At 35.1% G+C, this 72,089-nt stretch overlaps 3 protein-coding genes across 4 annotated transcripts; 2 read left to right on the top strand and 1 right to left on the bottom strand.

The window, feature by feature from the left end:
- Positions 1 to 19,401: 19,401 nt before the first annotated feature.
- Positions 19,402 to 20,367, top strand: LOC140006956 (uncharacterized). The gene has a single exon (XM_072049631.1). The coding sequence runs from the start codon at positions 19,402 to 19,404 to the stop codon at positions 20,365 to 20,367; it is 966 nt and encodes a 321-aa protein (XP_071905732.1).
- Positions 20,368 to 28,695: 8,328 nt separating this feature from the next.
- Positions 28,696 to 38,983, top strand: LOC113688338 (threonine--tRNA ligase, chloroplastic/mitochondrial 2). 2 transcript variants are annotated; one of them, XM_027206141.2, is made up of 8 exons: positions 28,696 to 29,172; positions 34,291 to 34,437; positions 34,567 to 34,714; positions 35,858 to 36,111; positions 36,250 to 36,627; positions 37,252 to 37,560; positions 38,029 to 38,229; positions 38,538 to 38,983. In XM_027206141.2, the coding sequence occupies exons 1-8, from the start codon at positions 28,804 to 28,806 to the stop codon at positions 38,796 to 38,798; spliced, it is 2,067 nt and encodes a 688-aa protein (XP_027061942.1). In that variant the 5' UTR covers positions 28,696 to 28,803; the 3' UTR covers positions 38,799 to 38,983. The 2 variants fall into 2 exon arrangements, with proteins under 2 accessions (XP_027061942.1, XP_027061943.1); XM_027206142.2 differs by lacking the exon at positions 28,696 to 29,172 and adding an exon at positions 32,939 to 34,040.
- A 2,166-nt stretch (positions 38,984 to 41,149) lies between these two features.
- Positions 41,150 to 45,166, bottom strand: LOC113688571 (cytochrome b561 and DOMON domain-containing protein At5g47530-like). The gene is made up of 3 exons (XM_027206432.2): positions 44,354 to 45,166; positions 42,285 to 42,536; positions 41,150 to 41,730 (listed from the first exon to the last, which is right to left on the bottom strand). The coding sequence occupies exons 1-3, from the start codon at positions 44,984 to 44,986 to the stop codon at positions 41,395 to 41,397; spliced, it is 1,221 nt and encodes a 406-aa protein (XP_027062233.2). The 5' UTR covers positions 44,987 to 45,166; the 3' UTR covers positions 41,150 to 41,394.
- Between the last annotated feature and the right edge of the window lie 26,923 nt (positions 45,167 to 72,089).

Below are 72,089 nucleotides of genomic sequence, written 5' to 3'. Positions count from 1 at the left end.
GACATGCCTATTAGTCATTGAAGACTTGTGTCTGTGTAATGTCATTCAAATAAATGTCCATCTCCTTGAAATATTATCTCTGTTTTAAAACTCGGACCGGACCGGCCGGTCCGACCAGTCGAACCGGGAACCGGCCAGCTGTCCGGTCCGAATTAATCTTAAAAATCGGGAAATCAAAAATTCGGTCAAATCTGGTCAAAAACCTGGTTTGACCGGGTTTTGACTTGGTTTGACCGGAAAAATGAACGCGGTCTCTTTTTTTTTTTTTTTTTTTACTTTTTTTGAAATGTCAAAATATTTTTAATATGATGTTTTGCCCCCTAAGTTATTAAAAATTATTAATATACCTCAAATATTTCATACTTTATAAATGTTGTCTTAAAGTTTGGTGTTATTTTTCAATTAAGTCCATAATTTTAATTCTAAACTTGTTAATGCTTATTAAATAATATAAATTGATACTTGATTGTTCTAATTTATTTGTATTTTCTTGTTAAATATATTTGAAACATCAAATATATATGAATATACCTTTATTAATATTAACATATTATTAAGTATTGTACATATAATATTTTAATTTTTAAATAATTTTTATTTATAACGTCATCCGGTTCAACCCCTATCGAACCCATTGACCCCGGACCCCTAAGTTCGATCGAGTCGATATCCGGTCCGGTTCTGAAAACATAGAATATTACATGTAAATATAAATAAGGCCCTCCCTCCAAAATTTGGATTCAATAAAATGGTTTCACAACCAAATTCCTTATGGAGAAAATGTCAACTCTCTACTTGAAAAGTAAATTTTGAGTTTCCAATTTAAGGTCTAAACTTAAAGTAGCTTTGCTCGAAGGTTGAGGCATTAGAAGAGTATGTTTTAAACTAATTTAGTTTTAAGGATTGATTAATAAAATTTTATTACCTATTTTTTTAGTATTTCAAATACCTAATTTTTAAGTGTACTTAGTCTCCACAAAGTGGTCAAACTTAGTCGTACTTACTTTTAAGCCCTAGCAATTTTCACTAAATTTACTCATTAGGTAATTATAATTTTTATTTGAGAGTTTTATAAAATCAAAAATTTGTTTTAGGTAGATAAACCTACTTGGTCTAAATGTGGCGTATGATAAAAAAAAATATCTTGCAAAATTTTGATCCTTGATTTTGTAAAAGATTTGGGCGCATTAATATCTTAAACTAAATTAAAAGAAAACCTTACGTACCGAATAGAATACAAATCGGGCCCCTTATGCTCTCTCTATCTTTCTTCTTTCTTTTGGATCCCAAAACGGGTAATTTAGGAGTATCAGTTTGACTTAATACGCTAAGCCATACTAATGTTGTGTGATTTACGCCTTCCCACTTAATGTTATCTTTTATTGTACTTTCTTCTGTTCGTTAGATCATGTTAGCTTTTGTCATTAAAAAATATCTGCAGTTCCAATGTTTCCTTATTTCCATTTTCCTACCACTGTCTTTGGCACTACCATTTTTCCTAGTTTTGGATTCAAGAACTAAGTTTCCAAATATATTTTACTTACATTACAAAGAAAAAAATGTCTTAAAATTTAGTGAATTTGGTTGTTCCTACTTAAATCATGAATCCTAAAGACATATGAGAGGGGAGTTCTCCTGATGAACAGTGACCGGAGGTCCTCTATCAACACCTTCATTAGGTGGGCACTTTTGTCAATTCAAGTCTTTGATGATGGTATTTGGTTCTTTTAGAAGACTTTGTCCTTTGCTTTTCTTCGGCCTTTCTCACAAATTCTCTTTGCACTCTTTTTTTTTTTTCTTTTTCAAACGGCAATAGACTTTCATTCAAATATAAAACCAGAGTGATTACAAATTCAGAGCAACTGCCCTGACAATCAACTTGAGCAGACTCGAGCGTCCAGACTGGAAAGCTGGCCTCCCATTCTGTAACATTCTTCAAGTTTAAAGCAAATTTTGCTGATCAATTTCTAATAGTGTTGTCCTCTCTTCTAGTGAAAGAGAAACAACAATCATTAAATTCTTTTTGTAGACTTTTGATATCCTGCAACGCTGTATGCAGTAACACATCCTCCATTTCACCATTGATTTTGTCTATTATGCCTTTACAGTCAGACTCAAGCTCTACCTTTTGCCAACCTTTCTCTTTCGCCCTGATCATAGCTTCTCTAACTGCCAATGCTTCCTCCAAATTTGCTTCAGAACATCTGGTACATGGATATGCCCAGGCAGCAAGCAGCTCCCCTTTCCAATTTCTGGCCACAATCCCCCATCCAGCCTTGTTTCCCTTCTGATTCAACACAGAATCAGCATTGAGCTTAATCCTTCCATGTTCAGGAGCTCTCCATTTTGGGTTCTGATCTTGCTTAACTTGCTCACCTTTCCCTTTTTCTTCCTCGCTTTCCTGTACTTCCTAATATTCTGTCCATTCTGCAACTGTTTTGTAACTACCATTAAAGGATCCTTCCTTTTGTCATTAAAACAAATAGCATTCCTTGACTTCCAGATCTGCCAAAGAATATTGACTGTTAGGATTATATGATCTTCACCCTTATCTCTTAGTATTGATTCCATCAATTCCTCCCGCCAGTGCCAAAATTGGCCTCTAAAATCATTTAATCCATTCCAATTAATTGGAGCAGCTTTGCATGTTCACAGAAAATGAACATATGTTCCAATGATTCTAATTTTTCAATACAACAGATACACATATGATCTAATTTGTCACACTTGGCCCTTAATAACTTCATTCGTTGGGAGATTATTCTGCAAACATTTCCAAATAAAGTGTTTTAGTATATGTTTCATGTTCAGTTTCCATAGAAATTTCCAGCATTTCACTCCCTTCTCATTTCTACTGCTTGAGCCATTCTCCTCATTTCTCCCTTGATGATTCCTCTTATCTTCCTTGCCCAAATGGTATCCTGACTTTACTGTATAGTCCCCAATAGCTGACCATGCCCAGTGAATTCTATCCTTCCCTACCTGATGACTCAGTACAAAATCTTCTTCTTTTTTCCTCATTAAACCACCTATTCAAAGTTTCCCTCCCTTATCAATTCATTGACTCTCCTTATATTACATCCAGAAGGCGTCTACCCTCCTACTCTCCCATCTATCAGCCCAAATATCTATAGTCTTTCCATCCCCTACCTTTTTTCTAGTCCCTCTTTCCAGCATATTTCTAGAGCTCAGAAGATTTTTCCAGCACCAAGAGTCACTGCTCCTCATTTGCATGTCCCAAATTGATTCTCCTCTGAAATGCCTAGCCCTCAAGACCTTACTTACCAACGAATTTGGTTTGGTTAACAGCCTCCATAATACCTTGGTCAATAGAGCTTGATTAAGCTCCATCAGGTCCCTAAATCCCAGTCCTCCAACCCCTTTAGATTTTGACAATTTCTCCCGTCTTATCAAATGTCGTTTTTGTTTCTCCTCTTTCTGCCCCCACCAGAAATCAGCCATCTCTCTACAAATATTCTTGCATAGGCCCCTTAGGCAGTTTTGCTATAGGTATAGAATAAGCAGGTAATGCTAGAATCACAAATTTTGGCAAGATCTCCTTAACTGCTTGACTCAGCAATTTCTCCTTCCATCCATATAGCCTTTTTGTCACTTTTTCCCTGATAGAGTCAAACACCTGATTCTTTGTTCTGCCTATAACCAGAGGAAGCCCCAAATAATTGCTTTGTCTAATCTCCTTCATACCTCCCAGCTTTTCTAATATTTTCTCTTTTTGGTCTTCACCCATATTCTTAATGAAAAACATCGAGGACTTATCAACATTAATCACTTGGCCAGATGCCTTCTCATATAGCTCCATCACCCTAATGAACTCTTCGACTTCCCTCTTATTTACCTTACAATAAATCAAAGCATCATCAGCCAAATAAAAGATGAGAAAGCCTAGAACCTTTCTTAGCAATACTCAATCCTGACATCCTTTTTGGCTCCATAGCCTGTTTCAACAAAGATGAAAAACCTTCTACACAAATAAGAAAAAGGTAAGGAGACAAAGGATCTCCTTGCCTAATCCCTCTAGTTGGTCTAATGTATCCCCTCTTTTCCCCATTAACACAGACAGAATAAGTGAACTAGAAATACATTCCCTTGCCCAATTAATCCATTGAGCATAGAATCCCATTTTTTCCATAACTTTTGCCAAATAAACCCACTCTACCCTATCATAAGCCTTAGACATATCTAATTTAATGGTTAAAAATCCTTCTTTACCAGCCCTTTTGTTATTTAAGAAATGGACAAATTCACGGGCAATTAAAACATTGTTTGAAATCTGCCTTCCGTGAACAAAAGCAGACTGAGATGGACTAATACAACCATTAAGAACTCTTTTAAACCTATTGACCAGAACCTTGGAAATAATCTTGTAGATAACATTGCAAAGGCTAATAGGTCTGAATTGGGTAATTAGAGTAGAAGTATCAGCCTTGGGAATCAAGCTAATGAGTGTCTCATTTATTGATTTTAGGAGATGATCTAAGTGGAAAAAAACTAAGCACAGCACTAATTAGATCCGATTTCACAATATTTCAGAAGTTTTGAAAGAAAAATGACGAAATACCATCTAGCCCTGGTGACTTGTTTAGGTGCATGAAAAAATAAAGCATCTTTGATTTCATTTTCTGTCACTGGTCCTATCAGCTTCTTGTTCACCTCTTCCGTAATGGACCGTGATACCATTCAAGATGCTTGAGAACTCCTCAGGTTTCCCTGAAGTGAATATCTGCTGGAAATAGCCTGTAATGACCTCATTAATCTCTTCTTCATCTTTGCATTAGCTTTATTCATCTTTCATCAGAGCTGTGATCTTGTTCTTTTACCTCCTGTTTGCTACTATGACATGAAAATAGATTGTTTTTTTATCACGCTTCTTCAACCATCTAGCTCTGGCTTTCTGACTCCAGTGTAGTTCCTCCATTCTATAAGCCTCAGCCAACCTCCTATGCAATCCACTAAGTTTGATTCTTTTCTCGGGAGTATCTTCTTTTTTCACACCCATGATCTCTTTATTAATCTAATTTATTAATTTTTCAGCATTATTATTTAGAGTTTTGTTCCAATTTAACAAAGCCATTCTGCAATTCTTAATTTTAGTTTAAACTTTATAAATCTAGACTCCTTCTGATCGATATTCCAAGCATCTTTAATAACTTTTCCAATCTTATCATTCAAAAGCCATTTCTTATCAAAGATGAGTCTTCTTTTCCATTTTTTCCACCTAGGGTTAGTGTCTAATAAAAGCATACAATGATCTAAATCTTCATTAGTAATGCGTCTGCATCCGATATTATTACATTTAGTGGACTAACTTTTAGACCCAAAATTCTATCCAATCTATATTTAATTTCCCCCTCTTTATCCCACTTGTTACACCAAGTCCAAGGAACCCCCTCGTAACGAATGTCCTAAAGATCATCATCTCTGATAAAAACCTTAAAACCTCTAAAACTATACCCTCACTTCTTCTACTTCCCCCCACTTTTCCTTGTTAGACATAAAATCATTGAAATCCCCCATAATAGCCCACCAATTACCCCCATAGAACCTTTCTTCTAGTAATTACTTTCCATTGTTGCCTTCTTCACCTAATTGTTAGAACTTGCACACACATACATACACCACCACTCCATCTTACTTTCAGGATCATCAATGAGTAATTCTATGGAGAAGCTAGTAAACAAAGTCTTTTTAATAGTGATATCCTCAGACCAAAAAATAGCTAGACCTCTAGCAGTTCCTGCAGGATCCACTACAAATAGATTGTCAAATCTTATCAACTGCTTAACTTTATTCATGAAAATTTTTTGGTTTTTGGTTTCTAATAAAAACAATAAAGAAGGGGAGTGGAGCTTCACAGCTTCCTTAAGTTAGGGAATTATCAAGGGGTTCCTTGCATCTCAACAATTCCATACCAGAGTTCTCATTGAGCAGTTGGAGTACTCCCATTAAGTGAGGGCTCCATCCCTTCAAGTTGTCTATAATGCTATCAACCACCACATCAGATTTCACCCTCTTTTGCACCCCTTCCACCCCTTGCTTATTCTCATCTTCCTTATCCCTTAATCTAATCTTCCTTTTACTTGTAGTTCATCCCTTCTTCATATTGCTAACATCCTGTAGAGGTTTCCTCATTCCCACCTCTCTTACCAACCTTTTCCAGCCACTACCCATCTTAGATCTCCCCTTCTCTTTTGCCTCATTTTCCAATTTCCCCATCTTACTTTTTCCCTTTTCCTCCTTATCTTCTTTTCTGGACTCAATTCTACCTATTTCAAAAATTTCCTCTATAGTTTCCTTCACCTGGTTCCCATCAATCTACATCAGGTCCTACTTAAACTTTCCTAATTCATCAACACTTTTCTTATTATTTTCCTTCTTTTCCTGCTTCTCTATGTTACCATGTAATTTTCCTTTTCCCTTAGTCTCATCTCTAATCTTACTTCCCTCACCAATACTAATGTCTTCATTCCTGAAACTGTTTTCCTTATCTGCACCAGTTAACCCAGTTCCCTGATCTTTCTTACTTAACTTCTGCTATCTGATCTTCTCAATTTTCTCAATACCACCCCTTTTCATTTTGATTATGAAATTCTTCTGTGTAAGTTAACAATAAACTGACTAGCTCTATTCTCCTTTTTGTTTTCCTATCTTTTTTCAAAAGTATTCTCTCCCTGATTCTATTCTTTACCAAAACTGGATTTCCTATTTGGACTCCTAGGAAAACTTGACCTTAACCAATTCCCAAATTGAGTCATACCATTCATATTTGTTCCTTTTAGACTACAATTCTTCACATTATGGCCAATTTTTCCATAGCAAAAATAGAAGTCAAGGCATTATCATACTTAAATTCTACCCATCTAATTATCCCATTCGATTTAACTATGGTTCCTCTTAGGATAGCCAAACTTAGGTCTATTTCGGCTAAAATTTTAATATGCCTACCCTCTTTACTTCCCCCTGGTAGGATGATTACCTCTTTTACACCTGGGAATATGCTGCCAATTTTCCTTCCCACCTCCTTTGTTATCCAATGCAGAGGTAGATTCCAAATTTGGATCTAAATTAGAGTTTTGTTGAAAGCATCTTCAACATCCTCCAATCCTTCCCTCCACTTGAGTAAAACCAAAGGTTGTCCATTATATATCTAAGATTTCTCACTAAGAACTCTCTCCATTTCTGTCTCACTATTGAACAAAAATTGAAACATATTTGGCTCAATTTATATAACCCTCAAATTCTTTGGATGTTGCCACATATTGTTCGCAAAGCTCTCAATTCCAGTCACATTTGCTATCTTCCCCCACCAGAACTTTCCCAATTAAGCTTTGACTACATTCCTCTACCCCTTTGAAGACCTCATGCTCTTCAATATTCAGTCCCTCATGTTCTCTGCTAGATAGAGTAAACTTCCACATTATCTCCTCTAAACTCTCTATCTTCAGAATGGTAGCCCCTAGAAAATTATCATGGAGCTAACCTTGTGATTGAAACCAAAATGGAACAGAAATACCTACACTTGTTTCTAGTGCCCTCACAAACCAAAGACCAACCGATACAGACCTCAATACTCTAGAAAACACCACTGTAGAAGTAAACAACAAAGCCAAATGAATTAGAAACCTGCTCAAGGAAATGAAGCAAGAAAAAAAAACATGAAGACAGATGAAGAAAAGTAGCAGAAACTACGTTATTCTACCCATAATTTCCACTTCTTAAGCAACTTTGGACTAATAGTTGAAAGATCTGAGCCATTAAGCTAGATCAGTCTTCAGCTTAATTCCTAGATGGTATACTATTTCCTAACTTTCATGAGTTTGAACCAACAATTGTAAGAAGATTTTATGAAATAGAGGTATGGAATTCTATGAATTTGAGAAGTTTAGAAATTTGAAAATTTGAAAAAGAGTTCGAAACACCCACTAGGGGGATTTCTCTCTCTATCCTAGAGAGAAGGTACTCTCTCTATCCTAGAGAGAAGGTACTCTCAACGTGAGACATTTGATACAACGTTCTTCAATTCTCTCTTTATACTCACTAAATGCTTTCTTGGTATTCTCAGCTATCCTCTCCGTAGACTCTTCCATAGTTTTCCCCATCTTCTATCATTTTTCCTTTTTTTTCTTCGGTCCTTCCTTTTTATCTAACCTCGCACTGTGTATTCATTTTCTCCTCATTTATCAAATCACACCTTTGAGAAGTCTTTCCCCTTCTCTCTCACACTTCTATCCCAACATGAATTCCATCTCCAAACCACCTCCTACCTTTCTATAGAATCTGTTATAACAAAATTCACAATATAGGTTATGATGTAAGTGATTTATGGCATGGAGATTAATGGATTGGTACCTTGGCGAGGCAACCTAGGTGGCATCTTATGATGGTTTTCCCCACTTGCATCCAACTAGGTTGTAGCCATGGCAATGCTCCTTCCTCTTGCTTTGGAAAGGCCAATAATTGATTAGTCAATTAGTGGTTGCATGTTTGCAATGGAGTCAATAGCAGCTACTGCATAATCAAGGAATAGCATAGGAGAAGGCGTGGTGAAGAATGAAGGGAAGGCATGAGAGTTGCTGAATGAGATAGGAAAAATGCATGATCCGAGAAACACGCCCTTGCTGGGTTCATATTGCTTCAGCTACAGTTGGGGACCATTTCAACTAAAGATTCTCGATGGAGAGGTGTTAGAAGCTTATTAGTTTACTTGAAAATTAGTTAGGATGGTAGTGGTATGAACAACCAAGGATTTGTAATAGTCAAGACACTTTTGGCAGATTTGATTTGTATCATAGAACGAATATCCTCTCTGTTGTTTTCCCCCTCCCCAAGTTTTCCTTCAACCTCTTTCCCCTTTTTTCTGTTTATGTAATTCTCTATCCAGTTGAAGTTAATCAATGAAATGGATCTCTTTCTTTAATTTTGTCCAGATTTTTCCTGTTTCATTTGATTACTACCATCTAACCACGACAATGGTATCAAAGCTCAACTACGAGCCATAGGGATGACAAAAGCTCAAGATGAAATGTTGAAATGAGATGTAGTTGATCTAGGCAGTATGGTGAGAACCTTTACTAACAAGAGTGAAGGAATGGAACAAGTTATGAAAACTATGAAAATAAGGCAAGATTCTACTAAGAGGCTACTGAAGGAATTTGATCAAAAATATGAAGGGATGATGATCATGATGGCACAGCTAATGGCTAAGGTCAGTGACAAGGGAAATGAGTTAGAGGGAAGCAATAGCTCAGGAGGAGAAGCACAACAAAATGAATCTAAGTTAGAACTGCAGAAAGAGGTATCTAGAAAAAGGGAACCCAAAATTCTTAACAAGCTGCCTAAGATGGAACTCCCCATTTTTGATGGAGGAAACCCAAGGGAGTGGATCCGTAAGGCTAATGAGTACTTCAAAATTCATGGGATAGAAGAAGACATGAAAGCTGAAATTGCTGAGTTATATTTTAGGGACAAGGTAGACATCTGGTTTCATAGGGGTTTTCAATGAAAGGGAGAGGATTCCCTGGACAGAATTAGCAACTGCTCTGTGCATTAAAATTGGAGAAGGCACCCTAGAAGGCCATTGAAGATTTCAACAAGCTAGTGCAGACAGGATCTATGGCAGACTACCTGGAGAAGTTTGAGATGCTCAAGGCACTGGTAATGCCATCTTTACCCCACTCGTCTGATTCTTACTACAAGGCCTATTTCATGAGTGGCCTAAAAGAAGAAATAGTCAATGTGATGAAAATGTCCAAACCAGGAACCTTGGCTAATGCCATTGAGGCAACCAAACTAAAAGAAAAGAATCTAAAAGTTATACAGAAGATGAATAAAACTCTTTTTACGATTTTTAATAATCAGAAAAACAACTATAAAACCCAACGCCACTCCAAATGGAATCATATTAGCCCCAAAAACACTAATAAGGTTCCTCTTTAGAACACCAAAAACCTTAGCCATAGCTAGAACCAATTTAGGAGGATCAACACTGCTGAATTTAACTTGAGAAGGGAGAAGAGATTGTGCTATAAATGTGTTGAACCATACACCTTAGGGCATGTCTGCAAATAATCCCATATTCATTTCCTATTAGTAGATGATGTTGAGGCACAAGAGAAGAGGGAAAATAATGAAGAATAGGATAATGAAGTTTTTTGTGACTGCATTAATAGGGAATTGGTAAATGAACAAATGGAGGTATCCATACATGCATTGGCTGGGGGAGATGAACATAAAACAATTAGAATGAGGGGGATAATCAAAGGGAAGAAGGTAACTACACTAATTGATAGTAGCAGTATCCACTGTTTCCTGGATGAACAATTGGTAAGGGAATTGAAGCTAAACACCAAGGTGCCAGCACTACTTGTGAATATAGCCAATAGGGAGAAACTGGTATCCAAAGGGTTAGCTAGTCCACCTATCTGAGAGATGCAAGGCTGTGAATTTCAGCACTCTAGGATTGGGGAGTTGTGATATGATATTAGGGGTAGATTATTTGGCCAAACATAGCCCCATAGTGTTTGACTTCAAAAGACTGAGTGTGAAATTCTAGAAGGGAAATCGGGTAGAAAAGCTATTAGGGCTAGGCAATAAAGTGAAACTAAAGTTGCTTAAGGGGGATAAGACGAAGAAAAATGGCTAAGGAAAAGAAACAGACTAATGGGATAGTGGCACAAATATCATCAGCAGAAGACAATCAGAACCAGTCCCTACTAAAATCAGCAAAGTTATAGACTAATCCAGTGATGTCTTTGAAGAGCCAAGAGGCATGCCACCATCTAGGAGCCATGATCATCAGATTATCTTAAAAGAAGGAGCCAAACCATTCCAAGTGAGGCCTTATAGATGCCCTTACATACAGAAAACTAAGATCGAGAGGTTGATGAAAGAAATGTTGGAGATTGGGATAATACAACCAAGCAACAGTTCATTTGCTTCACCAGTGTCGCTAGTCAAGAAGAAGGATGGGACTTAGAGGTGTTGTATGAATTATAGGCAACTGAATGAACTAATAGTGAAGAACAAATTCCCTATGCCCCTTATTGATGAACTAATTGATAAATTGCATGGAGCTAGGTACTTTACTAAAATTGATCTGAGAGCAGGATACTTTCATATCAAGGTAAGGGTGGAGGACATACCAAAGATAGCATTCAGGACTCATCAGGGACCTTATGAATTCAAGGTCATACCCTTTTGTCTAACCAATGCACTAGCAATTTTCTAGAGCCTAATGACTCAAGTTTTTCAGAACCAGTTGAGGATGTGTTGGTATTCTTTGATGACATTCTGGTGTATAGTCCTCCACTAGAGAGACGCGTGGAGCATGTGACTGAAGTGCTAAGCATCCTGAGACGACACTAGTTGTATGCTAAGATGAGCAAATGCTCTTTCGCTCAGTTGTAGATGGAGTACTTGGGGCACATAATCTCAGCAGAGGGAGTCAAAGCTGACCCCAAGAAAGTGGAGTTCATGAAGAATTGGCCTTGACCAGAAAATTTTAAGCAGCTAAAGCATTCCTTGGGTTAACAGGTTATTATAGGAGGTTTGTCAGAGGCTTTGGAGCCATTGCCAAGCCATTGACTATGTTGTTGAAGAAAGACAGGTTCCAGTGGGGAGAGGACTCTGAAGGAGCATTTCAGGAGCTAAAGAGAGCCATATGCAGTACTCTTGTTTTAGTAGTTCTAGATTTCTCTCAACCATTCATCATTGAAACAGATGCATGTCAATCTGGCATAGGGGCTGTACTGATGCAAGGCAAGAGACCAATAACTTGTCTCAGCCAAGGTTTGGGACAGAAGAACATGGGATTATCCATTTATGAGAAAGAGTTGTTGGCATTAGGAACTACTGTAACCAAATGGAGGCACTATTTGGAGGGACACCATTTTATTATTCATACTGATTATCAAAGCTTGAAATACTTCTTAGAACAAAGGATCACTATCCCTCTCCAAGAGAAGAGGCTCACCAAACTCTTGAGGTTGAGTTATGAGATTCACTATAAGAAAGGGAGGGACAATATAGCTGCTGATGCCCACTCCAGACAAGGAAGAGAAGTTATGGGAGAATATCCAACTATCTCCTGTGCAGTACCAACTTGGATCAAGGAAGTGATTGACAGCTATAAGGATGATGAGTGGGTGTAGGACACTATAAATAAGGTGTTGATGACCCCTGCTCAAATACCAGATTATACTTATCAAGATGGAGTTCTAAGGTATAAGAAGAGACTGGTGGTATGAGATCATAGAGGCAAAAGACAGAAACTTATCACTGCATTACATGAACTCTCAGGTAGGGGGAGATTCTAGCATCCAAGCCAACTTCATGCAGGCCAAACAATTGTTTTATTGGCTAGGGATGGACAAAGAAATCAAGAAAGCAGCTCTTGAATGTGTATTTGCAGAAAGTGCAAGGATGAACATGTGGCGTATCCAGGACTACTCCAACCCCTCCTTATTCCATAGTATTCATGGAGCCATGTTACCATGGACTTCATTGAGGGCTTGCCAAATTCACAAGGGAGAGATACTATCATGGTGGTTGTGGACAGATTTACTAAGTATGCTCATTTTATCAGCTTGTCCTACCCTTTTTATGCACCAAGAATAGCCAGGATTTTCATTGACCGTGTCAATAAACTCCATGGAATACCTCAAAGTATGTTGTTAGATAGGGATAAAATCTTTATCAGTCAGTTTTGGGGAGAATTATTCACAATGTTGGGGGGCCAAGCTGGATTACAGTACAACTTATCACCCTCAAACAAATGGGCAAACTGAGAGGGTTAATCAGGTGTTAAAAATGTATCTCAAATGCCTAACTCATTTACAATCCAAGAGGTGGAATCAGTGGTTATCTTTGGCTAAATGATGGTGTAACACCACGTACCACACAGCTATTTAGATGACACCATTTGAGGCCTTGTATGGCATACCACTTCCCTAGTTAGCCTTGGGACCTTACTTACAGACAAGAGTTGCTGCAGTTAGGGATTACATCATGGACAGACAATATGCTTAAGCAGAACTTGAAGTTAGCTCTAGAAATGATGAAGAAATATGCAAATGAAAGGAGAAGTAAGAGAGTGTTCAATGAAGGAGACTGGGTATATCTGATACTGCAACCATACAGGTAGAGCTCAGTGGCCTTGAGAGGAAACACCAAACTTTCAGCTAAGTACTTTAGACCTTACAAGATAGAAGAGAGAATTGGTAATGAAGCTTACAGGTTCAAATTACCTGCATCATCAATGGTATACCTTGTTTTCCATGTGCCACTACTTAAAAGGAAAATTGGGGACAAGGCAACTTCTATACTTCAGCTACATGAGATAGATGATAAAGGTCATTAGAGGATAGAGCCAGTGGCAATACTCGACAGGAGGATAGTCAAGAAGAGAAATGCTGCTACAGTCTAGTGGTTAATCCATTGGTAGGGTACAGATCCTGTAGAAGCTACATGGGAGGATGCTGAGAAGATTGAGAGATAGTTTTCTCAATTTCAATCTTGAGGACACAAATGTTTTGAAGGAGGGAGTACTATAATGGAGTTAGTAGCAGTTGTTGTATAATCAAGGAATAGTAGAGGAGAAGGCGTGATAAAGAATGAAAGGAAGGCGAGAGAGTTGCTGAATGAGACAGGAAGAAGGTGTGATCCGGGAAACACGCCCTTGCTAGGTTCACGTTGCTTCAGCTACAGTTGGGATCATTTCAGCTAAAAATTCTCGGTGGACACGTGTTAAAAGCTCATTAGTTTACTTGAAAATTAGTAAGGATAGCAGTGGTATAAACAACCAAGGATTTGTAATAGTCATGACACTTTTGGCAGATTTGATTTATATCAGAGAAGGAATATCCTCTTTGTTGTTTTCCCATCCCCAAGTTTTCCTTCAACCTCTTTCCCCATTTGTTCTTTCCCGTTCTTTTTGTTTATGTAATTCTCTATCCAATTGAAGTTAATCAATGAAATGGATCTCTTTCTTTAATTTTGTTCAGAGTTTAAAGTTTTATTTGATTACTACCATAGATAGCTATTATTAGTTCATGCTTTTCTAGTTCTGGACCACGACAATGTTCTGTTATAGGTGTAGATCAAATCTTGAAAGAGCTCAATTTAGCTAGGATTCAGTATCTTAGAGTTAGCTAGGAGATCTTAGAGGCTTGATATGTCAAGTATGTGTACTTTACATGGTTAACCTCAAATATTTTGTGAAACCTTTGTAACGTGCAAGTTTTAAGGATTGTGTTATCTTTTAGCTTTTTGTTTTTAAGCAGTTGGCTAAAAATGGATGTTTAATTGTACACTCAAAATTCACAATTCGTGTGATTCGCTAAAATTCAAAGAAAAGGTAAAGCTATGTGGATTTAATTGTAAAATGCTTCCGTTTCTTGAGACATTTTAGATTCTCTATAAAAAGATAGATTTCTCAATTCACATTGGAGTACCTAGATAGATGGCTCCATTTGGATTAGTTGTTTTTAGGGTATTTTTGAAATATTTTACTGTTGCAGTATATATAAAAAAGTTTTTATTATAGATGTTTTTCGTGATGTGTTTTGGAGGTGTTTTTGAAATATATTTTGGGATATTTTCAAAGTTTAAAAATGCTTGTGATATTTTTAAAAAATTACCATCACTACCGCCCCCTCCCTCTCTTTCTTCCTCCTCATCTCTTCCTCCTCCCATCCTCCTTCCTCTTCCCCTCCTTTTCCCCACCATTTCTCACCCCTCCCCTTCCCCCCCCCTTGATCTGGCCAGATCGAGGCCTCTAGTCATGTAGGGGTGTTAACAGGTCGGCTTTGGACCCGGACCCAACCCAAAGCTAATAAATTTTTTTCGGGTTTTGGATGAAAAATAATTCCAATACCCAGATCTGAATCTAGATCCTGACCCATTTACTCTAACAAAAAAGGTGTCGGATACGCAATATAGGATTCCGACCCATATTCAACCAAAACCCAAATAATATATTAATAATTATAAAATATAAACATTTTTAAATACATTCTTTTACCAAATTAAAAATTTGGTAATGACTTTGTATATTGATTAGTGGTTAGTTTTGAATTGACTATTGCGAGTTATTTGTGATTTAGCTTTGTAATTTGATTTGTTTAAGTTTGAAGATTAGATTTATGATTGGTTTTAGATTTAATTTTGGAATGTTTAAGTTTGGATCTTTTCTTTTCGGGTAGATCTAGATCCGAGTAGATCTAGATCCGACTCGGGACCCATCGAACCCAATTCTGGAACTCTAATATCAAGATCCGTCAGGTATACAAGTCGGGTTCGGGGGAAGGGGAGGCCAGATTTGGGGGGAGAAGGGGAGGGATGGGGATGTGGTGGAAAAGACGAGAGGAAGGGGAAGGTAGGAGGGGAGGAGTAAGAGGGAGGGAGAGATAAGAGAAGAAAGGAAGGGACGGTGGCGGTGGCGGTGGTAGGTAGGGATGGTGGTGGTGGGTGTTAGTAATAGATAGAAGAAAAAAATGGTGTAAATTTTATTTTTTATATATTTGGAGTTGTTTTTGATATATTATATGGATGTAGTGTTTTTGATATTGTTTTTGTTTATATATTATTGTAGTATTGTATATGAAAATTTTGTTTTTCAAAAAATGAGGAATCCAAACGGAGCCTATAGGTACAAGAAAATTTCTCTATGGGAAGTACAAGAAGACATGAAGAAGTCCTTAAAGAATAAAAGACAAGTGCAACACAACTGTTTTTTTTTTTTTTCATTTGCAAATCCTCTATGACCAACATAAACTTGAAGCATACAGGGAAGCAAAAAGTGGTCTAATTTTGTATGACTGGGATATTTGGTACCCAATTTCTGTGCTGACGCTCGCATAGCATTATCTTCATAGTCTTGGAGCAGTCACTAACTGATTTTTATGCTTCTTATGATGCACAACCACTAGACTTTTAGGGCAAAAGAGCAGGCTATGAGAATACTAAGTACAAATGACTTTATCATTTTTTTCATTGGGTCATCATTTGATCTCCACATGTGCGTTAAGGCTCAGTTACCCTAATTTGGGGGATAGATGGAACAACTAGATTTTTTTTTGCATGCAACATTAATAAAACAGGAGATGCTCTGAGTTCCTTGTTTATATTGTTTACGTTAGATGGAAGGCCTAATCAAACTTCCTTTGATATGATTTTTTAGATGTTTAACATTGATTGTCATAGAAAATAATGCTGTTAAGTTGCTGGAACAACTAGATTTTTTTTTGCATGCAACATTAATAAAACAGGAGATGCTCTGAGTTCCTTGTTTATATTGTTTACGTTAGATGGAAGGCCTAATCAAACTTCCTTTGATATGGTTTTTTAGATGTTTAACATTGATTGTCATCGAAAATAATGCTGTTAAGTTGCAGAGATGGTTGTAGCTGGCAGTGCTTCCATTATATCAACAAAGTACTCTGATGTGATTTGGGCTGGAATATTGAAAATGACAGGCTCAAAGTTATATTAGCATCTCTTTAATCATATTGTATTGGACATGGCCACATTCTCTTGTTCTTTCTTTTTCTTAAATAAAAATTACATGTTTGAGGAAAGACATACTTCTGTAATGTGGTGCAAATTTGTAACTCGTGAGATTAGAGGATCATTTGAATTTCCTCAAAGTTTGGTGCATATATCCTCTAGATTGACTTCCAAATTTTTTTGCTCAATCTAGAACTTGCATCTAAGACATTTTAGTTAATCATTTTAGATCATGTTTTGTTACACCTTATCCAGAAGACATCATACAGACACATGGATGAAATTTAGAAAAAAAATAGGGTTCAAAGTCTAAAGATCCTAATGGATTATAAGCAATTAAAAGACTGTAGCTAGAAGAAGAAATGCACATAAGTACTATACTTAAGAATGCCTTGTCTTGAACGTTAGTTGACTTGGTGTCAATTTGCAAGCCTAGGATGCAAGCAATTAACGCTTTATTTTTCAGGGTTCTTTCTCTTTTGAGATGTAGAGAATTGTCCATCATCTCAGTGTCCATGAATCATTCTGTTAATTTCTGCTCTTTTTCAATTCTTTGGAGTTTTTGAGAAATTTTAGACTATTGGCTGTATATTTGTCAACATTTTGGAACTAAATGAATGATTTGTTCATTCAACAACTAGTAGGACATGGATAAAGCTCTTTTGAACTAGTAATCGACTTTTCACTTTCAACCCACACACATGTACGATCCTCTCCGTGTAGAGGGAACTCTCTCTCTCTTGGGATTAGAGCCTCCCTCCCCCCAGTGGTGGGATCTTCAGTAAGCTCAAACTTTTTCAAAAAACACATATTCCCGCTACTCTTTTTCCAGGAAAACAATCAAACACTAGAATTCAATATGCCTGAATCTAATGCAGAGTTATTACAGTACTATTATTCTTACTAGTTTACCAAGAATGTCCGACCAAAGGAAGCAGGAAGCACCATAAATGCTATGGTCCATGTCCATAAAGGTGGTCCGACCAGAGGAAGCATAATCGACATAAATGTCTTGGCCATGGTAAGCTAAAAGCTTGTTAACTTGATTTCCACGTATTTATCTATCCGTCTTTTCTTGAGGTAGTGCGCTTCTGGTTATCTTTGTTTGTTGTTGTCCCCTTCCTGTCGGTTCTTGTGTGTGCTTTCTTCTGTTGGTAGACTTTAAGCTCTTGTCTTTTGTGGAGTGGAAAGGTCATACCTTTTGGAACCTCCGGCTGTATCTATGGAGGGGGATTTAACCGAGCTGCTGCAGAAATTTTCTTTAGCTGGAAATGAGCTTTCAGGAGCCATTCTGAATCTAGAGGACCTCAACAGTGGAGTTAAAGAATGTGAAGGAAGTTTGATAGGTAGAATTATGGGGGAAAAAGTTACGAATTTTACAGGGGTGAAGAATTTTGTTGCCGCCGCTTGGAGCTACCCCAAAAACTTGACAGTTATGGAACTAGGGCCCAATTTATTCCAGTTTAATATCCCTAGTCTAGAAGAAAAAGAAAGGATTGTGGAAGGGGGCCCGTGGGTGATATACAACCAAGTGTTGGTTATTAGGAGGTGGTCAGAAGAGATAGAAGGAAATTATGGAGACTTTACCATCGCACCCCTGTGGGTGCAACTTTGGAATTTGCCTGTGCATTGGTTAACTACGGAGGTGGGTAGGAAGATTGGGGCTGTGTTTAAGGGAGTGAAAGAAGTTATTGTCCCTCAATCTGGGGGAAAAGAGGGTAGACACCTCAAAATCCTGGCCCTTGTAGACCTATCCGTACCTCTCCTTAGAGGCACAGTGGTTCAAACAGCAGGAAAGTTGAAATGGGTAGTGTTTAAGTACGAGAGATGTCCAGACTTTTGTTATAATTGTGGTGTTGTAGGTCATAGTGAAAGATCCTGTAAAGAGCAGAGAGTTATGATGGCTAGGCTCTCAGAGAACCAATATGGCCCTTGGATGAGAGCAGGGAACACCAAAAGTCCTAGTAAGGAAAGACCTTTGAAACCTGATCTGAGTAAGGACAAAAGGTACTGGAGATTCCAGCATAGAGAGATGGTCGAGAGAGAGAGGAGTAGGTCTCAAGCAGAGGAGAGACTGTTGGAGTTCCTTGAGAATGTAGATAAGGAAAATAGAACTAAACATCTTATGGATAAGGAAAGAGAGGGTAAGAGCTTGGGGATCTCCTTTAGTGGCACATCCACGAGTCTGGATAATAGCACAGTCGCTAGAGGCCCTGATGCTGGTGATCAGCAACGGGGTGAGGGTAATCCAGGACCTTGTATGACTGGTCAAGCCCTGGGGGGAGAGTGGAAAGAGCCAACTAGGGTGGAAGTGAGGGAGGAGGACTTCGACATGATTTCATCAGGGTTAGACCCAGCAGATAGGACTCATGAGCATAGTGGTGGGGAAACAGATATTCAGAAAGAGCTCCTTGTTACTAGTAAGGTCCAGGAGGCGGCTAAGAAACAGATTAATAGGTCCTATAGAAAGCTAAAGAATCCTGTGGTTACTAGAAGGGCCTTAAAGGAGTTGAATGATCAGGAGCTTAGTCTTATAGGAAATGGTAAAAGGAAGGTGCTGCCTTGTGATGAGGAGATGGAGGATTTGCAGCAGCCACGTTTTGTTTGTAAAAAGACCAAATCTAAGTTGGAGGCTATCCAGATTGAGAGGGAAGGAGAGGAGGTGGGGGCCATCCTTAATGGGGCCCCCATGCAATTATGAGAGCCTTGGTGTGGAACTGTCAAGGTGTGGGGAGCCCCTTGACAGTTCCCCATCTGAGGGAGGTGAATAACCTCCTCTCTCCAAACCTGATTTTCTTGAGTGAAACCAAGAATAGGAAATAGATAGTTGATAGGATAGCTAGGTGTCTTAGATTTGATAACAGTGCTGTGGTGGAGGCAATGCACAAGGCTGGTGGCATGGCCTTGATGTGGAAGGAAGACACTCAGGTGGTAGAGGTTTTGCAGACAGCCTTTACCATAGAAGCCAAGATTGAGGACTTGGATCTTAAGTGTACATGGTGGTTTATAGGAGTTTATGCGAGCTGTGATGCAAATATCAGGAAGAATCAATGGAAGGTTCTTCATGAGAGAAGTAGACTGTGGGGAAGCAGATTTTTGATTGCTGGGGATTTCAATGATATTCTTTCTAATGAGGAAAAGTGGGGTGGTCTGGCTAGAGAAGAGAGGAGCTTCAGAGATTTTAAGGAGTTCCTGGACCTCAATAATCTGGTTGACATAGGCTTTGAAGGTCACCCCTGGACTTGGAGTAACCACTGGGATAAAGAGGGAGAGATTAGGCAAAGATTGGACAGATGCTTGGGAAGCATTGAGTGGTACCAGACTTTTGACAAGGCAAGTTGTCAGCACATTGACACTTATGCCTCAGATCATAGTATGTTAAGCTTAAACACTTGTACAGAAGTGGGAAAAAAGAAGATGAGGTTTTACTTTGATAAAAGATGGCTTCAAAGGGAAGAGGTGTACAAGGTAGTGGAAAGAGCTTGGCAAAAGGAGGAAGTTGGATCCCGTATGTTTAAAGTTACTAAAAAGATTATAAACTGTAGGATTGAACTTTTGAAATGGAGAAATACTTTCAAAGCCAATTCCAAAAGTAGGATAGAGGAGATAAAAAAGGAGCTGGAAAGGGTGAAAAACTCTGATTGTGAGAACAGGAAAGGGGTAGTTGCTGAGCTTAAGAATCAGCTTAAAGAAGCCTATACGGAGGAAGAAAACTTCTGGAGTCAAAAAGCCAGATTCAACTGGCTAAGAGAAGGTGACAAGAACACTAAGTACTTCCATGCTCATGTTAAGGGGAGGAGATCTACTAATAGAATCAGAAAGCTGCAGAAGAAAAATGGCTCATGAACTGAGAATGAGGATGAGGTAGTTGCAGAAATTTCAGAATACTTTAAAGATCTCTTCACTAGTGGAGGCAGGAGGGATATGTCAGAGGTCCTGGAGGGTATTTCCCATTCCATAACTCAAGAGATGAATTATAAGCTTACTAAACCAATAGAAGAGGAAGAAATCAGAAAAGCACTTTTTTCTATGCAGCCTGAGAAAGCTCCTGGACAGGATGGAATGTCTCCCCTGTTCTTTCAAAGATTCTGGACCATTGTAAAAGGAGATGTTATTCCTGCTATACTTTCCTTCTTTAATACTGGTCATATGCTTAGATCGGTTAACCACACAGTCATATCCCTTATTCCTAAAATGCTGAATCCTACCTGCCTAAAAAACTTTAGGCCTATTAGCCTGTGCAGTGTGATTTACAAAATTATCTCCAAAATCCTGGCTAATAGGCTAAAGCCTATTCTAGACATTTGCATTAGTAATACACAATCAGCTTTCATTCCTGATAGGCAAATTCTAGACAATGTGATCATAGCTCATGAGTATATGCACTACCTCAAAAATAAAAGGCATGGACTAGATGGATACATGGCTATCAAATTGGACATGGCTAAAGCCTACGACAGGGTTGAGTGGCATTTTTTGCAGGCAGCTATGCAGAAGATGGGTTTCTGTTCACAATGGATCAACTGGATTTCTAAGTGCATGCAAACTGTTACTTATTCTTTCAACTACAGTGGAGAAATCAAAGGATTCATCACACCAGAGAGAGGTATAAGGCAGGGAGATCCTCTGTCTCCCTACCTCTTCTTAATTTGCTCAGAAGGCTTTTCAAGCCTATTGAGGAGAGCAGAAGGAAGAAACGAGATACAGGGGCTGAAAATTAGCAGACAAGGGCCTATCATTTCACATCTTTTCTTTGCAGATGACTCACTGATTTTCTGTAAAGCAAGCACTCAACAGGCCAATGAAATTATGAAGATCCTCAAAACGTATGAAGGGGCATCAGGTCAGCTAGTTAATCTAGATAAGTCAGCTGTTTTCTTCAGCAAAAACATCTCTCAGGATCAAAGGAAGGATGTATGTAGTGCACTAGGTGGAATGAAGGAAATGACACAAGGGAGGTATCTAGGCCTTCCAATGGTGATAACAAGGACAAAAGACCAAGTGTTTGGCTTCATCAGAGAAAACATAAGTAGGAAGCTTCAGTGCTGGAAAAACAAGCTGCTAAGCAGTGCAGGCAAGGAGGTAATGTTGAAGGCTGTCTCCATGGCAATGCCTACTTACGCCATGTCAACTTACGCCATGTCTTGTTTTAAAATGCCAAGGAAACTGTGCAAAGACATCACTGCTTTAATGGCTAACTACTGGTGGGGAGAATCAGATGGGAAAAGCAAGCTACACTGGCTGTCTTGGAAAAAACTGGCTATTGACAGACCTGAAGGAGGATTGGGATTCAAAGATATTGAGGCCTTCAACAAGGCTTTGTTGGGAAAACAGTTTTGGAGGTTACTAACCAAGCCAAATCTTCTTCTCAGCAAAGTTCTTAGAGCTAAGTATTTCCCCAAGGTCTCAATATTCAGGTGTAAAGCTCAAAAAAATGCCTCTTGGATCTGGCAAGGGCTGCTAGGAGTCAGAAGTTTCATAGAAAAAGGCGTAATCAGAAAGATTGGGAATGGAAGAAGCACAAACATCTGGGAGCATAAATGGATCCCAGGAACAACCTCTGGTAAGCCTACTACCCCACGACCTGGTAACAATGCAATGAAAATGGTGCAGGAGCTTATCAGGCATAAAGGTTGGGATAGAAACACCATCTTCAGAACATTTAACCAGAATGATGCAGAGAGGATCTTGAGCATTCCTATAAGCCTAATAGGCAAGGAAGATAGTTATTTCTGGCAACATAATGGGGGAGGCTGTTATTCTGTCAAATCTGGTTACAAGTTCCTCATGAAGGGAAAGGACAGGTCTGAGAAGGCAAAATCAGAAGAAGCAGGCCCAAGCATAGGGGAAGGAAGCCAGCAAATGAGGCAGATGTGGAATACTCTTTGGAAGCTAAACATAAAACACAAGGTTAAACTGTTTATTTGGAAGTGCATTACAGGGGCATTGCCAGTTAGGGAAGCAATTTTTAGAAGGACAGGGATGGGTGACCCGTTTTGTAGAGCCTGTGGGGAGCACCAAGAAACAGTGGAACATCTCCTATTAAGCTGTCCAGGCACCGTAGATATATGGAAGGTGGCTCCAATTCAATAGGATGGAGTTAGAGACCAGCAAGGAGATTTTAAACGATGGTGGTGCAAGATATCAGAGGCAAAGGCAAGACCTGAAGGAACACATCATATTGGACTGACTGCAAACATTTTGTGGCAAGTGTGGAAGGAAAGAAACAAACAACAGTTTGAAGGCCAAAGCAGAAGTCACCCTGTGAGGACAATGTACAAGGCCCAGAAGGAGTGGCTAGAACTAGAGGAACTAAGGAAAACTAAGGACAGAATGAGCACAGGAGAAACAGTTTCTACTCAGACAGTACATCATCAGGGGTTTGAAGATAAGGAGTCCATAGCACTACATGTGGTCTCAACTAGTCGGCAAAGGCAATTGTCAACTGGGATTGGAGTCGTAGCTGAGACCTTTTCGCACACAAGGATTGCAGAATGGGCTCTAAAGGAGAGATCACTTGGAACCAAGCTTCTTGATGATGCAGCAGCAGTCAAACTGGTCTTGTGTAAAGCTTTGGAGCAGAACTGGGACAAAATCAATATTTTGCTCCAGAACAAATAGTTACTAAGACAGCTCAAGAATCCGAGCTCCCTAGACAGTTGTCTAACAACTCTGACTGAGGACATTATTGAATTACAGAGAATGTTTCGTATGTGCTCTTTTGAGCTAGCCAGGGGAAGTATTATATCTAAATGTAAAAGTTTAAGTTCTTATGCATTAGGCATTACTGTGGATGAGGAATGGTATTTTCCTCAGTGCAATTGAGCACTAGTTGTAAAGTCTCTCGAGTCGTTGCTCGCTTTGTACAGTTTCCTTTAGTCAATGAAAATCTTATCGTTTCGTCAAAAAAAAAAAATTTTGAACTAGTAATCCTGGTTTAGATTAGTTAGTGAATTGTAGGTGTTAAATTTTTAGTTAATTATATATATTTTTAACTGGATTCTCTTCTCATTAATTGTTCAGCTCGACAAGTTTTGTTCTATTATATTTTTGTTTGTCATCAATGTCTAATTATTTGATTCCACTATGGCTAATGCCCCTGATCTTTGTTCTTGATATCAATGTGGCTTGGATTGCTGTTTCATGGTTTCAATAGGTAAGAAGCTCAAGGAGAGAAGTAAAACTAGTTGACAAGAATGAGTTGTTGTTGGCAAGCACAGCTGAACACTGCTCTCCTTCTGGCAAAGCATCATCTGATTCATCTCTCATCATGTATCTACTTAGCATGTACACAATAATATCTAAGAACATGTAAAATTGTAGACTATGACTAATGGTATAATGTACAAGTAATTTAGTAGCATTTACATATCAGTTCCATGGTACAAAAGTATTGTGCATACTATTATGTACTTAATTTTTTCATCAACCAACAATTCCATTACACATCCCAATTATAACGATTTCATACATGATTGGGCAACCTCACGAGGCCTCAATTAAGTAGTATCAATAAAAAGGGGGTGAGCTACAATTGCAATAAAAATCTCTACATGCATTTTGTGGGTATTTGAAAATTTCAAAAGGCAAATTTTTGTTCTTAAGACTAAATTGTGTTTTTATTTGCAACTACTTTGTGGTTTTTTTTTATTTGAAATGGTTTTATTTAAATTTTATGATAGATTTCAAGGGCATGTGTTTGTTTCTTTGTTTATTTTTATTTTCAAGTGGTCGGATCCCATTTTTAAGGCCATTTTCTTAAAAAATGTCAAATTTCCTTTTCATGGGTATTGTTTCTTCTAATTGCTTATTTCAGCATATGATGTGTTTTTAGTTAAAGAGCTAAAGTGTAGCAAACATCATTAATGAGAGAAAACAGAGTGCAAATCACCCCAAACCAAATGAGGGGCTTAATTATGCATGTCAAACGGTAGGGTCTGGACTGTATTTGCTTAATCCAGACCTATATTTTCATGATTTAAAAAAAATAAAAGAAGATAGGTATTTCTTAATATGTCATTGAAAATTCAATTCTAAAACTAAAAACCTTTGAATCTAAAGGTAATAGATGTATTTTGACAAAAAAAAAATAAAGATAATAGATGTGAAATTAGTTACCACTAGAATTTTGACCCATGCTATGCACGGGTTATATTTCAAATCAAAATAATATTGTATATATTTATATATTGTGGTACAAAATAATAAATATATATGTATACTAAAAATTTTAAAGAAATATATGCTTAACGTGTTGAAAAAAATTTTATTTATAATGATTTACATGATAGAGGAATTGTTATCGCATTCAAGGAAAAGGTTAGGTTGGATGGTAAGGTGAGAGGAGTTTTCTTTAAAAAAATCAATTTATCAATATTTGACAAAATATATTATGTTATACCCATATATCAAAACTTATAATACAAAAAAATAAATTACAAACAATTTATATTCTTCCATTTTTAGAAAAAAATATTTCTCCTATCTTGTGCCCCTAAAATTATTGACTGCATTTAGATTGGCATTTTTCATAAATTTTAACATATATTTAAAAAAGAATCTCTGTAATATGTGTTTTTAGAGTTCTCAAAATTATTAAAAATCACAATTCCCTCATCTCTTACCCGCCAGCTAGTCATCAGATGTTTCCTACGACTTTCGTGCCTGCTATCATGGCATCACTCTCTCTATTATTTTTTTTGTCATCTCTATCATATCCCTACAATCCCCTTTCTTCTTCTCAACTTTCTCCTCCCATCCTTGTAACCCACATTTCTTCTTCAACCTTTCCCGCCACCTTTCAACACCTCACCATTCACTTCCTTCCCTCCTCCCCCCACACCCAACCTCTCGATTCATATTCCTGTGACCCAATATATTTAGCTTTACCTACAATAATGAAAATATAAAATTGAAAATTGATTACAATGATTGCAATTAGGGAAAAGAGTCCCAATAGTCCTCTAACTATTAGTCAGGTGAACTTTTGACCCTCCAATAATTAAGAGAAAATCTTTGACCCTCAATCTATCGAAAGTGCAAAATATTGGACCTTCTGTCAAATTCACTCGTTAAGATTGACGGAAACTAACACCACATGAAACTTATGCTAAAATATGAAGGGCATTTTAGTCTGTCCAGCAACTTTCTATTTGGTAAAAAGGGATTTCTTTCCCAACGAAAAGCTATAGGAAGAAAATCTCCCTGGCAGCTGAAGCTTTAGTATGATTTAAGCAAAGCTTCTCCGACATAAATTAAGCAATTCCCAATAGTAGGTTACTAAAGCTGCAAGCTTTAGATCTATGAACCTTTCGTGCTCTTCCTTCATTGTCATGTGATTCAAAGTCATAAGAATTTAGACGGAATCACCCCCACTTTTGCAGCAGTTTAGCTAAAACTTCCAAGGAACACCATCGTCACGCTATGTACTAGCTCCATTATTGTTGTTGTGAAGCATTTTCTTTGACATGAATTTCTTTGACATGATAGCAGAAGAGAGGAGCCAGAGATTGAATAGCTTAATTATTTCTTGAATTGACTTTTGGGGTGGGGAGTGAGGAGGAGAAGTTGGGAAGGAGGAGGCGGCCCATGTTGGATTTGGTGAGGAAGGAGTGGAGGGAACATCATGTGGCAATTATGGTGGACTGATGGGGCAGAGGCTAGAGAGAGCTTTTTGGAACCGGTAGATACCAGAAGATCAAAAAACCTTAACTTCAGCCAAAATCAACACCAACCCATCTCAGAAACAGATCCAACCCCTTCACTTGTCGACTCAAATCGCTCAAAATCAACCATTTCCTCTTGGAACCTGTAATTCCCCGGCGGAAGCTTCAAGAGATGTGCACTGGTGATGATGGTCGACGAATTGCAGGAGCTTCCAACCACTTGCGGTGGAGGGAGAGAGAATGGTAGAAGGCAACAATTAAGTTAAACTGATTTTTACTCCTTTTTACTGAGTGGATGACAGCTTGAACTAAAATGCCCTTTGTATTTCGGCATTTATCTCACGTGGTGTTGGTTTTCATTAGTTTTAACAGCTAAACTTGACAGAAGGTTTAACTTTTTGCACTTTCGATAGATCGAGGGTTAAAATTTGACTCTTAATTATTGGGGGGCCAAAAGTTCACCTGGCTAATAGTTAGACGACCAATGGGACTCTTTTTCCTTGCAATTATTAGCATCTAAAAATGGAAATGAAAAACTGATAATATCTATAATATCCTCTACTACAATCTATATATATGTATATTTTAACATAGCAAATTCATATTTACATATGAAGACAGCAATAAGAATACATAAAATAATTAATGATACCAAAAGTTATCCTTAGTGTTTGGGTTTTGCACTCTTATTCAAATCTAATCAGGGTCAAATTTGGGTCAAATATATACAAATTAAGTAGTATTTTAGGGTCGAATGTTTTATATCTTTCTCTTAAACTATAATGTTACTTTTTAAAAATTTTTGGTAGAATTGGTGTTATTATTATCATTAATTTTTTTTTTATCAAAAATGAATATTTCAAAAAAAAAATTCCACGTTAAAAGGCCAGTAGTACTTTATTTTTTATTTAGTGATTTCATAAATGGTACCATTCTTGATTTTTTAAATCCACGACATTATTTTCTTTTTGTTTCTATTTAATTTTGCCCTATTAGGTAGGATTACTAAGTTAAAAGATAAAATATTATCATCTACTTTTTTACTTTTACTAAGCTTGGCAATGTTTTCTCTTTATTTATCCTCCCACTAATAAACTTCAAATCAAATTCCTATATAAGTGGAGCCACTTCTTACTTATTTAAATTAGAAAGGCAAGAAAGCCACTTCTTACTTAGGAAAATATTTTTTGCACTCCATTTTTTATTATTTGCAATCCCACCATTTGTTTTATCATATAGTTTAATTAATAAAAACTATATGATCAAAATGATTATTGAAGTGTGAATAACAAAAATGGGAGTGTAAATAACATTTCCTCTTATTATTTAATAAGAAAGCATGAAAGGATGTTATATTTGTTATCTCTTCTTATGGTTTTATAGAAGTCTTAATTGGATTAGAATCATAAATAACGCAAAGGCAATGGAGAAACGTGATGGGTTGAAGTTCAAATAGGATAACGTGCACATTAACTAACAATTTGAAATGAAATGATTTTAAAAAAATAACCAACAATTTCAAATGTAAAAAGTAGATGTGGAAGTTGAGAGAAATATATTTTATAAATTAAATTAAATGTGAAATGCTAGAAAAATAGAATTGGGAGTGGGAAGATATGTGGAGGCTTGTTGCTAAAAATCCCTTCTCAAATTTATATAGATTTTCTAGAAAACAAAATCAGCATTCAAGAATGTTTTGTGCAAAGTAATTTTATTTGTTTAAAAATTTTCATCTATACTTAACATTTAATCTTGCATGTTTTTAAACCTACTCTTCTTTTTCTCTTTTTCCTTTAAACATATTAATTCAATATAAAAACACGCATGTGTACAATGTTTATGTTTGGATATCTATCCTATTGTTTAATTAGAATTTTACTTACTTAAATTAACCAATGACATTCATTTATAGGGAAAAAAATGTTAGCCATTTCAAGCTAATATAAAAAAAAAGTATCCTTAATTACCAATATATCATAAGACATAGTCACATATATGCATATAAATAGGTCTCGGTAAAGTCTAAATTTGGATTTAGATTTAAATAGAAATCATACAAAACCCAAAATTTGGGTTTAGATTTGGATTTCAATCATAAAGAACCAGATTTACTTAGATAAATAGTAATCTCGCGGGTGTTGGATTTTCGTTAATACTCCACCCATTAACATAGCTATGGTGATTGCCTTAACCCTTTGTTCCCTTTCATCTCATCCATCCATAAGGTGCATTTCATCCTATTCCTATCCATGAAATTTGCCTAAAAATGTATTCTAAAATTTTCTTGGATAACATATGACATGATAAAGGTGGATCTAGGCCTCCCAAATTCCAATTTACCCCCATTTCAAGGTAAATTAGTAATTTTAACTTTTGTTACTCCATTTTTTCACGGCAATTAGCATAAATATTTTGTTACACCAATATTTTTTTTTTGTGAATTACATTTTTTGTTGGGTAAATTACACCACGGACAGACTTGTGAGAAATCTTGTGAGGCCCCTGGGGCTATTATGCGTGATTTGCTTAATTGCCCCTAACCTCCGCCACACAGCTAAGAGCCACACCACCAAAATCCTACCGAACACCAAGAAAAGCCACCAACAAACCATCCTCAATGGTGGCTTCTCTCCCCCACCGCATGGCGTCATCATTGTACTCCTCCTTGAACCCTCTACTAACCCCTTCTCTCCGACTCCTGTCAAACCCACTTCCCGTTTTCTCCTCCTCTATCCCACGGAGCACAGAACCTGTAATCAATTTTTCATTTTTCAGTAGGACTTCTAGCAGTAAAAGTGGTGAAATTTGTGGAACCAAGAGGAATGGAGTTCCCCTATCCTGGGCTTTGGCGACTGATTCTTCGGGCTCCACTGCTGCTGCTGTGTCTACAGAAGAAGGGAAAAAGGATGGGGTTTCATCTCCTGAGGGCAGAGTCGTGCTTCCAACTAACGAATCATCAGAGATACTGCTAAGAATTCGGCATACAGTAAGAAACTGAGATTACACTGGAAAAGATTTTATGGTTTTTGTTAGTTTATTATATGGATATATGCTGATCTGGCATAGTGATTTTTGGGTGAAATAATTAGTAGCTAGAAGCAATTGGATGTTGTCCATTTGATATGATGCGCAAAGGTAATATGCACCAGGTGGTTGAAATTTTCTGTTATTTGGGAATTAATCATATTCTCTGTTGGATTCAAGTTGAATGTCTTGGTGTGACGCGACATGAGTATTGATAAGGGATGAAATTGAAAGTAATTGTACTTCAATTAGGTGACGTTAAAAAATTGAAATCTACTGTATCAATTAAGTGAAATGCGAAGAGATAGTGGGGAACATCTAGACCACTTTTATCTGTAGCAATATGTGGAAAATTAAATGAGATAATGAATTGTATATGTTACAAACAGTTGTACATAGTAGCTAAGGTGGGAAGAAAAGAAATGCAAGAGAAATTTTTTAGAGTTTTTCTTTTTGTCTTGTGGGGTAAAACAAAGTGGGAGAATCCTGGTTTTGGAAATTTTGAATTTTGTCAAGTGTAGGAAAATTATAGAGTTGTTGATTCAAACATATATTTTTTTAATGTGTTGATTTTCCAGTGATTAAATTGACAATGAATTGGTCTTTACACATGTAAATATTCATGTTTTATGACTCATTTGACAGGATATTCGGAGTTTAAAACTGAAACTCTACTAATTTGAAGCATTATAGGCTTTTAAGAGGAGAAATTAATGAAATTAAAGAAGCAAGGGTATTATGAGATGGTCCTTTACTTCTGCGACATCTTCAAGGAATGATAAGAGTACCATCACAGAAATCAGATTCTGCTGCTGGAAATGTGATCTTATTGCAGCATATTGAGGTTGCAGATGATGAATGGAGATTCATCATTCCAGTTTAGTTGGATGGTCCTCTTCCATGGTCAAAGTATAAAGCAATTGTTAGAATGTGATTAATGTGATGCAAGGAAATTTAACGTTCACAAATTATTATTCATGAGTACCGGCGCTGCTGATGTAGTTGTACTTTATTGACTATTTGCATTAGGACTTGTTGTTTCCTTTTTTTAAATTTTTTTTTCAGCCTCAGGATTCATGTTTTGTGTTTGCAGTTTAGTTATTTACTTGGAGGAGAGGGACTCCTTTTTAGATAAGACTTTTAGCTTAGAGTTAGACTTATACGAATTTCTCTTTTCAACATTGTGTTGGATTACTTTCAATTCTTGTTTGGGGTGTCAATGAGAGTTTCCTTTTCTTAAATTCTATCTTAGAATCTTACATTTTGTGCTATCCCAGCCTCCCTGCACTTGGTGTTGTTTTGGTTCACTTATAAATAAATTATGAATTGAATTATGAGTTTCCCTCTTGGGCTTCCACCCGCATCATAAATAGAAAGCTGAATGAAACCCAACAGGCAACTTATTAATACTACCCTAAGAAGCTATTTGTAACAGCATACAAGGGCAATAATTAATAGGGCTAACTAGTGTCATTAGTCAATTTAGCTCAAACATGAAGATCTACATATAAAAAGGTGAAGTATAATTTTTTGCAAATCTATAGGTAGTTTATGATCTATGATGAAGCAACATGAATTTAAGCATAGATTGCAGCATTTATGATTGGTCTTCTTGTGATATACATCCATTTGAAGAAGGCTTTTTTCTTTTGTTTAATTTTGAAATGAATATTAAAGGATGCCAATCTATTGAAAGGACCTTCATTGAGATGGACTCCTAAGAAATCCAGTTAAATATTGAGTATATTTTAAACCTTTTGAGCGTTAACTAACAAATAACCAATTCGTCCTTGTTGAGTAGATGACTTACGCCATCTACTTGACAACAATGGCTAATGACAAAAATAAAACTATGTTGTTATCTTTTAGGACATATATATCATGCAATGTAAGGTACTATGTCAATAATAACTCCAATTTTTTTTCTATTTATTGAATTATCTAAATTGAAATAATTGTGACTTACATTTCTTTTGACATTTTTATTTTGATATTTTAAGCTATTTGATAAAAAATGTCATTAACTTTGGTATAGGTTTATCAAAAGTAATTGAATTATTGTAGTCTAGGTACGAGCGGCATTTGCGAGAAGTTTATAAATTGAACAACGATCAATGTTTTTTCCCTCATGGAACTTGTGACGAACTCCTGTAATAAAATGCGGAAGCAGCTACACTTTGCTTTGAGTGCATTGGAGGTTTTCAATTTTACCAGTGCAACGATTGTTGAGGTTTCATAGGATGCTCGAGAATTTCATTATCACTAAAGCTAACCATTGCTGACTCAAACAGTTGGAACAATGTCTCTTTACTGTTGTCAAAGATTTAGATAAATTAACTCCATTAGAAAATTAGAATCTTTTATCTCTATTTTTTTTGAGTTCCTGATAAATCCTTTAGATATTGAGTCAAAGAAGCTAATCATCCCCAAAGATCTTGGTCAAAGCAGGGATATCCCAAATGTGGATATGTGCCGAAGCCCTGGTAGAGAGAATGCTGTCATATTGGACACCTTATTCTGGAATGGATTTTTGACCATTGCCCTATATTTAGTGTCTATTGGGTGTTTCTCAATTATTATTGTTAGGAAACTAAAATTGTCCCATATTGATATACCAAGGATTGCTAACCATATATAAAGATTTTGGGCCACTCCACACATTACCAATTGGTTTTGAGATGGAAGCCCAAGTTCTTTATCATGGTAACAAAGTCTAGTTACAACAACTCTCCTAATACAAGGGCCTAATGTAGACACTCGGATGAAAGGTTGATGCTATCCCAACTTAGTGCCCGATGTGTGACGAGGGAGATTGTTGAGTTTATCCCACATCGATTGTGGAAGGGGCAGGAAGCCTTCTCACCCCAAAAGCTAGTTCAAGGGGTGAGGCTTTCCCTCACACTTATAACCAATTGATTGTGGAAGAGGCAGGGTGCTATTGGGCCTTCTTACTCCAAAAACTAGCTCAAGGGGTGAGGTTTTCCATCATACTTATAACCAAAGCACCCTGTCCCTTCTACAATTGATGTGTGATAAACTCAACAATCTCCCCCATTACACTCCGGATACTAGGTTGGGACAGCATCAACCTTTCATCTGAGTGTCTACATTGGACCCTAATATTGGGGGAGTTGTCGTAACCGGAATTTGATACCACAATAAAAAACTTGGGCTTCCATCTCAAAACCAATTGGCAATGAGTGGAGTGGCCCAAGATCTTTATACATATGGCTGGCAATCCTTGGTATATCAATGTGGGATAATTTTAGTTTCCTAACAATTATTGTTATTTTTTAAAATGAACAAACTCTTTACAGTACATAGATAAGCAGTGGTGAAAAGGATATCATGAGCATGTGAAGACAAATATTGCAATCATGTAAATGCAAAAAGAGAAAAAAAAAATTAGCAGTAACGATACTTAGTCTGTCAGAAAGGCTAAGCTGGTAGAAGTTTGGAGGTAAATGGGGTGTGGAGACAGCTATTTGGCTTTAAAATATATTATGGAATGTGAAGCTGCTATTGATATAGCTAAAAGTGCACTCATCAAGGTTTTCTTGTGATTGTGATCACTGATGGTTTTTTCTCTTTTTTTTTTTTTAAGAATTGAAAATGGAAGAAACTCAACCCATTCTTGTGTGGCCTATGGGGAACAAGTGGTTTAGAGATGTTCATTTTTCCAGGTATAAGAGCATCAAGGAATATTTTGGTCAAAGGATTCTTGTTTATTTAAACACATAGATAAGCAGTTAAGTTACCTTCATTTGGTCTGTCTTTCAATTGTAGAGAAGGGGAAAAAATGTATAGTTTCTCAATTATTCTGGGCCACCAAAGATGGTGAGCTCATGCAGATATTGACATTAGCTGGGGAGGATTAGAGTGTCTTGGCATGGCTTATGCATTAACTGTGGCAGATCTTCTGTTAGCAAGTGGAAGTTCACTCGGAATGCTTTAGGGATGGGCTTCAGCATCAAGATAGTCCTTTCCCTAATGTTTTACCGAGTGCAACATCAGAGTGCCTCCAGGAGGCAGACTCAGGTGTGTCCGAATTATGCTTGATTCTAGAGCAATGAGAAGGGAACAATTTGTTCTACACTTGAACTCCTGTTGGTATTAACCTGCTGTTAATTCCTCACAACAGTAGAAGCAGCCTACATCTGTCTCATTCGCTTGTCCTATATGTCTATATGACTATACTTCGCGGCTGATTGACCAAATCAAACTGCTCGAAGGCATTAGGCTTTGTCTGCCTCCGGTCCCTTTTAACTAAATTTTGTATTGGGTGACTTTATCACAAAAATAAGCTCAAATATTTCTGTCTTTGGGATGGAGCAGATGAAAGTAGTTTTGCGGACAGACTTTTGATCTGAAGCAGTGTATTTGCAACTATGGTAAAATTTATAAAGAATGAAGATTCCTTAATTCCATGAGTAGATTATTTCCATCTGATAATCCTCTCTTTTATTGCCACGATTTTATGGGAGTCTTGTAGCTTTACAAAATCATGTATGTTTCCCCTTTTTTGGCATTTTCAAACTGCACAAGTGGGAGAAGGAACCACATTGGTTAGGGGAATCTAAGAAATGTAACTGATGTCTCCCTTACAAAGAATTTTCTGGAAAAGCAACTTGGGAGTCATTGCTTTTACAATGTTAGAAAGTGGGAACCCAAACTGCAGTTGATTATTATTTCAGTTAGAGTAGAATTTTGGAGTTCGTATTTCTAACACATATTGCACTTCAGAGATGTGGTACATTGTGATGAAAGATCTGGAAAACCAACTTTCTTGCACAATCCATTTTCAGCAACCTCAATGCTTACAAAAAGCAGGTAGCAGTATGAAATAAAAAAAACAACAATGTGGTGTTTTGTGTATTTTCTTCCTTTCTGAATTTTCATTTTACTCATTCTTAGTTTTGTTTACTTTTCCTTTTATCATTCTATTTATTTCCAAGCGCACTAAGAGTTATAGATATTGAACTGGCAAAAAGAACTTCAATGATACCCTATGACTGAAGAAGAAAGTACAGAACTCTAGCTGCAGAATTTCTGCCTGTTTGAAAAGAACTTCTTTTTGCAGTGTGCACATGTGATGGCTATGGCTGTTCAAAGGCTCTACCCAGATGCAAAAGTGACAATTGGTCCATGGATTGAAAATGGTTTTTACTATGACTTTGATATGGAGCCATTAACTGACAAAGACCTCAAGAAAATCAAGAAGGAAATGGTAAGCAGGCTCATTATTTTGTTTTTTTTCCCTTTCTGTTATATGGGTGTTGTTCACTGTGACAGTGCTGAATAATATTCATTTTCTATACTTTCTGGGTACAGAATTTATTTCTTGAATCATCTGTAGGATCGTATCATTGGGCAAAACTTACCACTAATTAGAGAAGAAGTTAGCCGAGATGAAGCTCAAAGAAGGATACTTGCTGTCAATGAACCTTACAAGATAGAAATCTTGGAAAGCATTAAGGAGGAACCTATCACCATATATCATATTGGTAAAGCCCTTCAAATAATCCAACCAACCCTCTTGCCTGCCCCCTCTCTTCTCCTAGCCCCTTCTCCTCCCCTGGCTTGAGGTTTTTGTCCTCCAACTTTTATCTTCAGTTATATTTTAAACTTATTTGCTTTTCAAACTGTTGGGAATTTTGTTGTCCTCCCGTGGTAAATTTGTCATAGTGCTTGTGTTTTGCAAATCTTGTGGGGTTTTTCTGCATGCCTACACATCACTTGCAGCACTTGTCATCTGAAGTGGCTGTTATTGTATTAGTTATTTGTTATAGAAAGAATATTTAGAATTTTAATGGAACTTCTGCATATGAGTAGAGTTTTGCATTTGTCTCAGTGATACGTACTTTGGTTGGTTCAGAATCTGATAAAATTTTTTGATGAACTAATTTACCCGGAAACTTGGTATTTGGTCCAAGGCTCTGCTAGGTTGTAATGCTGTGAAGTGTTATAGCTTCGACTTTGTGTCTGATTATTTATATACCTTTGGAGAGAGGGTAGAGATAAGAAAAGGAGAGAATGAAGTGAAGAAGTATTGCAATGTCCATACCAGAATTTGATTTAACTGTGCTATGCTTGAGCTTAGTTGGACACTGTAAGTGGGTTGTAAAAAAGAATTATTATCTCTGATATTTGAAAGGAAATTGAAAAGGAAATAGATCCAGTCAAAGCACACCCAATTTTTGAAAAGTAAGGGTTTCCTTTAGGTTAATCCCGCATAGTGTTCTTGTTGAAAATAGGTCCTATTAAGAAAATACAAACCATGTGAAATCAGTAGGATTTGATGAAGCTTGTAGGACTTTCTGGTTATAGGGTCGTGTATTCTAGGTGGGGTAGCTGCTGCAGAACTTCAAACTATTAAAGACAAAAGAAATTTGAAATACAGTTGTTAATTATAGCATTTGAAGATAATTGATTCGTTTTAGTGGCCAGAAATACTTGGCACATCAGTGTGGTGTTTTTAATGAGCTGCTCTGAAGTTCTTCTGTAATTGTAAGACAGGAGGAATGAGTTATTATGATGTCTACATAATCTGCTGGATGTACTAATCTGCACACTGACCTCGTCCTTATAAACCTATGCTCTTTTCATTTGTTTATTTTCATACTCACTGCTCGCTGTCTTTATACCAGGCAATGAATGGTGGGATCTTTGTGCTGGGCCTCATGTTGAATCTACAGGAAATATTAGAAGGAAAGCTGTTCAACTTGAATCAGTTGCTGGTGCCTACTGGAGAGGAGACACAAATAAGCCAATGCTACAAAGGATCTATGGTACAGCATGGGAAGATGAAGAACAATTGAAAGCATACCTTCATTTTAAAGAAGAAGCAAAACGCCGGGATCACCGGCGGATTGGACAAGATCTTGATCTGTTCTCTATACAGGTATAGGTAGGACAAGTTATACATGTCCGTGTAGTTTGAGCTAGTTGGTTCCTCATGCTATCCTTACTTGTGAAGTATCTTGATTGCTGCATTTACCATGGATCATAAAGCATAAATTTGTCAATTTAAAAACTCCAGGATGAAGCGGGTGGAGGGTTAGTGTTTTGGCATCCCAAGGGTGCTGTTGTAAGGCATATTATAGAAGATGCGTGGAAGAAGATTCATATTCAACGTGGTTATGATCTACTTTACACTCCACATGTGGCGAAGGCAAATCTATGGAAGATCAGTGGTCATCTGGATTTCTACAAAGAAAATATGTTTGATCAGATGGAGATTGAGGAAGAACTTTATCAGCTTCGGCCAATGAATTGCCCTTACCATATACTTGTTTACAAAAGGAAGTTACACTCATACAGGGATTTTCCAATCAGGGTTGCAGAGCTTGGAACGGTATATAGATATGAATTATCTGGTAGCTTGCATGGCCTGTTCCGTGTGAGAGGTTTTACCCAGGTGCAGTTCCTTTGCCTACAGACATCAACTATTTAAATGATTGGCCTTTGTTATGGGTTCACCAATGTAGCTAAATTCCTGACAGTCTCATGCCTTTTACTTGAATTGCATGAAGAACCAGAGGGTCAATTGCAGATGTTGTGACAGTTTCCTCAGCAAACGAGATCATACACAATAAGAGGGTGCTTTTGATGTTTATGCCTAAGCATAATGGAGACAATTAATATGATTTTTGTGGTCTCTAATTTTTCACTTAGATTTTAGTCATCCATGCTTTCTTATGAATGCAATAAAAGAGATATCAATGTAGTTCAAAACCAAAATTAAGTTGAACTGAGAAAAATTAAGTTGTAATCTTTATGGGTGGGATCACACCTTCTATCAAAAAGAGTATGATCCATTACCTAAAAGCTATGCTTTCTTGTGAGAAGTGTAAATGCTGGCAGAATGCTTCCTCTAATGTGAGGTAGATTTATACTTGATGGGGACTACAGTACTTGTGATCTTTGACTCGCATAATTGTTATGCACTTTTTCTTAGATGCATGTTCATTGTAATGCAATTTTTTCTAGATGCAACATGTTGCTCACTATATTGGTATTGCTTTGGTTGTAAACTTTCCAGGATGATGCACACATATTTTGTTTAGAACATCAAATAAAAGATGAAATTAGGGGTGTACTGGATCTTACAGAGGAAATATTGCTGCAATTTGGTTTTGATAAGTACGAAGTAAACCTTTCCACAAGGCCAGATAAAGCTGTGGGAAACGATGATATATGGGTGAAAGCAACCTCTGCCTTGAAGGATGCTTTAAATGATAAAAGATGGAGCTATCAGATTGACGAAGGTGGTGGTGCTTTCTATGGTCCAAAGATTGATCTCAAAATTGAGGATGCTCTTGGAAGGAAGTGGCAATGCTCAACCATACAGGTAAAGATTGCTAATGTGATTTTCAAAACAATTTGAAATATTTCAACGTGCATGTCCATGTTTATCTGCATCTTTTGCTTCTTTCTTCAGGATCCTTGTCCTTCCATGCACTGAAGAACTGAAAAAGAATGTACTTGGTCCAGTATGCCTACACATCTTTGATACTGTTTTGAAAACATTTTCACATTTCACTTGGGTCATGGTTGAATCAGTATCGATGAATGGAGTAGAAAAGATATCTTTAAGCATGTATGAAACTGTAACCTACTTGTGGCATTATGCATCAATCATTATATAAAGTGGAGTAAATTCAAGTTTTGAATTAAGAAAGTAGAGTGAAGGGTTTAGTTCCGTAAAGCAACTACGATTTTGAGATAAACTGCATTGGGGATGAGGTCATTCCAACTGAAAGAGAAGTAAGAAATGAATCGTTAACTTCCTTTACTCGTCTTTAATGTTGGCCTACAGGTGGATTTTAATTTACCCCAGCGTTTTGACATTACCTATGTTGATTCGGACCAAGAGAAGAAGCAGCCCCTCATGATTCATCGTGCAGTTCTGGGATCCTTGGAGCGGTTTTTTGGAGTTCTCATAGAGCATTATGCTGGTGATTTCCCCTTGTGGCTTTCTCCTACCCAAGCTCGGATATTACCAGTCACAGATGCACAGGTATTTGCCACTTTATATTGTCCCAGATATATTGGGGGCTTAGTTGCAAGGCTAGGTGAGAATTAAACGGTTTGTTTGCATTGGGGAAGCTAGCCTATAGTCAAACCTTGCTTTAATATGTATTCTTTTCTCATTTGTTGCTGAGAAGAAGGGTAAGGAAACTAAGTCAAAAGGAATTAGGGATGGATATTTGACTTCTGTTAAACTGCTTAATCTTAATTGGTTGCGCAAAATTGTATAGAAAACTTATAGTGTCAATCTTGGATTTTGGAATTTTCATGAATTTGTGATTGCACTCTTGTTTCCAGCTTGAATACTGCAACGAGATATGGAGGAGATTGAAAGCTAACGGTCTTCGGACTGAAATCTGCAGTGGGGAGCGTTTGCCTAAGCTTATTAGAAATGCAGAGAAGCAGAAAATCCCATTGATGGCTGTTGTTGGCCCCAAAGAGGCAGAAACACAAACTGTAACTGTTAGGTCTAGGCATGGCGGGGAGTTGGGGACTATGCCAATTGATGAATTTATCACCCGAATCAAGTGTGCAGTTGAGAGCAGAACATTCCTTTGAACTTAGGTTGTCCTCTAACGACATGCTACAAGCTTAATAGGTAATTTTTTTGAGTATCAAAAATATATACATTCTGTAGATCGATTTGTAGTTCTTACTTCACTGTGTAAAGTGGCACTATCAAGAACATTTGATATTAGTTAATACAAAAACATAAGAGTTAATTAACTCTTTTAACTGGAGCATTTGCTTGAGCATTCAATATCCGTTTGAATTTGGGTTTGAAATTTAAGTATAATGGCATCTTTTCTCTAAACAAGGGTGAGTGGAAGAAGGTAAATCTTCTCTTACTTGCATGTCTCACTGGAAATCCATCAGAGTAGGACGCATTATCTTTCAAGAAATATGGGTTAAAAACAAAAAAGTCTTCTTGTGTATACCTAATATATAGAGAAGTCCTCCGTGATTTCAAAACATACAAAACGACACTTCATGTTTTAAACTAAATTGTAAACTAACAAAATTCGTTAAACTTAATGAAAATGACGGTCTCGACTGTTAATTTTACCGGATTCCGTTAAGTTTACCGTTAATTTTATCAGATTTCGTTAAGTTTACCGAATTCTGTTAAGTTTAACGAATTTTGTTAGTTTATAATTTGGTCCAAAATATGAGGTGTCGTTTCGTATGTTTTGAAATCACGGGAGGCTTTTTTGTATATTAAATATATCACAAGGACTTTTTTATTTTTAACCCCAAGAAATATTTGTTCGAATTCGCCTTTGCATTTACAGACCAATATCTGTTTAATATTATTTTGTGTACTGCTTTTCATTACAATCTGCAACACTATAAAGAGAAGGGCAAATTATCCAATTGGCCCTTAAACTCTTTGTCTAAATAAAAATAAGCCATTCATCTATTTTTTGCTGATTTTAAACCCTTGAACTTGTAAAATTAGGTACCCGTGACCCTTTTAGCCAGTTTCCCCGGTTTTGCAACCGAAAAGCCAATTCACACGAATGCTAGTGTACTTCTTCAAAGGACATTTTTGTCCGCATCTTTTAAGCAAAAAAGAACGACTCCTCCTTCTTCCCTCAACAAGAATGGATGTAACCCACCTCGTTTAAATCTGAGCCAGCATATATAGATTTAGATAAAAGTCATAGTAGCTGGTAATAGAATATTGTCAACCCCAAAGATCTAATGCTACCTGCACAACTAGTAAACTTAAACGAGGAAACTCGTTATGGTTCATAACATCTTCTTATTTTGAGTAGTAGTAAATAAAAGCTCACTCGAGGAAAAGGCTTTATTTTTTTTTTTAAGTCTCAAGAAGATTAGTGTCATTAGCTCTCCAACCCAGCGCCCCTATTTAGCATTTCCTTGTACCTTAAAATCAAATCCAACCTTTGCAATTTCAAATGCTGTCTGAAACGATTTATGAAGGCATCCGCTTTCTTGTCCACATGCTCCTCCTCCCCAAATGTCAACGTTTCAGTTTCACTCGAAGACCTCCCATCTCTCTCCCTCATCGTCGCCGGCCGCCGCCGATCTACCTCCTCCCGGTCCTCCGGTACTGCCACTGCCGATCTACCTCCTTCTTCATCCTTCTAGCAGGGCTACCATTCGCCCCCAAATCCTCCACCCGCATCTCCAACTTGCTCTTCATCATGTGATCATCATGATGATGACTCTCCAGCAAAGCTTCTTCCTCCGCAACGTTGTTTTGCTTTTGCTCTTCACGTGGGTCGGATTTCTGGGTCACGGCACGAAATGGGTCAGGCTGCTCGGAGACGTAGGAAGAGAAGTTAAAGGACTTGACCCAGTCGAGAAATGAGGGGGCTCGGACGAGCTGCAGTCTGGTTGGGAGGTGAGTTGGCGGCGGGGTCTAGTTTGTTGTGGGATTTTAGGCGTGGGTTAGGTTAAGTTAGGTGGAGGGAAGAAAGAGGAGTTGTTTCTTTTTGCTTAGAAAATGCAGACAAAAATGCCCTTTGAAAAGCACATTGACATTCGTGTGAATTAGCCTTCCGGTTGCAAAACCGGAGAAACTGGCTAAAAGGGTCACGGGTGCCCAATTTTACAAGTTCGAGGGCTTAAAGTCAGCAAAAAATAGATAAAGGACTTATTTTTACTTAGACAAAGAGTTCAAGGGTCAATTGGATAATTTGCCCTAAAGAGAATAGTCTTAGGGTACACACCTTTTACCTACACCTTTTACCTACTCTTATTCTCATGACAATTTCTCTGAAACTAGTAAAGTTTACCATTTCAAGTTATATTTTATCACGCCAAGAATTATGCTACATGATCAAATTATATTTTAGCCATCCTAATAGATCATCCCCCTGATTTCCTTTCTCTGTGGTCCATATCAATTCATGGTCTAAAGGACGTGGACATTGAATATCTTTACCGGAAACAAAAGAAGGCATTCCCATTATTTCCTCTAAATACAAGAATGCATCACATATATTCTAACCATTATTCACAAAATCAATATAAAAGAAATTAAGTCAATAATACGAAAAAACAAACATAAACTCTCCCAATATATATAATACATATCAAAACTAGAACTAGCTACCAAAAGCATGTGAAGAAATAACTAAATAACAAGTCCAAGAGTCAAGGTAGACATCAATACGAACGTCAGCTACACTGCCTGCTGTATCCTGGCCCCATAGCCATTAGCTCCATTTACACCGTCGGAGTTGTGAGGGTATTTATTGGTTGAGCCACCACCTACCCTTTTTCTCCTCAAGACAATAAACCATGTGAAAGCTTCTAGGAAAGCTGCCATGGCTCCAATTCCTATAATTATACCAATGTATGCATGCTTCCATTTCTTTTCAGGGTTCAAGATGTCAAACCCTTTAAAAATGTTTACAATGCTGAGAGTAATGACGGCGTAGCCAACGGCATAGTGGTAGATGTTCCAATAAAATCTGTATTTGTGATCTGGCTTTGGCCTCAATAGCAAGGCGAATACCTACAAGAACATAGCCAACAAAACTAATTAAAGAAAGAAGAAAAAAAAAGGAAAAGAAGAGATATGTAGCACCTTGCAGCGTAGTTATCTTTATTAATGAATAATTGATAATAAAATCTTTGAGTATATACTCAATTCCTACATTGTACCTACAGGGAAGCCTCTCTTTTCTCCTACTAATTTGTAAAGGAAGTTGTTTAATTTCAGAAACTGGCTAAGGTACTCTGTAATGAAGCCAAATTCCAAAGCTATAAACCAAAAAAAAAAAAGGTGAATAATTCTAAAAAAAAAAGGTTCTCTTTTAGCGCTAAGTATTCGATCAATCTATTCATCTACTAACAGCATAATTTTTTGTTTTTGGAAGTTTATCCGGTATGTACGAAATATAACCCCCCCCCCCTTCCAAACAAAAAAAAAAAGTCTCCCTTTGGATCGTAGATTTTTAGAGTGTTGCTGGAATAGTTTTAATGTAACGCCATCTTGAAATGAGTATAAGTGAGATAAAAAGTGTCACAAGATTTCTGAGAACACCTATCTAAAGAAAGAATAGGTACCTGAACTGTTGCGAGGCAGACCATAGTAATACCAATGGCCTTATGGGTGTCTTGTGAAACTCCAGATTCATCGCCAAGTTTGAGACCTGTTCCCAATCCAGAAACACCAACGATGTATGCAGAAGTTTGGCAAGCAACATGCAAGTAAAACCAGGCTGGAGTAGCTGACTTGAACACCTTCAAGTACCTTGCTATCACAGCACCAAGCGGCATCAAAATTCCCCAACTCACTACATTCAACACTCCATGAACCTGCAGCGTAAGAATTTCCAATTCATTAATCACAACCCCGATATGAAATCCATGAATCAGTGGATAATTAGTTGCTTCTAGATTGTTCAATTTAATTAAACAGATCCGAGGCCTCTCCAATTGAGGTTCCGTCTAGTTGTGTAAACTGGTATAATTTTGGTGTAAACTAATATATTTTTGGTATAATCGTTAGTTTACACCAACTCAGCTATAATTCACGTTTACACCGGAATGGTATCAGTTGCATAATTAAACTAGAATTAGAGAGGTCCCATTTCCCGATTAAACTAGTAGGAAACGCGACAAGTTGCATATAGCCACATTAGAGGACCATGAATCTAGATTCTCATAAATACTCTGAATTGATATGTCTGGATATAATTATTAACACCCCTACATTTATTAATAGCACGCCTAACCCTATGACTTTTTTAACATTTATTTTGGATAAATTATCACAAAACGAAGCGATTGTAAATGCAACGAAACAGCTGACGTTATTTTGTTTAATTCATGTATTCCAAAGTCAATAAAAGTGTCAATAGAAATTCCCTTTCATGTTCTGTGAAAAAGATGCAATAGAAATTCATCGAACATATTCTATCTTCTAATCCTAGCTATAGTATAGATCTAGGACTTAAAATATTCTGGAAGCAACCCATAATTTGAATTTTTCTACCTAACTACTTTTCGATATAAAATTACCAACCACTACCAGCAGACAAGTCAAACCTATTCTGGATTCCGAAGTCGTAACTATAAGCTTATTTCCTCAGCCCTTTTTCCCCCCACTAATGTTCCAATACTGGTGTATTTGCCACCAACCCTCCATCGAACCGGTCAAAGTTTGAAAATGATTTTTTCTTTACCCACACCCTTTCCATGAACACATGCTGTTTACCATTGCGTGTGAAACAAAATATGAAGGAATCTTTCCTACTCTTGTAGTCTAGTCTAACATTTTCCATACGATTTTTCCTTAGTTACCTTTTTTTTTTTGGTGAAAAGGGGCTACAAATAAAATAATTCTAATCAAATGGGAAAGGAAACCTAACTAAGCTATACACGGAATTTGGGTAAGAGGGAATTATTTACATCAGATGATCACCCTAATGAGAAAGAGAAAGCCGAAGTTGATTGAATTTGAATTGGGATCTGAACCTTTCCAGTAGAGGATTTGTCCTATTTCATCCAACTGTATAAATTGACACAATTTGATAATAAACTAATATGTTTTTAGTGTAATTATGAGTTTTACACAAATTCAATTATAATTCATGTTTACACTAAAATTGTACTAGTTTATACCAAAATTCCATCAGCTTACGCAACTAGACAGAATTGAACTAGAAAGGCTCCGTTTTCAATTGAACCTTATAAGAGATTACAAGAAGAAGACGCGTATGAAATTATTAATTAGACAACTGCACAACTGCAAACTCCAAATGCTGATGTGGGGTTTGAACTTGCTGCCGTTGACCAGTTGGTTAATTGGTGTATTACTTGAGCAAAATTTGACTTTTCAAACCAAATTTAGTTCACTACTTTTAGACTAATTATTGAACATAACCCAAAAAAAAAGAAAGAAAGCAACATCTAAGGGAAATATTTATTCTAATAGAAACTATTTTTCTTTTTTTTTTCTTAGATTAGGATTGATGTCAATTCCTAGAATCAAAATCCAAATTCTGTACCATTTTCTTAATAATAACAAATTATAACACAATGCATGTAATTGCTTTCTTACGATCTCGTTTTAACGTTTCAGGCTGCGCACATCCTTAATCATGAAAAGAAGAAGCTTTTAGTTTACTTACGTTTCTTTTCCGTTGCTGAGAACCAGCAGCTCCACCGTCACCGGAAACTTGGCCGGTGACAAAATCGACGTTTCCGGTAGACTTCAGGTTATCACCCGCGGAGTGCTGTTGAGGAGTATTTCCACTAACCGGTCCACTTTGCCACACCTGATTAAAACTGGTGCGGCCGGCGGGAAGTTGTAAGGTCGCAAAAATGATCATTTCATTATTATTGTTAATAAACTCCCCTGAAGATTTCGGCACCCCAAAGCTCAAAGTCCCCTCTGCCAACTGTGTGTTGTAGCCCGCCACCGGCGACGTATACACGTGGAAGTTTCCGGTGGAGTTGCGAAATCCAACCAAACACTGAGCTCCGCTCATCCCGGAACCGGTGGGATTGAGAGCCCACGCAACCCAGTTGGAGGCAGTCACTCCAGTGTGCCGGTATGCGATGTCGACGGTGTGGTTGGAGGGATGGTAGTTCCAGTGCAAGAAAGAGTTAAGCACGGGGAGGGGTATGCATGTGGCAAAAATGTTGTTGGTGTTGAACTTGTAAGATGAGCAATTTTGTTGAGCAGAAGTTTTTGTCAAAGAAATTAAAGATATCAAGATCGAAAGAATTGCAAACGTTCTCGACCTCTTTTCCATTTTCATTGATCAATGAGCAACTACTTGATAAGGGCTGGAAAAACTGGAAGAACTCTGAAAGTGCTAAAAAATATTGAGATGCGTTTCCCGACAGAGTTTTCCGTGAACTCACTATGCCTAGCCCGCGTTGGTGCTACAATATTGGTATTTTGGTACGGGGCTAAAGAAAAGTGCCAATTGATCAATGAGAATCAAATCAAGGGGTTTATACAGGTTTTTATAGATTTTTGAGAAGATGGAAGAGAAAAACTTGTGTAGAATTTCGAAGTTAGAAGGTTTGTGGTGGTTGTCCCGTTGACTGCTTCTTTGTGGAATCTTGGCTACAAATGTACGTCGCCATTATAATTTAATTGGACGTGAAAAAAGTAGAATGGAAACAGAAAAATGCTGTCGATGAATGGAACTAACCAGGAAAGAGAAAAAAGGAGGAGGTTTATAGTTTTTTTATGGAAATGGTCTTATTAAAAGTCATACTTTCCAACTTTTGAAAGCTTGGTTTCAGTGCTTCATAGTTCACAAAGTCTCAAGGTTGTCAACAACTCTTTTGGTTTCACACCAAGAGTCGTGTATCTAGATTATTACATGTGTATTAGGTCATCAAGGGGTAACTATAACAGTAAATTAAGAAATAGCAAATGGAAGTGCTTAATCAAATAATCAAATGTGATAAAAAAAAAAAAAAAAGCTTTCTTGTTAAACGTTTCAAAAGTTAAAAAAAAAACTTTCATGTTAAACTTTTCAAAGGGTTAAAAAAAAAATTGCACAACCATGGTGAATGAATATTTTGGGACAAAGGTGGTTAGGAATTGGGATTAGGGATGTCAATTAGTAAAAGTACTAAGGTTGTGGTTACTTACCACGTCTTTGGGTTTATTGAAAGATATGTAGCGTTAAATGAATTTAGATTATAATCTTTACTGTAAAAGTTTTCTTTTTTTTTTAATCTTTAGGGTTAAAGTCTTGCTTGTTTTGATCAAAGTTTTTCTTCTCTTTTTTTGGTTTTCTAAAAGTTTACCTAGTCATACTTTTTCTGACTTGTGTCCAAACCAAATTTCTTTTCCAAAACATATATAGCTCTATATACAACATTATTCAACTATGAGAATTGTAAAATAACAATAGCGTTAATAAATAAACGCAATCAAGATGAAATTAGAAACAAGATACTTACAATTATTTAACGATTGGCAAAACCAAAAGAAAACAAAATCAAACAGAAAAATGAATAACAATTAGTATGGAAGAAGGAAATTTTTCTACATGGGATGTACGTTGTATAGAGAAAGTTTGATGGTCTAGATTTTCTGATTTGTTTCATTAAAGCAGACGCTTGGAAAATCAAATTTCTATTCAGCATTTGAAAAATGTTTTTCTATTCATCATTATTTGAAAAGGTTTTTCTATGTAATTAAAAATTCTAGCTTCAAATCCTCCCCTTTTCTCTCTCCACTTCTTAAGTTCCACCTTCTCCAACTACATTTAAATAAATGAAAAAAAAATTTCTATTCGGTATTTAAAAAATAGTTATTTAACTAGAAAAGTAGTTTTTGTATTTAGTGTTTGAAAGTCTTTTTCAAAAAATAGTTATTTATAGCTTTTGAGACCATGAGGGGTTATATATAGCTTTTGAAAACATAGGATTATGTAAAAAAAGCTAAACCACATGGGGGGTAAAGTGGAATTTGCCCAAAAAAAAGTGGAAAGTAGATGTTTAGGTACCGGATTTTGATGTTACAATTAAAATATTAGATCAAATTTCCTACAGTAAATCATTTTCTGTTTTGCTGCTAAATTGATAAACAAAGTGAAGGAGTTAGGCAGAAAAGCTGAGGGCAAGGTCCATTATCGAATGCTTTGAATTTTGATACTGAATTCTCTATATGTGGTTATACGCACACACACTGCACTTTTGTTATGATTATAGTCATGTTTTTGAGCAGTGACGGAGTCAGGAATTTTTTTCTTGGCGTCAAAATTTTTCCTAACAAAATTATCTTAATATGCTATATTCAAAATAATGTCTATTTATTTAAATATATGACATCTAAAAATATCAAATATTAACTGTAATTATAAAGGTATGTCTATTTCATATGTATGCAACATAGTCATAGCGAAAATTAAGACAAGAAACAACATTTGATTAAATATCTTATAATTTCATAAACCACCCAAGTTGCATATTATGAGAAGATGGACCAATATGTCACTTGTGGAAATATATATATATATATATATAACTATACAATATAAATATAATTAATTTTAATTAAAAAAAAGATAAAAGTTATGTTAACATACCTTAAAATTTCAACCTTTTTTCTTAAAAGTAAATTGAGTTTTATGTTCTTTCATAGAACTAAATTCATTTATGATTAAATTAGTGCTAAATTTTTCAGTAACTTCCTTTTCTATATAGACAACCATTCAAGAAATTATCTTCCATCTTGTTTCAGAACTTTGTCTTGATTATCTTCATAGTTGAAAACGTCGGTTCTGTAGGTTTAGTTGATACAAGAGTGTGAACAAAACTAATCAATTGAGTTAAATTGTATATTTGTATATGGACCAATAAAGTAATTATTTTGTTTTATCTTATTGATAATTATTAATTGGATTTTTTATTATAATATATCAAATTGGGTCAATTTACTATGGGGTCAATTTTGTTTTACACATATATTTACACACTATGAATTAAAATTTTCAAAACTTAGGGGGACTATGAGAGAAAAAAAAGATGGTATTAAAAAGACATTTATTTTTTGAACTCTCATAATAGAAACTAAAATTGTAAAAAATTAAGGGGGATCAACTTTGTTTTACACATATATTTACACACTATGAATTAAAATTTTCAAAACTTAGGGGGCTATGACCCCGCAAAGCCCCCTGGCTCCGTCATTATTTTTGAGAGAAAAAAAAAGATGGTATGATATAGACATTTATTTTTTAATCATGCACCGTTAACACATCTACTTTACTCATAATTTATCACAAACTCACATATGTGTGTCTGTATCGATCCCTTACAATTAAACACCTTACTCGTTAACTTCATTTTCACCAAAAAAAAAAAAGAATACTAATACAACACCTATCTGAAAAACCCTTTGCTTAATATTAATGTTAATTTTTCTTGGATTAATCTTTCCTGTACTAACAATGTATACATTAGTAGATTTGAAAACATGACCGATGTGTAAAGTTTGGATTAAAACTTTAGATTTTGTATATTTAATTATGCATTCAACCTTGATAACCAATGCACTATCAGTATAGGAAAGTTTTATCCATTTTTCTTAGGTCAACTAGTACAGAAAACTATTTATTAAATCTATATTCCTTGAAGTTGATTAGAACTCTAAGGGTCATTAATGGCCCTTAAAAAAAACTTTTTTGGTCCTTAAAATTTTTGGTGCATTATCACTTTTGGTTCTCCAACTTTTAGTTGTTTTTGCCCGATCTTTAACTTCTCTTATTACTAAATTAATGATCCTCCAATCCAATTCTAGTAGGGCTAGCTTTCACTTTGAAAGTGTGTATGCCATAAAGTTAATCAATTTCTAGGTTTTAATATACAATTGAATTATTTATGTTATAATAAACAACATCTTTATAATATTGATTACTTATATATTTATATTTGTATAGTAAAATTCTTAAAATAAACCTAATAAATGAAATCATAAGAATCGTGATGGTGGGATCCATTTGATTATAAATAAAGTTTAATTTTAAATATTTCCAGTCTAAGTATTAACAAAAAAGAACACTGTTAATATGATTAAACTAACATATATTATGCCGCTTCTATATGAGAAGTAGAAGACCTTATCTGCTATAGTACGTGAGACACTTAAATTAGTATATGAGTGCTTGATAAGATAATCAATTTCATTAGATTAATCCGCACGGAGGAATCCTTTAAGTGTCAAAGGATTAATATCTAAGTAATGTTTGTGTAAGTAATTCTTAGACTTAAGGTTATCATGGTATCTTGAGTATGAATAGTTATACTTTGTCAGCTATATGATTACTCTTATAATAGGGAATGCTCACATCAGTAGCATTTAGGTATATACTTGAAGCATGGAGAGATGATGAATAACTTATAAGGATTTATCCTTCTCTTATGAAAGAGGAGTTATCTCATGTTGGGCCACTTGTAGAAATATAGTTCGGAATTAGTAGCGCCAAGTGGAAGAGTTTTAGAAAGTGTTTCTAAGTACTTCTTTATCAAATTTACATTTTGGTATAAGAAATAAGCATGAATCACATAATGGAATGGGCATAACTTATTCCAAAACTAATATGAAATAAGTGCGGTAAAAGGATATTAATTACATGATAAACCTTCAATGAAAAGTGAAGTCATCCACTTGACTCTTTCTCATTACTTGAGTGTTCATGATACATTGCTAGATGCCAATTTTCATTTATAAGAATGAGTTGATTGATTAGTGGTATCAACGATAAATTAAAAGGAGTTTTAATTTATCTAGTTCTTATTTATTAAGAATTATAACTCATACTTATTGTTAACATATATGAAAATTTAATGGGTCACACACATTAAGAACTTCTATAGTTGAATTAAAAGAATTTCAAGTAGGAACTTGAAAGATAAGTTTTTATAACTTATAGACAAATTAAACTTGAGAGACTTATGGAGCAAATAAGTTTAAGTCTTCCAAATACAAGAGCTATATTCGAATAAGGAAGTTAAATCCTATTGAAAGTTGTTTCATGTTTCCATAAGAATATGGAACAGTCATCTATAAATACTCATTGAACTTTTGCTAACAAGACCAATCGACACATATATTGTCTTGTGAGATTTTTTAAAAAAATTCTTGAGAAGAATATCTAAAATCCATCCAAGAGAATAAGAAAAAAAATTGCATCTCTTATTTCTCTCACTAAGGCGGGTTTTCCACAGTGAAATACTAGAGCTTTTCTTATACAAATTGCATCTCTTAGCACTAATCTAGATTAAATTAATTCAACCTAGGAGGTTCTAACTAAGAAAGTACGTGTGGATCATCGTTAGAGACCAGATATGTGTGCGACTACATAGATCTTTTCGTCTTCCTCTGCATCAAATCTCCATTGGTTGAAGAAACTTTTCATAGGTTGAAGTAATCTTCTCAAACTAACTCCATGTCACATGAATTTAATCAAAGGGATTTAATCAAAGGTCGATTTACAAAAGGAATCAAAATTTTAAAATTTTCGCTATACATGTTCCTATGATTCCATACACACTTTGCCCCCAAAAACACTCATTGGATCCCAACTTATTGATCCTACATGTTTGAAACAAGGAAATTTTCAAATAGGAGTATTTCGATTTAACTATTTTATCATTGTATTATTAATGAATAAAAGTATTAAAGCTTTAGTAACAAATAAAGCAAAAAAGGTGTACTTAAACCTTAATTCTAAAAGGTTATGAATTCTTTTTGATTAACCAATCAAATCTTTCAATCTGACAACCCACAGAAATCAACAAATCTAACAGATTCTTCTCTAATCTTTGTCATAACACCTACAACAATTTGACCACTTTCTGTACGAACCTCATGGTCCAATCTTCACCAACTAGATGTTTCAAAATTAATCTTAAGGTCGAACTTTATCAATTGAGTACTTTCTAGTAAACCTTGTTTTACATCATCAACCCGATGATGAATAAAAAATAAAAATAAAATGTATATTTAACCCATTTAACTTAGAAATAATATAGGAAAATTTTGCGTCTCACCAACTCACACATAGAGATATTAATAATACACATAGAGTTAATGGTATTTCATGAGTAATTGATTGAGCAATAGCCCTTAAACCACCTAAAAATGAATATTTATTATTTGATCCATATCCCAACATAAGAAGTCCAATGGAAGCAATACTTAAAATGGTGATCCATTAAAAAAATACTAATAGTAATAGAGTAAATCTTTCCTACACTGACGGTGTATACACTATCATCGTTAGATTCATGACATGTGTGCAAAAGTTGAATTTCAAATTCAAATTTTGCATAGTTGTCAATAATCCAACGTTGATAGTGTATACACTGTCAGTGTAGGAAAGATTAATCCATAGTAATATCAGCTAGAACAAGCCGATAACTAAAATGAATTACTGAATAACTTAGTAAAGTTGATATTATTGCAATGGATGGTCCAATACCAAATAAGGGAGCATAGATGGAAGAAGGTTCTCTTTGAAAGGTAGTTTTGTACCATCTGCTAGAGCTTGATAATACCTAAAGTTTTTTTTTTTTTTTTTAATGATTTCACCAGGTAACTGCTTCAGAACAATTGTTAAAGCTGTAACGAAAGATAGGCTTAATAAGCATAAAAGAAAGGTATGATCTAAGATTATAAGAGATTTATTTTCTTTATTATTTTTTTTAATTTTTTGTGGTTACACTACACTACGGTAACAATGATTGTACTCTTGTATTTGAATGTTTTTGGGCACTAAGAATTTTGTTCGTCTTATATTGTTTGTTTAATTGTGATACAATAATAGATTACCTTTCTAGCCATCATGTTATAGATAATTATGTTCAAGTCTTTTTTTTTTAATATTTGAGCTTCTTCTATGTGTAGGTAGTATCCATTCCACCATTGTTTGCTAGTTTTCAATGTTGTTGAGTTGGAATTCGTTTGTATATTCCTCCCACTATTGTAATTTTCTAATAATAGAAAAGAAAAATAACCTGATATACACTGTCAATATATATGCTATCATAATTAGATACATGACATATAAGTAAAATTCAGATTTTAAATTCAAATTAAGATTAGTTATTATGCATCCAATGGTGATAGTATATCCACTATCAACATATAGAAGATTAATAAAAAAAAAAAACTAGAATCTACTTGAATGAAATGAGAATTAGGCTAAAATAAAAATTGTAAATGGTCCCTAAACTTTAAATATCTTAAATTAAGTGTACTTATTGAGTGTTTTTAAATATCTTTTGTATCTATACGTTTCCCCAACTATATTAGGGAATTCACTTTGCCACCCATATTCCATTAAACCTCAGCTTGATCCCATATGGTCGATGTCAGGCCAATTTGATTAGCTATATTACCATTGTATGCACCATTAAAGTACTGAAATTTTAATAACTCTTAAAAAAAACTAATGACTTTAATGGAAAAAAGAAATACTTATATTTTAAATTGTAAAAGGTTGTTAGTACTCCTTTAAACTTAAACAACATAATTAGTTTAAGTATTCAAGGAAGTCTGCTAAATAAACACGAAAAGAATATAGAATCCAAATTACCAAAATATTCTTCAAAGTAAACAACAGAAGAAAATTTTCTGTGTCTTAATATTTATAAGAAAATTTTCTTTGTGTCTTAATATTTATATACTCTTTTACAAATTGATTTGTCTAACAAGAAATGATGAGTTTGGAAAAAAATGCTTTACTAATACAAACACCATCTATTTTCTTTTCATTTTCTTATTTTATGGCTTCAGAAATTATAAATGGAACTTCAAATTTTAATTTATTATTACTTCTTTTTAAAACCTACATACTGAATACATAAGTTTTACTGTAATATTAATAATAAAAATATCACCAACACTTAAACCTAAAGGGGAACTCAATGTTAAACAAACTTCTAGAGGAAAAAAAAAAGCAATAGTGTTAATAGACTTGTAGTCGTCTTAGGACCAATAACTTACTAAGTTGAAGGTTTTAATAGGAACAGCTAAAATGTATTTGCCAAATTAACATTGAGCAAATAGTTTAAGGACTGTTTGAGTCATTAACCCAAAATATTCAAATCCTTCAAGTTTGTTGTTTCTACCAATTTAATCTTGAATCCATTCCACTGCAACTTTAGAAGAGTTAATCAAGACATTTCAGACCAAGTAAAATTTAGTATATGAGTTGTAGAGTACAATATGCTACATCACCCCAAAAAAAAAAAAAACCAGAGAGGGTTGAAGGAAGACTAAAAATTTTATAGGCAATTACTTTCAGATATGAAAAATAGTTCAGGGACTATTACTGCAAATTGCCCATTCCCAAACACGGATGTCTCTTATCATGATGACGTTCTCATGACGTGAATTGTATCATCAAACGAGAATTGCCGTTACGTAGACTAAATGTTTTTCTTTATTGCTACATGGACCTTGATAGGGATCGCTACGGTGGGAACTGACCAAGGGCATGGACGCCGCTATCAGTGACAATTATTTAGAACGTTGTAACATTTTTTGAATAGGATGTAATTTTACGTAGGACTGGACTGTTAATTGGGTCAAATCAATCCGAGCTCGGCTCGTTCGACACGAAAAAAGTCCGATGAATCCGATCTTTCAGTGAGTCAATCTAAATTTGAGCCAAAAAATTAGGTTCGAATTAAATATGAACCGAACTCGAATCTCATTAGTCTCAAACTCGATATAGGCCCTGCCCTTAAATTACCTATCTATATAAAGATCTATATATATATAATAGTTATATTTTGATATTATATATAATTATATATCCAGATATATTATTACTAAATAATAAATATATACAAATTAGAAAACACAAAAATACATTTGAAAACTTTTTTACTGCCTTTCTTGAGAGCCAATATTGGTAATGCATAACTGAAACTCTAACTTTTCTTATTGGTTAAGTAAATTTTTATATTGGCACAATATTGGTCGATTTGCTTTTGATCTAGAAACACAAATCATCAAACATGTTTGGATTCAAGTCACAAAGGTTGGAAAAAGTTCCAACCTTTATAGATATGTTGGCTTATGACCATATGTTTTATTACTATTTTTTATGTAATTTGAATGAATGAGATATACATATTGTTGAAAAATTCTTGGTTTATGTACCTTTTAAGAACTATTATTTATTCATGTTTAGTTTTAATATTGTAGTCTTGTGAATATTAAATTAGCTTTACAACTGAATACTTATAGTAATTATATTAAGAAAATTAAGGAGTAATAAGTGAGATTGGGCTAAACCCGAATAAGGTTCAAAATTCGAATATTTTGTGAGTTGAGTATGATTATCACATTTATTAATCCAAATCTTATAACCTGAAACTCGAAAGTGTTACAAATTAAATGAGTTGAATCTGAACTTATGAAAACTCGACTCATATGGCTCGATTGACAGACCTAATTTTACATGTTACATCATTTAAAAATGGTTGATCTGACAACCATCCCTACCCGTGCCGGAAATGGAGACGCAGGCTGACGTTAAATTTGGCTTGATTTGTGGTTGAGAGACGAAGTCGCATGGATGCACTTACAACGCGCTTGAACGTGAAGGTGTGGGGCCTTGGTTCAAAATTAATCTGTCCTCGAAAATTTTGATATAGTAAACAAAGCTATTGTGGCAATACGGACTATATATCAGGGTGCTACAATGTGAGGCCCCAGCTTTTGACCGAAATTTGATACGTATATGAATTAATCATTTTAAGGTGATTAGAAGTTTTCTCAAAGGTTCGTGGATGTTCTTGTAAAATACTTGTCTAAATAAAATAAAAACTAAAAACTAAATAATTTGTAGATGGAAAGTCTTGATGGGATAGGAGGTTAAGGATTCAAATCTTGTCTCTTTTCAATTGTCACAATATGTGATTTCCTCAAAAAATTCATATGAATGCATAGTGCACCCATCTGCAGATCTGATGGTGATTCAATCTCCATCAATCCCTTGTAGGCTCGTAGTCCCAGTTGGACCAATGGAGGAGTTTTGTGGGTTTACTTAGTATTGTACTGTATTTTTGTTGGACTACTTGTAAATGAATATTTTGGATCCCATAGATGAATTGTAAGTTGGAAATTTGAGTTCGAAAGTTAAATTATTATAAATTTAAGAGAATGAAAAAAAGCAGTCTATATTTCGGTAGTCTGTCTGCCCCATTACAATGTGACTGCTTCTTAATACATAATTTTGATAGTGCAGATTAGATCTACAGGCAATTTTCAGACACTGAGCAGTTCGAATTTGGTAAAATCAGACTATAAATTAATCAGAAATCCATTTCATGTATTAAAGAATTTGGTGTCTTGTGGTAGATGTTTCAATTTTTTAAGAAATTATTCTGTATGAGGATCATAAAATGTAAAGAATTCCATGTCAATCTTTAAAAATAGAAGGACTTGTGGAAGTTGCGTGCCCAGCTGTTTAATCACCCAGAAAAGTTTATTGAATAGGGAAAAAAATAGCTGGCATGAATATGACCACATGCAATTCCCTTTTTCTTCTTGTTTCTTAGCATTGATTTTATGGTAGATTTGCTTCAATAATCCCACGTAACATGTCAAGTGATCGTGATAATTGCTGAGTACATTCTATGGTTAATACTAGGAGGAGCTCCACAAAATGCGTGAGAATTGATACCTGTGGTGTGAAAGAGAGTAATTGAAATAGCGATTAAGAAATTTGTAATATTCAGCTAAAAAGATAGTGGAAGAAAGGTGAAAAAAATGGTCAGCAATGGACGTTTTAATCGTTGTCACATATATACTTTCATTGACATTTCCGTTTGCTGCTAGATTAAGAATTTGTTTTTGCATTAAAAAACAATGATTAGGATACCTAGAGCTGACAAAAATAATTGGACAATCAACCTAAAAATCAATTTTGTATGTGAAAGCAAGCTTGTAAGGAAAGGGACAATCAACCTAGCTAGAGTTGCTTCTTAGCATGAACTTTATCACTACCTTTGGATTGATCCATCCTAGATTTCAACATAGCCATCCTAAATTTTAACATAGACAACCTAGATGCTCCATCTGTTATCATAACTACTGTATAACTAATGCCCAATATTCGAATGAGTACGTGCAAAGTACAAATAATTAAGAATAAAATAGATTTTTCTGATTACCAACATTAAACTACATCAAGCAATTATGAGTTCAGATAAATTTGACTGACAAAAAGAAAACTTGTCAACATAGATACTCGTGAATTCAAGCACCAATTTGAAGGCTTATATAATCAATGTTTTGAAATTCAAACCGGACAGTGACCCGGTCGAATCTAAAAGTTAGGAGTCAATGGGTTCAATTGGGGTCGAACCCATTTAAGAATTGGGTGATATCATCATGATGTCATTATGATGTCATAAATATATAATAATTTTATATAATATATATTAAACTTTATTTCCAAACATTCTACAATTCAATACCCTTTGAACCTTACTCAAATTTAGTGTTTAGAAGCTGTAAATATAAATTGATAAGCTTAGAACTAAATTTGTAAGACCTATTTGAAGAAGTAAAGAATTAAAGCTACAATTGAAAATCTAGAAAAAATTATAGGAGCAATTAGAGTTGTTTCAAATATTTAGGGGTTAAAACAGAATAATGGAAAAGTTTATTAAACATTCACTTCATTAACCCTAGCATTATTGTTTTCCACAAAAGAAAGAAACAGAGCTCCAGGCCGCTGCAATACCATCTCTCGGCCTTTTCGTCCTCCGGTGAGCAGCAGCAAAAGCATTATTGAGGAAATGACATACCAAATAGTGAAGTCGGCAAAGGTTGGCTTGGATGAGCCTTAGGAGTAGGTTCATAAGATTAGGATCACACTTTGCTCTAAAAACATTAAAGAGTTGCTGTTTTCCAGTGAATTCCATTTTTCTCCGTCTTTTCATTCCTCTTCTGGGTCTCTTTTTTTATCAATCTCTTTTTGATTTTAATCTTTTTCTTTTTTTCTTCCATTACCAGAAGAAAATATCGTATCATCTTATTATTTACATTCTTTCCTCTCATGTTTTTTAACTTTTTGATTCAAAACTTAAATAAACATTTTTTTTCCTTTCTATTCTCCCTCTCTCTTTCTTACTTTTTCATTTGATTTTCGAATTTTGATGTTAGATCTGTAGTAGATCTTGTTTGATAGATCAATTAAGCTGATTTATATTTTTTTTCTTCAATATAATTCAGGAAAATAAAAAAGTGAAAAACAGAAAGCCAGCAAAAAAACAAAGTTCAACTCAAAAAAGAAAAAATAGAAAACCTGGTTCTGACTAGTTTTAATGGGTTTTGGGTTTTGATCCGGTTTGACTTGTTTTTGTTAGGCAGATTTTTGGAGAGGCTCGGACCGGATGCTTAGTTGGTTCCGATTCAACTAGTCGAGCCGAGAGCCGACCGATCAGGTCTGAACTTAAAAACATAGCCCACATGTGACATGTTAGGAGCTGATAAATTCAAACACAAAACTCCATCAACTGTACTAAATTTAAATACTGAGGCAGCCATTCACTAACTCACGTAGTTAAACATACTGGAACAACTCTAATAGCATTATGATCACATCTTATCAATAGATGACATGCATCAACTGTAACAATAAAGTTAAGATGTACCATGATCAACAAACTGCAGTCTAACAATAAGCTCTGTTCACTCTTCAGCCACCTGCACTAACACATACAGAAATTTAAAATATTCTTATAAAATCTAAGAGCAATCTGGGAAACATTCATACAGCAGCTAATGAACATATTATACAAAGACAGATTAAGAGTACCTATTATGAAAGCTACTAGAAGGAAGTCTCATGCAAAGCTTTTTTGCTAAGTTTGTCTGTTACAAGTTTTTTAAAAATTTTAGCTATAGCAATCTCAAAAAATTTCTCAAAGTTTTTAAACTATACATTTTAAAATATTAAAAAAAAACACACTTCAAAATTTTTTTTTAAAACTTCTACAATAAGTTACAGTAAAATTTTAGACAAACACCCAAAAAACTCACTTGCCAAATGGGCTTGCATCACATAATAACCAGAGGTTGTTGGCATAGTTTCCTACTTTCCTTTTCAATGTCTAATATAAATGGAAGTTGATGGTGTTATCATATATGTATCATTTCCCCCTACATTTAATCTTTCAAACAAAGTTAATTGGGTTGCCCAATCAGGACCATTGTTCTGTTCAATTGTTTCAATAGAACAGATTTATATTTTCTATGCTTTATGCTTATTTTTCGTTGTTTTTGTCGTACTTTATCTTTTTCTTTCATTGGTAATAATGCATATCTTTTTCTTGCCTTTTGATTTCGAAGTTGCTTTTTAGCATTAAGTTTATTGTTTGTTTGATCCATCCTAAATTTCAACCCATAGACCCTAAACTTAAACATAGAAAATCTAGATATATATGCTATTTGTTTGCTTAACTACTACAACTAAAAACTATCATTTTGATCAATACATGCTTCTACAAATAATTAGAGGGGAAATCAATTTTCCTTGTTACAAACACTAACTTGCATCAAACAATTATCAAGTCTACAAAATTCAGTACAAAAATAACAGAGCACGTAAATATTGACACTTGTCTTTTCAAATGGCAATTTCTATCCATACACAACATCTCTGTCACTTAACTATTGAACCAATAAATTGCATCATCTGCAATATAATTTTCAAAGTGGAACAATCATTCACACACTTATTCATTCAAGCACACAATTCAAGTGGATCAATTACAATCATAATCACATTTAATCAACAAATGACATGCATCAAGTGGGAATATAGAGTTACCTTGTACCTTAGCAACAAAGTACAATCTAAGAGCGAGATCTATCCATACTTCACCCGCCTACAATAGCAAGCACAAAGGCTTATTCACAATTTTGATTGTTGAATGGAAGCTATACAGTCCATAGACAAGAAAGTAAGAGCAAAATTGAGCATACCTCTACAAACCCAACTCTGATACTGTGCAATAGAGCCATTTGAATCCATAATTTTGTATCTTAACAACAGCCATTATTGCAACCTAATTTACAAATTGATGAGCAAACGTTGAAGAAGATGAGAGGTCCTGCAGTTAATCACCTCAAATGATTCTTCACCTTTCACACTTTAATGGCCTCATCACCGTGCTGCAATTACTGATTCAAATAGGTGCCATTTGTTGCAAGAACTGAATTAATGGTTCATGAACTTTTAAGGATGAAGAAGACGGAGCTTTCTACCATTACAATTCAAGCATTCATCTTTAACTTTAGTGCACTAATATTGCCTTAAATGCATTTAATTTGCATAATCAATTTAGCTGAACATACTTGAGGGGAGTTGATTTCATTTTTCTACCTGCTTTGCTAAATCAATGGCAAAGCAGCCAAAACATTAGCCACCAAAGGGTACAATAGGTAAATCATGTGAAATTAGTCAGCAGAAACTTGTGCACTTTGCTTAATCAATGCAGTTACAGTTTTACCATTCCCAAAATGCTCCTACAAACGTAGGATGAAAATCACCCAAGAGTCATACAACAACTCCTTTTTATATATACGTAGGATATACGGAAAAGTGCACAAAGAAAGAAAGCAAATAAACATGCCTCTGCAAACACTAGTCCGATGGTGTGAAACATAAGCATCTGAACTAACAATTTTGTCTATTAACAGTAGCGATTATTGCAGCTAGCTCTAAAAACTGACCACCAATGCTGCAGAAGGTGGAAGGTTGTGCAATTACAGTTGTAACGTGCTCTCCAAATGATCTTCACCTCTCATGCTTTAATGTGGTCTTAAACATGCTTCAATTACTGATTTTAATCACTCCCACTCTTTGGAGAAGCAAAGTTATTGATCTGAGGATGAAAAAGAAGAAAATTTCGGCCCTTACGCATGCAACATGCTATCGAAATGATTCTTCAGCTCCCATCCCTGGCATTAATGTTTGTCTTAAACACACTTTAATTGTCAATTTTAATCAGTCGCACATCTGTTGGAGAAGTTCAATTGCTTTTCTAAGGGTTGCCAGTAATTTGCAATAGAATGAAGTGGCTATCTGTTTTGATTGTGCACTTAACGGCTACTTTAGAGGGTAAATTGGTTACTTTCACCCATGAGTAGCATTTAACAACTTGCTTATCGCTTGTAATGCAAACCAATTACATAACAAAGGGTTTAATCATCAAATCATCGGACAGTGCACCTCATACAATTGTACACTTAGCAAAATCAATAGTACTCCAACTTTCTCCTTCCGAAATTGTCCCTAAAGATGGCAGATGAAAATTTCCCAAGAGTCACACTATATATATATATGTTGACTTGTATATCATGTAGTATATACAATAATCTTACTAGTAATCATATATTATCATACATTATTAATCATCAATTTTATTGCATCATCATATATCATTGCACCCATGTAAACTATATATACTACATGGTTTTAAAATTTGAATGTATACCAATTCTACCTATTTACCATGATATTTAGTTGTCAACGACGAAGTTTACCTTAGGAAATATTTTGAAACTCGGACCAATGATTAAACTAGTAAAGTGTTTGGTCAAGTTTCAATCGGTTCAACCAGTTCAACCCCAATTCATTGATTTCTTATTTTTAAAAATAAAAAAATAACAAATAAGCAAAAATATGTAAAATCAACACAAAATTCCTAAAATTTGTAATATCTTTTGGAGAAGATTTACTAATCTAGTACCTTCTAATTCATCTACCAATAAAAAGGAAAGTATTTCATAAAAAAAATAAAGAATCAACAAATTATGAAAAAAATCTGCCCAATATCTTAAATTATACAAAGAAGAGTTTGACTTTCCTAACTCAAAAACAAATCTGATAGGACTTGTAAAATTAAATCCAAAAAAAAAGTAAAAACAATCATGAAGATGAAAACAAAAGACAGAAGAGGAAAGGGAAAACAAGTTTGTCTCTTTATCTACCAAGTTCAACTTCATTATCATCTTCATCATCAATAATGTAAAAGAAAATATAAAAGAGAAGAGGAAAAAAAAAAAGGAAATGAGCGGAGCTTGTAGAGCGGCTCTTGGAGGTGAAGATTCTTAGAGGAGGAGGAGGATTGAGGTTCTTTAGTTTTTAGTTAGATTAGTCATTTTGTTTTTAAATTGAACAAGCTAAGTTTTTTTTTTTAAATTTGAGAAAAAATAGCCCATCAACCAACTTAATTGCAGTTGCAAACAATTAGTTGTCAAGTTGTTGGGATAGAATTGAAAAACTCAAAAAATTGAGCAGCCCATAAAAAAAATCCAAGTCCAAGTCAAAATTCAAAAACCGAACTTGACCGATTTAACCTATTTATTTCGGTACACTGATTCTCACCGATTTTGATCGATTTTTAACTTTTCGGATTTCTCATAGAATGGATCAATATTATGGCCGATTTGCGGTCCAACCGATCAAACTGGCCGGTCTAATTCGGTTCTTGAAATAGTGACCTCATGTTGTACTTCTTTCTCGTGAATATTTGACAATAATGCCCCGCTCTTGTGACAGCACATTAGCATTTCATACAAGATTGTGATGCCATCTTTTGTTTGATTTTTTTTAGTTGAGAAAAAGGTTGGATAGGTTCGTCTTTGATCACTATCACAGTTCAGAGCATGCCTTTGAGACCGTAAAAATAGCTAGCAAAGGCTCTTATAATTGTTCATCAGTACAACCATCACATTAGTAGTCAATTCAAACACACAATGTTTTATGTGTGGTCTATCATTGTCAATTGAACTAACTTATATTAGCATCTTTTTTTTTTATATTATCTACGTAGATTGACTAATTTTTAAGAGTTATGGTTAATGTTCTATATAGGCACACACTAAAAATACAAAATATAGCAAATTAGCAACGAAAATGAATCCTATATGACCTGCAAATTTGACCTCAACGCAACACCACGAGGAGTTTACTGTCGGATGTGAATCCGACGAAATCACGTGGGAAAAGAGTCGATTAAGGTCTTTCTACTAGAGGGAGTAGTTTTATCTGGCAATACTTTCTTTATCTCACAAAAATTTGAACCTGGGAAAGTTAGGTTCCAAAGTTAGTGTGTCCATGTGTAATCCCCGATGCAACCAAATACAACCAAAATACTCAACCAGACAAGTAGTCAAGTAAATACAATGACAAAGAATATAAGCAATTTTAAAGCACAAAAATAGAGTAACAATAAAGTAAAAGAAATTCAAACCAATCAAACTCCCAAACTTCTTCCAAACTTGGAGTTGAATCCACCAAATAGCTTCTTCAATTGATGGTAGTGCTAACCAACTTGTACAAGTGAAGGCTCACTCCTTCCTCACCCCAAACATACTTTGGTTGAGTAAAGGAATTTTACTACTCTCCAAGTAAACCCTCAACTAGCTACAATTGAAAACTTACCCACTCAATTAAGAACTACTTTATACAAGTGAGGCAACCTTTATCAAGGTTTTACCACTCCAAGTGATAGGTTCACCTTCACCAAGGTTTTACTCCTCCTGGAGAGTAACCTTCACTTGAGCAACCTCACAACCCAACTTTCCCAACCCCTTATACAACCAACAAAGAATATTTCTACTCAAAGATCTCACTTGTAAGCTTGTATTTAGTGTTGGCAAAAGTCCGTGTCTTCTTGTGCTTTGGGGTATTTATAGAAGGTGAGAAATGTCTCCAAAAGACTCTCCAACGGTCAAATATTAAATGCTGTCGAAACTAGCCGTTGGCCTGTCGGACGTCCGAACCATTTGCTCTGCGTCCGAACCATGCGTCCGAACCACCTATCGAACGTCCGAACCATTTGTTCTGCGTCCGAACCCTGCGTCGATAGAAGTCAGAATGTTCAACTTTCATTCTTTTTGTGTCGGACGGCCGAAGCAATGAATGAGCGTCCGATCCAAGCGTCCGAAGAGTATCGTCGTCTGTCGGACGTCCGATCCTCTATCGAGCGTCCGATCCTCTACGTCCGAACCTTCATATTTCTTAACTTCTCTTTGATTCAAATCTTTTCGATTCTCTTTTGGATCAATGACCTGTTCTAACAAATTTCTCACATAAAAACATTAGTCCAAATCTACATTTTGGTTTGTTAATCATCAAAACCAAGGACTGATCAACCAAGGTCAACAATCTCCCCCTTTTTGATGATGACAAACAAAATGAAGATTTCTTTGATCAAATAAGTTCAAATAAAACTCCCCCTTAGAAAATGCCAACATACAAAGAAATTTCAATAAATCCTACTCCCCCTTTTGGCATCAAACAAAAAGCAAACTCCCCCTTTATTTTTCAAATCAAGACCATATTGAATGTCAAAACTTTCAAATGTACTTTCAACCATTTAGCACTTTTTGGATCAAATCTTCATGATGTACCTAAGTATGAGAAATTTCATTTGGTATTTTTTCTTTATAGGGTCCTTAGGAGTTAGTACAACATGATCTAGCAATCCACATGGATTTCATACCTTTTCTCATATTTTTCTTTACATAGCAATCATTTTGCATATGTCCAAATTGGCAACAAAAGTGACACATGATAGAAGTATTTTGCACATAAGTGGATTTAATGCAACTAATTTTCTTACTTCTTATCATAGCAAACTTATTTGTGCCTTGAAAAGATTTGCTTTCTTTTGTTTGAGAAAACTTTTGTTTTTCATTTTGGAGAAACTCGTTCAAGTCATTAATTCTTTTCTTTAACAAATTTTGTTCCTCCAACATTTTTTCATAAAATTTTGTTTTCTCTTCCAACTTCCTTTTCAAATTATTTTTGCAATCAAAAACACCTTTTTGATTTTTTAAATCATCATTTTCCATTCTCAAACATTTGTTTTCTTGAAAAAGTTTGGAGTTTTCTTCCAACAAATCATTTATTTTTGTTTTCAAATCCTTATTTTTAGCATAAGATTCTCTCAAACTTTTATGCATTTTAATCATAAGAATTTGCACATCATCATCTTCATTATCTTCATCACTAGAAGAGTGATAAGAATTTACCTCATCTTCTCCAAAGGCCGTTAGTGCCATTTGGGCCAACTCTTCTTTTTCTCTTTTTGAATTGCATTCATCCCATGTAATTTTGCAATCTCCTCTTAAACTTCTCTTGTTGAAGATCTTCTTGAAACTTTTGATGTGAGGAGTTATATCATTGTCCACTTCCATGTTTTCATTACCCATGAAGGATGGGTTATCCCCCACTTGAGATGCTTTAAAAGCTATGCTTCTCTTATACATTCTTGCATTTTCTTCCTCTTGCACTTTGAATTTCAGCTTTAATTCATAAGAGGTTAGGGAATTCACAAGAGATTCAATGGACATAGAATTTAAATCCTTTGCCTCTTCTATAGCATTTATTTTGTTTTCCCATTCTTTTGGCAATGCATTCAAAATCTTTCTATTTTTCTCACCCAAAGAATATTCTTTTCCAAGCAATTTAAGATCTTGAATAATGTCACAAAATCTACTACACATCTTATCAACATTTTCAAGAGGATGCATTTTGAAAAATTCATATGGAGAAACAAGCAAAGATTTCTTTTGTTCTTTAATATCTTGGTTACCTTCATGAAATTCACACAATTTATCCCAAATATCTTTAGCTGATTTACAACCTTTAATTCTACTAGATTCATTTACATCTAATGCATTGCACAATATATACATGGCCTTGGCATTCAAAGAAAGGTATCTCTTGTCTTTTTCATTCAATTCTTGTCTAGTCTTTAATCTATTCAAATTAGTGGTAGATTCAACTATTCTAGCTTCATAAGGACCATCTTCTACCACATACCATAATTCAATATAAACGGATTGTAAGAAAATCATCATTCTTTGTTTCCACATGCTAAAATGAGAACCATTAAACATAGGTGGTCTATCAATAGATTGCCCTTCTAAAAAAGAAACATTTATGGTTGCCATGATCTTTACTCTAAGCGGTTAAGCTTAATCTCTAGGAGACCAAGCTCTGATGCCAATTGTAATCCCCGATGCAACCAAATACAACCAAAATACTCAACCAGACAAGTAGTCAAGTAAATACAATGACAAAAAATATAAGCAATTTTAAAGTACAAAAATAGAGTAACAATAAAGTAAAAGAAATTCAAACCAATCAAACTCCCAAACTTCTTCCAAACTTGGAGTTGAATCCACCAAATAGCTTCTTCAATTGATGGTAGTGCTAACCAACTTGTACAAGTGAAGGCTCACTCCTTCCTCACCCCAAACATACTTTGGTTGAGCAAAGGAATTTTACTACTCTCCAAGTAAACCCTCAACTAGCTACAATTGAAAGCTTACCCACTCAATTAAGAACTATTTTATACAAGTGAGGCAACCTTTATCAAGGTTTTACCACTCCAAGTGATAGGTTCACCTTCACCAAGGTTTTACTCCTCCTGGAGAGTAACCTTCACTTGAGCAACCTCACAACCCAACTTTCCCAACCCCTTATACAACCAACAAAGAATATTTCTACTCAAAGATCTCACTTGTAAGCTTGTATTTAGTGTTGGCAAAAGTCCGTGTCTTCTTGTGCTTTGGGGTATTTATAGAAGGTGAGAAATGGCTCCAAAAGACTCTCCAACGGTCAAATATTAAATGCTGTCGAAACTAACCGTTGGCCTGTCGGACGTCCGAACCATTTGCTCTGCGTCCGAACCATGCGTCCGAACCACCTATCGAACGTCCGAACCATTTGTCCTGCGTCCTAACCCTGCGTCGATAGAAGTCAGAATGTTCAACTTTCATTCTTTTTATGTCGGACGGCCGAAGCAATGAATGAGCGTCCGATCCAAGCGTCCGAAGAGTATCGTCGTCTGTCGGACGTCCGATCCTCTATCGAGCGTCCGATCCTCTACGTCCGAACCTTCATATTTCTTAACTTCTCTTTGATTCAAATCTTTTCGATTCTCTTTTGGATCAATGACCTGTTCTAACAAATTTCTCACATAAAAACATTAGTCCAAATCTACATTTTGGTTTGTTAATCATCAAAACCAAGGACTGATCAACCAAGGTCAACACCATGCAACAAACCTAAATGATAAGAAGAATTTTTTAAAGGTATATAATAAGAAAACTTGTGGAAGAACCGTTCCATTTTTTAACAAAAATAATAGTTGGACTATTTTATTCGTACTTTAATATTTCTAAAATACCTTTTCTTGGTCCAACTAATCTGCTCACAAGATACAATCTTTTGTTTGTAAGTATATGTACTGTGGTGCCATTTATGAAAATTTTCTCATATTGTAGGTATTATATATTGCAAATTTCTTACGATTTTTTTTAAAAAAATTGGCATATTTACTTAATTGTAGCCATTCTTTTATTAGCTATTATTTGATACATATTGATAATAGCTGGGGAACTATGTTTTATGAAAAAATTTATATGGGTATCTCTAGACGTAAAATTGACATAATTCGCACTAAAAATGGACTTTAAAATGTGTATATATTATATTAAATTTTATTTTTTAGCCTAAAAAAATTTTACTTTTTAAAAATTCACAAATTAAATCTTGAAGTACATATAACTTTAAGCTCTTAATGTATGTCAAATTATTTCATATCGTATCTAATCACAAATTTTGCCGGTCAAGATAGAAATATGCCTTTTCCAAAACCAACTACACTAGGCTACTACCACATCACAATGGAAAAGAACAGAACAAAGACCATCAATTGAAGTGCGGCTCCCGAACGTGTTGACCCAGCTGGGATCACCAGAAGTGAAGAAACTACCAAATTCAAGAACTTTGACTGGCTTCTCCTTGCTTCGTTTTGAGCCTGTCAAGCCAAATTTCACCTGCCACATTACCGAAACTTCCATGCCAATGGCTGGTAGCTGCCGTGTTGAATCACAGGCGGGTCGTACATCTGTTGTACGATTTGGAATTAAACATGTGGCACACAGTAGGTGAGAGTACCACCATATAATGATTCTAACATATTGAATAGCGAAAGGATCGGTCTAACGAATGTCAGTTGGACTTTTCGTAAGGTATAATTCAAGTATTAGATTTTTAAAAATATAAAATTAATTAAAAAAATATGTGAATGCAAGGTAAGTAGTAATTGTTAGTAAATGTATATATAAGATAGGTTAGATGAAATTTAAAAATGTTAATGAGCACGATCAGAAAAATTCATAGAAAAATGAACCCACTATTAAAGATTATCTGTTGTAAATTTGTAACAAGCACTTGTTTAGAAAAATCCATAGAAAAAATAAACCCCAGTGTTAGGTTATCTTCTGAGCTGTACATTAATCACTGATTTATACCTAGGGACGGAACTCGGGGGGACACGGTAGGCTCCCGCCAAAGTTTTAGAACTTGCGAAATTAGAAATATTCAGAGCACACTTTATATAAATGTAAACTTTTCGCCTCACAACAACTTAAAAAGATATTTTATGTTATACATATAAGTTTCTATATATATATATATATATATATATATATATATATATAATTCGCTCCCTTAAGATGAATTTTCTGGTTCCGTCTATGTCTACACCATTCAAACTTATCCAATAACAAGATTGTACAGAACTCCATACCATTCAAACTTCTCCGCTTCTCCATAAAATTTAATACTTTTATGGTACTCTTGCATTAATTCAAATCAAATAGGAATAGAATAATTTTTATAAATATAGTTTTATTAGTTTGCATACACATCGAATATATCTCAAAAACTAGTGAAAATAAAGTATGGATTAATTCTACTTTGCGCCCTTTTAATTATATTTAAATTTTTACTTTGGTCCCTAATATTTAAAATAGGACACTTAAGTCCCTAAAGCATAGCACAAGTTTTACTTTAGTCCCTAAATATTGTTTTCACACTGGATTATGCTTTTCATTATAGTTTAATTTTATCTACAGAGCTAGATGACTAGAAATATTCAAAACTAATGGTCTATACAGAGAATTTTCTCATGATGGGTATATGGACTATAATTCATATAATATTCAAATGTTTTAATTTTGTTAGTTGAACTATTTTGCCGACATGAGGTCTAAACTTGAACTGTTATCTCTACCATAGCTTCCTTCGAATTTTCTACAGTGAGTAATCACATTCATGGAAAATTTTGACGTGTGTTCTACTAATTTCCAGAAGAAAAATGGAAAGTGAAAATTAACCTGGTAACTACCACAGAACAATTGTTTAAGCTGTAATGAAGACAGGGTAAATAAAATATAAAAGAATTGTATAATCCAAGATTAATAAGAGATTTTCTTTTTTGGTGAATACTCTATGTTACAGCAAATATGATTCTACTCTTTATTCGAATGAAGTTGGAATAATAAGAATTTTGTTTGTCTTGAATTATTTGTTTCAATATAATACAGTATTAGTTTACATTTCTAGTTATCTTTTTTTGTTTTTGTTTCTATGGTATAAAAAATTATGTTCAGGTCTCTTCTTTTATATGCGTGAGTTTTTTAAGTGTATGTATTACCCATTCCACGTTAATCTATAATATTTTTGAGTTGAAAATTGTTTGTATATTTCTCCAACTATTATAGGTTCTTGTAATAATTAAAAAAAACAGTAGCCACTTAAATGAAATTCGTACTAGGCATGATACCACTATGAAGTAGGCTAGATTGTTGAGTGGAAAATCCAGGAAAACAAGAGTATTTATCTATCTCAGGGCAACCTGCTAAAATAATCCATAAACTATTAATAAAAACTATGCTCAAATTTACTTTTAAAACTTTTAAAGTTAATTTTGTCAATGGTCCCCAAGGTTTTTCCTGTTTTTTTTGGGCGCACTGTCACTTGTATTGCTTAAAATCTTAAATGTACTTATTGAATCTTTTAAATTTCTTCTGTTTCTAAATGGTTCGCCAATTATGTTAGGGCCTTCACTTTGCCACCATATTCCGTTGAACCTCAGCTTCATCCTGCACATACTCCACAAAAAAAGAAAAAGAAAAAGAAAAAGAAGAGTAATGAAGTTATGTAGAAAAGAAGTATTTATTTTTTAAATTGTAAAAGGTGTTTACTCTATTCAAATTTTATGAATATAATTATTTAAACAGTAATGAAAGTTGGCTAAAAAAACAAGAAATAATATAAGATTCAAAGTTAATTTAAAACTCTTCAAAGTAAACAACAGAAGAAACCTTGTACTTTTCTTTTAATTGTTCTATGCTTTTACAAATTGGTTGATTCAAAAAGAAATGATGAAGTTGGAAAAATGTTTTAATAACAAAATTTCCATCCTTTTTGTTTAAATGGTCACTCGCTTATTTAATTGCTTCTTGAATTATAAGTTGAACTTCAATTTACAATTTATTATTACCTTTTTCTTCAAATTTACATATTGTATATTGAAATTACATAGTTAATATTATTAATAAAATATTCCCTACAATTTAACCTAAGTGGGAAACTCAGTGTTAGACAAAACTCTACAGGAGGAAAAGTCATATTTAATAGAATTGTAGCTGTCCAAGGACCAATAAATTACTAAGTTTAAGGATTTAATAGGAACAAATAAAACAGTTTTCGGAAGAGGTGATTGATATAGTTTAAGGACTATTAGAGTCATGAATCCAAACATTTAAATCCTTCAAGTTTGATGTTTCTAACAATTTAGTAACGTTCAACCCCTAAGAATTAGTGAAGACATTCATACCAACTCAAATTTAAAGTAAGGGTGTGTTTGATAAAACTGAAGTCTGAAAACTGAAATCTGAAATCTGAAATTTGAAAGTATGAAGTCTAAATTCATTAAATTATTGAATTATTAAGTATTAAATCTGATACATTTGAGTGTATATTTCATTAAATAATAAGTGAATAGCTTATCACTTATTTTTAGAAGTAAATTTTGCCGAGAAAATTTAGTGCCACTTAGTTAATTTAGATGTTTAATTTTTAGTTATCAAACGCGTCTGAATATATTAAGATCTGAATCCATTAAGAGAATAGTATTACATACATTCAGGAGAAAAAATTTTGAAGGAAGATTAAAAATTTGGGTAAACTACCTAGGGAGTTCCTAAATTATTTTAATTATCAACTTTTGATTTCTCATCTATTTTAAGTTTGAAATTAGCACCTCAACAATAAAAATTGTCAATTTGTAATCATTCTGTACATCTCCGCTGTCAAAACTAATGGATCTAAGGACAAAATTTGAGAATTTGGTGGTGTAAATGGACAAAAGGATCAAATTTTTATGCTTTTTATTATTCAGGAACCAATTTGCGATTTGAAATAAAGAGGGGTCAAAGTTAACCATTGGAATTGCTTAAGTGCTCCCTCCCTAAGTAGTTTTATTTTTAATCTTTTTCGATATATACATTAAGTAGGTTTTGATTTCTTTTTTCCTAAAAAAAAGAGTTTGATTTCTTTTTCTTTTTGATAAAGTGATTGTGATACTTTGGCAACGCCCCATGGTCGTTCTCCAAAAATTTAGAAGAAGTACCGGTTTAGAGCTTTATACGTGTGCAGTATATTCCTTGTTCAAATATGAAATTATCTTTAATATGAAAAAAATATTTTTTTATACACGTGCCTTGTTTCATACAAGCAAAAATAGAAGAATCCCTTTTTTTTTTTGATAAAAACATCATCAATTTAGATTTAATGGCAAAAATTGCATCAACCATACATAGTAACAAACAGATCTGAAAAACATATACTAAATATTAAATATCTAAAAAATTGATAGAATATTATACTGTGAAACACCAAAAATATCAAAAGAGATAAACAGTTATAGTTTTAAGATTATTTATGCATATTTCAAACCGTACTGCTCGGTTCCTCTCAAATTTGCTAACGAACTAATTCAAACCTGAATGTTAAGGTGTGTCAATTAAGAAAATGAGAATTAGCATGATACCACTAGGCACTAGGCTAAATTCATTAGTGAAGATGATAACTATAAATCAATTGCCTCAAACAACAAAATAGCAGTTTAAGCAAAAGCCAACCTAAAACACAAGCTAACAAGACTTGAGGGTTTTCAAGTGAAAAAATAAGTAGCAGCCATGAGAAGCTTTCTTTTTTAGTATGTGAGAAAAAGGTCAGCCTGTGACGGCCCCACTTCTCCCAAGGACGAACCCAAAGGTATCCGCGGGACGCCTGCCCAACTCTCGCCAAAACTCGAGACAAATCCAATTCAAATCTAATCTAATACTAACAATGAAAATCGGAATAAAGGTACGAAATCATTTCCATACATAAATATCCAATCTTACATCACAATTTCAAATTTACAATCACTTTCCCCAAAATATACAACATCCAAAAGTGTTTAGTCGATTACAATTAAAACACTAATACAAAAGTGCCTCAAGTCGGCATTTGCTAAACTCCTTCGAATCGGGTTTCTCTTAAGGAAAACAAACTAATGGGATGAGCTAAAATTCATTGAGGCCAAGAAACACATATGCAAACACATAACCCAAGTAGCAACAACAATTACATTGTAGATAAAGCTATCAAGTTCGAATAGGAAAAATAAATGGAAACAATTCAAGGATACTGTAGCTCTCAGGAGCTAAATTCCACGTAGTCGAGTCAAAGTCTTGATCACAGCTCATGTTGACACTCCGTCAACCACAAAAGTATCAAATCCGTAGATACACCATTTTTCTTTGAATCCCGTCACCGTTACACCCCCTTATCGGGCCTGCTCATCAAAGTTTGGATAATACTCGAGTATATCATGACAATATTGCGCGAGTAATGCCGAGCAAGATCTCTCCAATAGATCATGCTCTACGAATATCTCATGGTTTGCTAAGCTTATCGATCAAGCCCATGCTGACTTGAATCGCAAAGTTAACCAATGAGTTTGGGCATTCTCCGAATATGAATACGAATACGAATACGAATACGAATATAAGTCGATGAGCAACGCTCAAATCGACAATTCCAAATACGAATCACATCCACATTACTATGTACAAATCAAATATGAATTCACATAGCAAAATACGAATATAAAAGTTTGGATAATACTCGAGTATATCATGGCAATATTGCGCGAGTAATGCCGAGCAAGATCTCTCCAATAGATCATGCTCTACGAATATCTCATGGTTTACTAAGCTTATCGATCAAGCCCATGCTGGCTTGAATCGCAAAGTTAACCAATGAGTTTGGGCATTCTCCGAATATGAATACGAATACGAATATAAGTCGATGAGCAACGCTCAAATCGACAATTCCAAATATGAATCACATATACGAATCACATCCACATTACTATGTACAAGTCAAATATGAATTCACATAGCAAAATACGAATATAATTTCGTTCGAAAGAGAACAAGTG

This window comes from Coffea arabica, chromosome 5e, assembly GCF_036785885.1.
Source record: "Coffea arabica cultivar ET-39 chromosome 5e, Coffea Arabica ET-39 HiFi, whole genome shotgun sequence".
NCBI classification, from domain to species: Eukaryota; Viridiplantae; Streptophyta; class Magnoliopsida; order Gentianales; family Rubiaceae; genus Coffea; species Coffea arabica.
Note: the sequence above shows the minus strand (reverse complement) of the source record. Positions and strands in the feature narration are given on the sequence as shown.

Excerpts from the sequence above, each read along its gene's own strand:
- LOC140006956 (XM_072049631.1), top strand. The coding sequence starts at position 19,402 with ATGCACAAGGCTGGTGGCATGGCCTTGATGTGGAAGGAAGACACTCAG.
- LOC113688338 (XM_027206141.2), top strand. The coding sequence starts at position 28,804 with ATGGTGGCTTCTCTCCCCCACCGCATGGCGTCATCATTGTACTCCTCC. Across the intron at positions 37,561-38,028 it reads GGCAATGCTCAACCATACAG|GTGGATTTTAATTTACCCCA; the intron begins GTAAAGATTGCT and ends GTTGGCCTACAG. Across the intron at positions 38,230-38,537 it reads TACCAGTCACAGATGCACAG|CTTGAATACTGCAACGAGAT; the intron begins GTATTTGCCACT and ends TCTTGTTTCCAG.
- LOC113688571 (XM_027206432.2), bottom strand. The coding sequence starts at position 44,986 with ATGAAAATGGAAAAGAGGTCGAGAACGTTTGCAATTCTTTCGATCTTG. Across the intron at positions 42,537-44,353 it reads CTCAGCAACGGAAAAGAAAC|GTTCATGGAGTGTTGAATGT; the intron begins GTAAGTAAACTA and ends CTTACGCTGCAG. Across the intron at positions 41,731-42,284 it reads TCTGCCTCGCAACAGTTCAG|GTATTCGCCTTGCTATTGAG; the intron begins GTACCTATTCTT and ends ATGTTCTTGTAG.